The sequence below is a fragment of the Ursus maritimus genome, unplaced genomic scaffold, assembly GCF_017311325.1.
Source record: "Ursus maritimus isolate PB19 unplaced genomic scaffold, ASM1731132v1 scaffold_14, whole genome shotgun sequence".
Classification (NCBI taxonomy): domain Eukaryota; kingdom Metazoa; phylum Chordata; class Mammalia; order Carnivora; family Ursidae; genus Ursus; species Ursus maritimus.
In genome coordinates this window covers 8,693,399-8,765,487 of record NW_024423786.1, presented here as the reverse complement: position 1 = coordinate 8,765,487, position 72,089 = coordinate 8,693,399, and the positions used below count along the sequence as shown (strand labels likewise).

Below are 72,089 nucleotides of genomic sequence, written 5' to 3'. Positions count from 1 at the left end.
TGTACGGACGATGACATTGCTACATTGCTCTACTTAAAACCCTGGTGTAACCATAACCAAATTTCCATAGCTGTGTGACTTGGACAAGTTACCTAATCTCCCTGTGCATCATTTTTCCCATCTGTAAAGTAGAGGGAATAACAGTACATTTCTCAAAGGATCACTGTGAAGATTAAGAAACAATACATGTGGGGTGCCTGGGTGGCACAGCGGTTGGGCGTCTGCCTTCGGCTCAGGGCATGATCCCGGCGTTCCGGGATCGAGCCCCACATCAGGCTCTTCCACTGTGGGCCTGCTTCTTCCTCTCCCACTCCCCCTGCTTGTGTTCCCTCTCTCACTGGCTGTCTCTGTCTCTGTCAAATAAATAAAATCTTTAAAAAAAAAAAAAAAAGAAAGAAAAAGAAACAATACATGTAAGACACTTGGAGTAGTGTCTGGCATGGAAGTGCTCAGGGCACCTGGGTGGCTCAGTCGGTTAAGCGTCGGCCTTTGACTCAGGTTATTGTTCTCAGGGTCCTGGGATAGAGCGCTGTGTCGGGCTCCCTGCTCAGTGGGGAGCCTGCTTCTCCCTCTGCCTGCCCCTGCTGATGCAATCTCCCACTATCTCTCTCTCAAATAAATAAAATCTTGGGGCGCCTGGGTGGCTCAGTCGGTTAAGCATCTGCCTTCAGCTCAGGGCGTGATCCTGGAGTCCTGGGATCAAGCCCCACATCGGGCTCCTCCACTAGGAGCCTGCATCTTCCTCTCCCTCTCCCCCTGCTTGTGTTCCCTCTCTCGCTGGCTGTCTCTCTCTGTCAGATAAATAAAAATAAAATCTTTAAAAAAAAAATAAATATAAAATAAAATCTTAAAAAAAAAAAGTGCTCAATATGTGCTGTCATCATCATCATCTTGCCCTGCCTCTCTCTAGCCTACTTCCCAACTACTCCCCAGGTGCACTATGGGGGGACAGTCATACTAAAATACTTTTTTTTTCCCCCCAGCATGTCATACTTTACAACTCTTTACCTTCATACATTCCATTCCTTCTGCCTGGAATGTCCTTCACCTGCTCTGTCTGCCTGGAAAATTGCCATGTCCTTACCTGAAGCCTTCTCAGATCTCCCCAGTCAGTGTGGTCTACCCCTGAGCTCCTCAGAGCACCTACATCTAGTCCCTGTGGAGGGGCTTCCCATACTTTGCCACCTGTGCAGCCCTGTTTCCCCCGGCTAGCCTCTGAGTTCTTTAATGACAGAGCCCATACGTGAATCATGTGCCAGTAGAGCATAGCACAAAGCAAGCTCTTAATACGTGTTTCTGGAAGGGAAGGAGCCTGCTTTTAGAGCACTGGTTTTCAACAGGAGTGAAGAGCAGGAAGGGGAATAATTTTGGTCCCCAGAGGACGTTTGGAAATGCCTGGAGACATTTTTGGTTGTTGCACAACTGGGGGTCTGCTACCGGCATCTAGTGGGTAGAGACCAAAGAGATGCTGCTCAACATTGGATAATGCACAGGACACCCCCCACAACAAGGAATTAGCCAGTCCCAAAGGCCAATAGTGCTGAGACTTAGAAACTCTGTTTTAGAGGATTGTCACATACGCTCTCAAGAGAGAGCCAACTGGCTGAACGCACATATGCTCAGTAGCCCGGATGCACAGCCCCACCCTCATTTCTTCTTCTCAGTACTCCTGAAGCTGAGGGTCCTGAGAATGGTACCGAGGACAAGCAAGGGCTGAAATCTCGTCACTGTCCTTCCTTCTTAATGTGATCTTGAGCAAGACCCTTCCCTCATCAGAGTCCTAATTTCCACATCCAATGGTGCCTTCCAGCCCTGACATTCTATGATTCTGCAATTGTAGGTTGGTGCCTGCTGTTTATTTCTTGGCTAAAAGATGTCAATGCTGCACAGACTCTCTCACATGCCAAGAGAGGAAAAATCCCAGATAGGCTGGTCTGAGTCACTGAGAGCTTGTGTTACATCCTGGACCGCCTAGAACTCAAGTAAACTCACGTGCCTGAGACTCCAGCTCCCCACCTGCCCAAGTAAGAGCCTGCAGGCTTCAGAAGACACAGGATGGGGGAAGGTGGCCCTTGAAGGCCGCATGGCTAACTCAGCTCTAATCTAAAGGGGCCTCTTTGTTTGTCAGTCAAAGCATGTTGTGTCTTTGCAGGGGAGCAGGGAGACATCTGTGAAATCTGCCCCTTTGTCTCCCAGGATAAGAGTGATACGAAACCTCACCCCAGAGAAGGATGACTTCTGCACTGTGAGCATAGCTGATGTCTGGGGCTCCTCCAAGGGCTGGTTTTGGTGTTTGTAATTGACTTGAAGAGGAGGTAGATTGGTGTAGTAATGAAAACCTTCATCAGATAGGCCTGACTGTGAGTCCCAGTTCTGTCACTTTCTGCATGATCCTAGGTAAATGACTTAGTCCTGTCAAAGTCTCAACCCTGAGCTGGGAACAGGAGCATAGGGTTGTTCTGTGGATTCACTGAGATACTGAAATCATACGTTTAGCATACTGCAGAGCATAACTGCAAGTGGATGACAGGTATCATTATGAAAAGGACACTTTGGGATGACTGAATAGGTGGGGAGTATGATGAATTATATTGGTATTCTCATATAAACTCATATGCATGTAGGATGCTGGTGAATTATAATACCGAGAGCAAACATTTCCATAGCTCTTACCACATGCTTACAGGTATTCTAAGTGCTTTCCATATACTAACTCAATCCTCACAAAGACCCTGTGTGATAGGTACTCTATTAATTCCCATTTTATAGATGGGAAAAATGAGACACAGAGGTTCACCAATTACCCAAGGCACACTGCTGGTAAGAGGAGGATGAGGGTTTGGACAAAGGTGATTTGGCTCCAGGGTCCCTACCCTGAGCAGTACACACACTACCCCTGAATGACTCTAGGAAAGGATAAGAAATGGGGGAGGGGGCTCCCCCAGCCTGTCTCAAACCCCTGCCCTGCTCCTAAATACCTTCTCTACACCCAGATAGCAGAGCCTAGAAAGTGCCCTGCTCTGCAAGGAAGGGTCCAGAAGCAGCAATGGGGATGTGGGCAAGGGATGCCACATGGGAAACAAATGAAATTTGGAACCACAAGTAACTCTGAGTATGCCTCAGAGACATACTTTCGAGCTTTATTCCTCTGTCTCTCAGCTTACACATGTTCAAAATTGCTGCTAGCTCTAGAAGGCTAGGTTCCAGTGAGAAAAAGAGTAGTCAGCTGCTGGGCCTTGGTCAGTTCCTATCCCAGGGAAAGGGCGCCACCTAGTGAGCCACTCTGAGAATGTCCCAGAGCAGGAGGCCCGAATTCTGGAGACGGTACCTTGTGATTGAGCTGCCCATACTCAACTGTGTGGTCGGTCCCTGGCAAGGTGCTTCAACTTGCTGAACATCAGAATTCTGATCGGCAAAACACTATCAAGGATGGTAATATTTATAATGGCTGTCACTTTCTTCCTCGCACATTTTCTCACCACTGTACTTTGAAATAAACAGTAAATGAATGATAAATTTTAGAAGTCATATATTTGTTCTAGGCACTCAGTAAGTTGTAACATTGCCTCTATTTTTTCCTAAATTTTTTTCTTTCACTTTTTTTAATTTGGTTTTTGTTTGGGTTTGTTTTTGTTTTTTAACGTAACAACACTTAAAATAAGATCTCTCTTAACAAATGTTTAAGTGTACAATACAGTACAGTATTGTTAATATAAGCATTATGTTGTAGGCCAGACCTCTAGAACTTATCCGTCTTGTATCACTGAAACTGTATACCCATTGATTTAACTAATACCCATTGATTTAACTAATACTTTTACATTATAATAATATTATTAATATTATGCATATTAATTAAGAGTGAGTACCCACAGTATGCACGTATGCTATGGAAAAAATCTAGGAGCCATGGAAGTTTCACCCACTCTGGGAGTGGAGAAATGTCAAAAACAATTATACCCATAGTCACATGCTTCCAAGCTCTGTGTATCTGCCTTGTCATGGGACCCAGTATACTATTTACATACCCGTTTGTCCACCCCCAGTTTCCAAGTTAGTATCTGAACTCCTCAGGAATGGTGCCTGCGTCCTAATCGCCTTCATAAACCCAGCACCCAGGAGAGGGGCTGGCACATAGTGGCTCCTCCATAAATACTGGTTCAGTAAAAGCTCTACTCCTCTTCTGTGCTCAAATGCCCTCCCTCCTTCCTGTCATGAGACCTTCCTCTTCTTCCTAATAATCCAGAGATCAGGACAGTGACTCCCTAGTCCAGGAACCGGACATAATTTGACAACCCAGAGAAGTTACATACAGGTTAACTATTCCAAGTATAGTAGAATGAAATGTTGTGGGGGAAAGTAAGGGGACTAACAGTTTTCAGACACTTTATGTTGCGCATTCTATCTTTATTACCTAAATTACATAACAAGCCTGGGAGGTAGGGAGTATGTGGCAGGGCTGAGATGTGAACTGGGCCATCCGGCTCCATACTCTTGTACCCATGTTCACCATGTTCTGTTGCCCCTTGGCTCTTCCTCCAAGCTTCAGTGAGTGGCCAGTGCTATTGTCAGCGAGGGACAGAGCTCAAAGCCTGTTATTTAGTCCCCTATTAGTCCCCTCTCCACACTCGGACCTTTCTCAAATCAGAAGATTCTTCTGGAAACTCCATGTTCAGTCCCCAAGGGCCACAAAGCATCTTCCTGGGATTTGCCATTTCCTATGTGTAGCCCCTTGTGCCTGAAGAAACCCTGAAGGATGTCCAGAGTCAGGTACAGTCCCCTGGGTTAAATCAACTCAAGAAACTGACACCTGAAAGACAGCATTTTCTACCTGCTCACCTGGGGAACAAAATCAGTAAGATAACAATAACAGCAACAACAGTGCACATCTTTGAGCTCTTGCTGGGGGCTGGCCTACTGCTAAGCCCTTCTCGAACAACATCTCCTTTAATCCTGACAACCACCTTCAGTGGTATGTTTTATTTGACCTCTATTAAGGTTCTTGAGAACAAAGCTGTTGGTTTGGGCCTTCCAGGAAGCAGACGCCAAAACAGAATTAGACATGCAGGAGAATTCTTGGGAGAAACATCTGAGAAGGATAAAGGGGGAAGGAGCACAAGTATGCAGGAAAGCCTCCAACCCTGATGCAGGTCTGACACCTATGGAGAGACAGAGGGAAGGCAGGATTGACTGAGAAAAGCCCAGGCTGCAGTGCCCTAGGACCCTCACCACAGCCTCAGCAGGAACACAGTGGAGCATGGGAGGGGGACTGAAGCTCACTACCCTTTCAGGGGACTAAAGCTAAAGTTGCTCTGAGGAGGGCAATCCCATGGCTGCCACAAAAGACTCTGTGTTCCCTGATGATTCCCCAACACCTAGAAGAGTGTTTACCACACTGCACTCAAAAAAAATGTACTGAATCTGTCACCTAAATCAATCCCCTTATTATGTATAAGGAGAGTTAAGTACAGGAAAGTTGAGTGACTTGCCCAAGGTCACACAACCGGTAGGTAGCCTGGCCCAGACTTGAGCCCTGGTTTTCTCACTCCAAAGCCCACAGACTTAAGGCTGTGTTCCTCTGTGCCTTGGCCTTCCCCACCTCCTTCTTCTTTCCCCACACTGAGCACCCACATAAGGTCTGGCTGTAATATCAGGATTTGTCTTGCATTTTTTCACTCACTCACTCACTCACTCACTCACTCAGACAATCACTCATTAACTTCTCCATTCATTCAGCAGATATCCAGGTACTGGACAGGATACTTGGGTGACAGACCAATAAGGAAGGTCCCTCCCTTTGAGAAGCTCATAGCCACAGGCAGGGAGATAGTCACATAACAAAGGATTAATATGCAAAGCGACAAGTGTTACAATGGCAGTGCACTGCTCAGAATTAAGTCTCAGGGGTAAAGAGGGCTAAGAAGTGGGTCAGAAGCCCACACAGTCCCAGCTAGCTTCCATCACTCCCCACCTCACTCCCCACCACACACGTCCTCACCCCCCACAGCCAGAGCACCAAACTTCTGGAGGGAGTTTAAGCGCTGCACACACAGGCAAGCCATGGGTGGCAGGGGCTGGAAAGGCTGAGAGTATGACATCACTTTAAGTTGATAATGGTAGCCAGCCTGGTACCCATGGTTCACACAATTTAACTCAACACTGTGGAGGGAGAAGGCCATCCCAGTAAGCCATCACATGGCTATTCAGGAGATCTTTTAGTCAGCCAAATATAGGCTACATTTAAGGAAAAGACAGAGAGAGACCTTTATTTTTTTATTTTTATTTTTTAAGTAGTCTCTACACCCAATGTAGGGCTTGAACTCACAAACGCAAGACCAAGAGTTTCATGCTCTACTGACTGAACCAGCCAGGTGCCCGGGGAAAGAGGCCTTTAAAAGTTATCATACATTACCTGAAAACCATTTAGAAGCCCCTATTCGAGGTCCTAAACAAAATATTTGTCAATAATCAAAATTGCCAAGACAAAAACAAAACCCTACATAGATGGTATCTTCAACAAAGTAGAAGTATATTGCAAACAGAGAAAATAGGAAAACCTCAGGGGCTGATGTGAAGTTAGCGAATCAGAAAATTACTTAATCCTAGCTGCAAAATTGGAAACAACTTAAATATCCCTCAGTGTGGGACTGAACAAATCTGCACATCCACAAAATGGGATTTTTTAAAACTCAGGTTATAGCACGATCCCATTTATTGCATCACACACATATATTCACTGAAGGATGTCTGAAGGCTACTCACTGAATTTAAATAGTAACTACTGCCCTCTGGATGGTAGAATTTAAAAAAAAAAAAACTGTACACTCTTTTTTTCACTTATCAGTGTGTTTGGATATTTTTCAACAATATTTTCAACAAAATTTTTCAACAAACATATATAATTAATAAAACTAAGAAAAAAGTGTATAAAGTAATTTTTACTTTGAAAAGAAAATAATCAAAATAGCACCGAAATGATTCCAAAGGCTATGGATGACAAGGACATAAAAGGAAACTACAGTTCAGGGAAGACTATCTAAAAGTTTTTTTATGAATATCTAACAAAGGAAGCAATTATCACTGAGAGCCAACTATTAAATGAGACTCAATGCGTAGATTTGTGTCCCCTCTACAAGTCCTCTCTGCAGTCCTTTTAAATGACGGTAATGGCATTATCCCTAGCACATAACAGGTGCTCAGCAAATATTTGTTGTATGAATCAATGAACGATCACATTGGCAGACCACCAGTTCCTTGTAGTTTCATCTCTATTCCTTTCAAATTCAGGTGAATGGCACTGGTTCACCTGATGGATTCACTAGATCTCATTTCTTTTTATTTATAGGGTCAGTGGTAAAACTCCAAAATTCATACCTAGGTGCAGCTTAAAGGCAACAGTCTAGTCAGAGACTGAGTTTGGGGCTTGTCATGAGACTATGTTTGCAAAGTACCTTAAATACAACTGAAATGATACCAAGTGTTCACATCAAAGGAAGTGGAGGCTGATGGAAACAGTGGGGAACTATACAGTTTTCTCAAGTGACCCCTTGGCTCTACCAAAGGACAAAGCTAGTCAACTAGATCACAGGAATGTGGTCAACATTCTTGACCCGGCCTCTCTCCTCTATTCCAGTGCAACCCCACAGCCCATCAATCACATAGACCTTTGCCCCACTGTTTCACTGGAATTAGAAAAAAGGATCCCTGAACCTTCATGGGTGACCCCAGTGAATCTCGGATCCTGGTATTCATGTGGTCCCTTTCTAAATGGACTCTGGGCTTGGCCATATGGGTGCTCTGGCCAGTGGTACGTGAGCAAATGTGATAGAAGCAGAGGCTAGATGAGCAACCCCGTGGAATGCTCCCTTTTGGCTCCCAGGTGCCACATAAGAAGGTTGGGCAAGACACGTGAATAATGAGAAACCATGTCAGGAGAAAGGGCCAGCCATTCTGGTGTCCTGCCTGAGCAGCCACAAGAGGGATCTTTGATGAGACTCACGGAATAACTGCCTAGTCAAACCACAGGATCATGAGAAATCATAAAGTATTACATTAAGCCACTAAGTTCTAAAGTGGTTCCTTATGCAGCAGAAAATAACTGAAATACCTCTGATCCTCATTTCCCTGTCAACCCCATGCTGACCTCAATTGCTACTCTTCTTCGTGGTGCTCACTCCGCTCTGCCCACAACGGCTGCCTTGCTGTTCCTCCACCACACCAAGCCCCCACACCTTGGGGCCTCTGCACCTTGCTGTTCCATTCCCCTGGAATGTATTTCCCCCAGATATCTACAAGGCTTGTTCACTCATCTACCTCAGGTCTACTTAAATACCACCTTCCCATGAAGTCTTCCCTCACCAGTCCAGGAAAAATTGTCACCACTTTCCCTGTCAGGCCTTGTCCTCTTTTCCTGCTTTTTCCCCTTGGCATGTATCCACTTTGAATATAGCTCATAATTTACTTATTTTATTGCCTCTTTCCACCCATTAGAATGTAACTCCTTGCAGGCAGGGATTTCTATCTGTCTTGTTCACTGTTGTACCTCCAGTGCCTGGAACAGCACTTGGCACATAGCAGGCACTAAATAAATAGTTGCTGAACGAATGAGTAAAAATACAGGATGATAATGTGATGCTCATTATATAAAAGAGCCTAAGAAAATACCAAGGAGAGATGTCTAACCCAGTTGTGAAAGTTCAGCTGGCCACAAGAGGGTGGGGACGATGTTCAGGGCACAGACATACAGTAAAGACACATTCCCTGGAGAGAATAAAGTGTCCATGCAAAGAAGAGATGTAACACAGCATGAAGTTTCTGTCTTACTATAGTCCTTGACAATATGTGTCCAACCTGCCCCTTCTCTCCCCACAGCTGAAGGGTTGTGGTCCCCCACCTCCAACTCTAGTCCTGTTCCTAGTTCCCAGGACAGACTTGAGCTGAGATAGCAAGGACATTAGCCACTCCAGCATCCCTTCAACAGAAACCAGCACTGAGTCACCCCTCCTCCAGGCAGGGGCTGGGGAGAGGTGGGGGCCAGGCATTAGGGCCCAGTTCTGATGACCACACTCCAGACTCATTCTTGGTACCTGGAGCTGTGTCTTGGCAAATTCCCAGCATCTCTGGACTCCAGACCTGCATTGGCATGACTTTTTATCAATAGAAAATCCAATCCCAACCAGTTTAAGCAACTAAGGAGGTTTGTTGGCTTGAACAACTAAACACTCTAATGATAGGGCTGGCCTCAGGCATAGGACTCAAATGATGTCATTGGGACTGAATTTTTTTCCATTTCTTAGCTCTAACTTCGGCTGGGTTGGTTTCATTCTCCTTGGGCTCTTCAAAGGTCCCCAGCCTCTGCCACAGCTTCAGGCTTTCATCTCAGGGTATCAAACTGGCTGCTGCACCTCCAGCCTCACCTTTTCCCAGATTTAAGAATCAATGGAAGGGGACACCTGGGTGGCTCAGTCAGTTAAGCAACTGCCTTCACCTCAGGTCATGATCCCAGGGTCCTGGCATCAAGTCCTGCATCAGGCTCCTTGCTCAGTGAGGGGCCTGCTTCTCTGTCTGCCTGCTGCTCCCCCTGCTTGTGTGCGCACGCTCTCTCTCTGATACGTAAATAAATAAAATCTTCAAAAAAAAAAAAAAAAAAGAACCAATGGAAGGAGGGCAGCTGCCCCCCTCCAACCAATCCCAGAAAAGCTTCGGATGTATTTCATTAACTACCCCTGGGTCATATCCTTAAAGATCCATCCTTAAAGAAATCACTGTGGTTTTCCCTTTCCCCATGCTGGGGATGGGACGAACAATTTGATGATTTGATTGGCCAAGTGGAGATCCTGAGTTCCAGGACAGGAGCTGGGAGTGGTGCCTCATGGAGAACACATGGCTGAAAGGAGAAAACACAACTCTGGGCTGGGAAAGGAAGGAAATGACTATCAGACAGGCAGACAATCACCTCTTACTCCCAAGTTTAGCTCCAGAGCCTGGCCTCCAGTAACCCAGTCAAAGGGACAAATAATAGTCCTTGACTGAAGAATGTTTTATATCTTCTGCCACATTCTAAAATTCAAAAAAAAAAAAAATGGTGAAATTGTGTCTCGTGCAGTAAAATGAAAATAAAAGATGTTCAAATATACTTAAACCATTGAAATATATGGGGGTCTAAATGATGGTAATGATTTTTCAATATAATTTGTTTTCAGGATTTTAAAAGAAGAGAATGTAATGCTATTAACATAAGCCTTTGAAAGAGAAGAATGAGATTAGTGAAAGGAAAATAGATCGTCACCAGCTAGACCCCAACGCCTGACCTTTACTGCCCACCTGCTTGTACTCATCAACTTTATCCCACATTTTTTCCTTAAGCTTTTCTTTCCAGCTTCTCTCTTAACTCAGGCAAATGAAACCAAGCCCTCCTTCAAGTGATAGTGATAGTCCTGACAAGAACTCAACTGGCCCAAACCACCCAGACCAGTTTCAGTATAATCCCCCAACTCATGCCTGCGCAGATAGACCACCAAGTGACCTCTAGAACGACAAACAACTACCTTTACCTCATTGTAATACTAAAATCTGAGGCCAACAAGGACCACAGCCTCATTTACATAACATACAATGTCTGTATAGGCATGTTTCCTTAAGGCACATGTGCGGCCTTATGCCTACCACTACGTAGGATGACAAGGCTTCTCTATCTAAATATTCATCCTAAACTAAATAAAAGGAACCCATTCACCCTTGCCTGGGGAGTGACAGCTTTAGAAGTTATTCCCTATGATCTCCTTATTGCTGCAAATAAAGTTTACCTTGTGTGACAATTCCACCTGGTGTATCTGCAACTTACCAAGAAGCAAACTCATGTTGGTTTGGCTACAAGATGGAATGATTTAAATCATGTCTAGGTTGTGGGGGCAAGGTGGAGGGGGGAGGGCGTGGCAATAAAATAAAAAATTAAAACAAATCATGTCTATCCAAACCGCATTTCAACAGACTCCAAAGGCTGTCTGAATTCCTCTCTGGTAATGCAGTTTTGCTTTGTCAAATAGTTCATAAAAGCGGATCCCTGGCTGGAGCCAAAAACAGGTTTTTGCGGTGTTTTTTTTTTTTTTTCTTTAATGTAGATATTTGTCCCATATGATTTTTTTTTAAAGCTGGGCTTTTAAATTGAGTCAATATTTTTGTCTATCTGAAGGAATGCATGAAATATATTTGTTTAGAAATCAGCTATCCTAACAATTTCTAAAATTATTAAAGAAACATTTGATTTAATAACTGTTCTGCCCCTTAACTACTCCCTGCTAAGCATCTTAAAGTGGGAGAGGTTTTAGGAAGGTTTCCTCTTTTTTAAAAGCCTGAGAAACTGGGACTTCCCTACATTTCAAAGCACAAAGGCCTATTATTCAAGGAAAGGGGCCAGGGAGGCAGAGCAATTCAGTTTTGTAGGCCACCGTGTACTTCTTCCTTTCTCCTGCCAAATCAAGTCTCACCCCAGTCCCAAGTTGACCGCAAACGGGGCAGTCTTCTGTGAAAAAGTGAAAGCAATCGAGGAAAAAGAAAAAGCAGCCAGCCAGGAGAGCCTGGGGAGCACTCATTATATTTGAATAAAGCTGGTGAAAGGGGCCTTTGCTGGGCTGCCTGGGTGGGGCCACTCCATTCACACTCCCATTGTAAATTCCATCTGTGTGCTATCATTTCCTGACCCAGAAATGGGAAAATGTTTCTGCCATAAATTTCCCTAGGACCTTGCCTGGCCACAAAATCATTCCCTATGAAGTTCACTGGCTCCTTGGAGAGGTGGTAAAGGTTTAAGATCATGTTTGCCTATGATTCCCCTCTCCCCATCTATTAAAGGGTCTCTTTCCAATCTCCCTCTCAGGAGCTGGGTCCTCAGTGAAATGAAATAAAAGTGGGATGGTCATGAGGAAAACTCCAGGAGAAATCAGAAGCTCTTCTGTCCAGACACTTAAAATAAATATGCATATCAAAGTCCTTGTTTACTTCCAGAAAATTTTTGTATCATTATTAATTTTTATCATCAGTTCATAGAATTTACTAGTAATGTGAGACTATCAGTTTAGGAGGGTACTTGTTAAATAAACTCAATATGATTGAAAAATAGTTTTTGTAAACCTCATTTTTTCCGAATGACAATTTAGCTGGAATTAATTTTAGATTCACCATGTTTTGCCCTCGATACTTCAAAATATTATTTCTTAATGTATTTTTTATTCATTTTTAAGACTTTATTTATTTAAGAGAGAGACAGAGAGAAAGAGAGCCCAAGCAGGGGGAGCAGCAGAGGGAGAGGAAGAAGCAGGCTCTCCATGGAGCAGGAGGGCTCGATCCCAGGACCCTGGGATCATAACCTGAGCTGAAGACACTTAACTGACTGAGCCACCCAGGTGCCCCCAAAATATTATTTACTATAGTCTGCCTACTCTTTTTAATAAAAGAAGTTTTCTGTAAATCCAATTATTAATTGGATTATTAACTGGCTAGCCCAAAGCTGATGCTAGTCAAGTATCACATGGTAACTTGACTATTGGAGTACGTCTGAGAAACTGAGGGTGTAAGTAAGAAGAGAAAACAGAAAGGATGTAGAGCAGTGGTTCTTAAACTCTAGCATGTGTTAGAATCACCTAGAAGAGTTTCAGATTCAGTAGTTCTGGGGGGAGGGCCTGAGAATGTGCATTTCTCACAAAAGCCCAGTGATGCTGATGCTGCTGATCCCTGGGACCATACCCTGAGTATCTCTGTTGGAGGGAGTGGCTGTCCCAGACCTCACATATCAAGGAGGACATTACATACATTCAGAGTCTCAAAAACATCTGAATTCAGACTCTGTAAACATTCTGGTGCCCACCTACAGACAAAAGCTAAGTGCTTTCTGTGGTAGTGGTTACGGGTCTTAATCCACCATACAGACACAAATTATTTTTACAACTCAACTTCATTTTTAGACCCTATTCGACCAGAGTGACGAAATGTGACCTCAGTTCATCTGAAGCCTTCCTCTCACTTTCAGGGAATGCCTCTAGGTTCTAGGTGCTTCTGGAGGATTGTAGTGGAAGGAGGGGGCGGGGTGGGACAGAAGTGCACTCTGGTCCATGCTGTCATCTATCCATGCAGTTGTCAAGTGAAATTGCCATCACCTTGTCAGGCCTGTAGGCTTCAATCCTCAGTGACCTACACTGACATTTTCTCCACCCCCAGGCTGCATGACCCCTTTCAGTCCACCACCATTTGTGGGCCACCCTGGGCACCCAGAATCTGCCAACCATGTCCTTTCTGTTCCCCAAAGCTCTTTCTAGAAGGGAGGGCACAGGCCCCTCTCACTCTGGGTCCTGCTGCATCTGTGCTTTATTACACCCCCTCAGTCTCTCCTCATTCCTCCCACCTCCCTCCTCTGCCCAGAACAGTGGAATCCATTGCCAGTCTGAAGAAGAATCTCCCTCTCTCTTCGAACCCCTTGCTCTCACCCACTTTGACCAGTCCTGGCCTCTCAATGTTCCCCTAAGGGCTTTAGGCTTTTGAAAACCAAAGCCAGAAAGATTCCAATTTGTTTTTTCTTCTCTGACATTTCCTTTCCTGAGTTAATGAGCACACAATGGCCTCTGTGCTACGGGAGGAAAACCATATAAAGGAAAGATCCTTAGAAGGGAGAAAAAATAAATTCACTTTAAATATATACACAAACACACATACACACATTAGCATTTTAGAATTATTACCCATTATTAACTTGCAATATCTACATTCTCCTATTTAATCTTCAAGGCAATGCTGTGAAGTAGATAATATTCTTCCATTTTATGGATGAGAAAATTGGGGCTTAGAGAGATTATAAGCCTTGCCTAAAGTCACATAGGTCAGGTTTTGAACTTGGGGCTTCTGGTTCTGAATCCAAGGCTAAATATACTATACCTCAGCTTAACTTCCAAATGAAGAAAGGGAGAGAGAGAAGACTGTCATTGGAAGGCAAAGCCCAGCATACGATCAGCAGATACGTGGTTGGGAAATATTTGGCCTAAGAGATACTAGTAAACCAAAATGTAAGTGGTAACAAGGAAGAGTAAGAAAACAAACCAAGAGACAGGATGTCTGGAAAGCAAGGGGTTAACAGGTTTGTAAACAGCACAGCAGGAGACTAGGGTGTCAAGAGGTCCCAAGTCAAGGCCACAGATCTGGGAGTAACCATTTCCTAACTGTGAGAGACAGGTTAGGAGTCCAGAAAATTAAGACCCAAACCAAAGTGTTCTGTGCCCCTCAAATCCTGAGCAGACCAGGAATCAGGAATCAGGGAGTCATGGAAGTAAATCAAAGCATCAGGAGTCAAGAGCTAGACCTTCAACTATGAAAGGGTACCTCTGCCTTTAAGTTGTCCTCCTGGGAAACAAAAGAGCCTACAATTTGAGTAGGAACATGAGTGTAACAGGATGTAGCTGAGTGAAAAGCCATGACAAGAATGGGGGAGCAGAGATAAGAGAATGGGTCAAAAGGCATCTCACTGTGCACAGGGAACATCTGTTGTCTTTCTCTGGCATGCCCTCTTCTGATAACCAAGCCCAACTCATCCTTTTGAGTAACAAATTCCCCCAACATGGCTCATGTCTTCCAACTGGATAAGCCCCCAGGCATGGCAGAACAGGACCTGCCTTTTTGCAGTGCCCTATCTGAATTCTTGACCCACAGAAATTGTGAAAGATCACAAGGGATATTTACTATTTTTAAGCCACATTGTTTTGAGATTGTTTGTTACACAGCAACAGATAACTAATACAAAGTTCAAGAACAAAATAGCAAATGGTTATTAGCTCAAATGCTAACTCCAATCAACTGATAGTTGTCTGGAGAAAGGGCTGAGCAAGAAAGAGGAGGTGAAATTAAATTATTGGTGTCTGCCTTGAAGTGGGAAGTGATAGCAACTGTGTTTTTTATTTGCCAACCCTGGTTGAAGACAATTGACTACAGACACAGATAACAATGTTCAAAGAGGGAAAGGAAGAAAAAGACAGGTAGAGGGGGAAGCAGAAAAAGCACTGGACTTAAAGATACAATACAAGGATTCCAATCTTGGCTATTTACCAGCCATGGGAACTTGGGTAAATTGTTAGACTCTCTGGGCCTCAGTTTCCTCACCTGCAAAATCATGAGATTGTTGTCAGGGTTAAATTAAATGAGATTGTGATAGAAATGTCTGGCAGTAGGTCCTTAACAAATGGGAGTATAGTGAGAATCCTGGCTAAGCCTAAGCAAACTTTGGGTGTGTGGAATGGATGTGAGGTCCACTTGACTTTCAAAAACAGCAACAAGTCACAACATTCAAAGCCTTCCTAAAGCTTTTCACTGCAAAGTGCATCCTATGAAAATACTAGGTCTACAAGATGTTAATAGTATGTTCAGTGAAATACCAGTTATGTGGGATCTTAATAGGTATTACACAAATAAAAAGAGTTTGCTTACATAAATTTACCAAATGATCCAGCAATCCCATTCCTGGGTATTCACTTTAGAGAAGTGAAAATTTATGTTTACACAAAAACCTGTACATAAATGTTTACAGCAGATCTATTTAAAATCACCAAAGACTGGAAGAAACCTGAATATGTTTCAATGGTATAAATAACCTGTGGTACCTCCATACATGGAATACTACTCAGCAATAAGAAAGACCTAAACACAAACACACACACACACACACACACACACACACCCCTAATAACTGATACATGCAACAACATGGATGAGTCTCAAAGGTATTACCTGAATAAAAGAATCGATTCTCAAGGGCTACATGGTATATAATTCCATCTATATGACATTCCTATAAAAAAGAAATGGCAAAAAGAAAACTATATGGATGGAGAACACGTGAGTGGTTTCCAGGAGTTAAGAGAAGTAGGGGATGGACTATAAAGGGGTAACAGAAGGGAGTTCTGGGGTATAATAAAACTATTCTGAATGCTGAATGTTGTTGTGGTTACACAGATCCACGTACAAAATTTCATAAAAGTGTACATTTAAAAAAATGTTATTTTTACCGTATATTATTTTTCAAAATAAAATTAAAAGAAGAGTTCACGTAAATGTGGGAAATTTGAGGGTAAAGTAAAATAGGATGCTTTACAACAGGACTTCTCAGAGCCTTTAACATGCTTTAATCACATATTTAATTTAATAAGTATTAATTACTTACTTATCTAATCATAAATTAATATATCTATGGGGGCACCTGGCTGGCTCAGTCAGTGGAGTGTGCAGCTCTTGATCTTGAGGTCATGAGTTCAAGCCCCACGTTGAGCATAGAGTTTGCTTAATTAAAAAAAATTTTTTTTAAAGATGAGGGGCGCCTGGCTGGCTCAGTCAGAACATGCGACTCTTCATCTAGGGGTTGTGAGTTTGGGCCCTGTGTGGGGTGTAAAGATTACTTAAAAAGAAAAAATTTTTTAAATCTTTAAAAAAATGAGTATCTGTGGTTCTCAAAGACTAGAAGAGAAAATATATAGCATTTCCCCAATTTATTTGACCACAGAACTTTTTTTTCTCAGACCATCTCAGGAGCATGGTATTTCCCAGATTCGCTCTGGAAAATTCAGATTTAGTAATAGGTATGAGTTCTTGCCTTAATATCTGGGATCAAGGGAAAACTAAAATTGTAGGTAGTGAGTCAGGTACTACCTCACACTGAGTAACTGAAACTGCCCTATACAAATGCCAGAAGGAGGAGGTCACAAATAATAAAAAGTAATAAGTGCTTCTCTGGCCTTTAACATTTTGTATATATATCTAAAAATACACACAGGGGCACCTGGGTGGCTCAGTCAGTTAAGCGTCTGCCTTTGGCTCAGGTTTGATTGCGGGGTCCTGGGATGGAGCCCCGCGTCGGGCTCCCTGCTCAGCGGAGAGCCTGCTTCTCCCTCTGCCTTTGCCACTCCCCCTGCTTGAGCTCTCTCTCCTCTCGAATAAATAAATAAAATCCTAAAAAGAAAAATTTTAAAAATACACACAAATATTTCTCTGTGTGTATGGGTGTGTGGGGGTGTGCGTGAGTGTGTTTCTGTCTTTCCATCACACACTTATTCATATGTGCATATGCATTGAAAAAAAGTCTAGGCTTTAAATGAATTTCACCAAAAGACTGATAGTGGCTAACTCTGTGGTATAATATTGGGTAATATGAAATATTTTTTCTCTTTATGCTTTTCTGTATTTTCTGATTTTCATGCTGTGTGAATTACTTGTAAAACAAACAAACAAAAATAGCTAAGGACTTAAAATAAGAAAATTAAAAAGTAAAATTAGCTATAATTCATTTGAACACCTACCATGTGTCAGGAACTGTACAAAGCACTTTCTATATATTATCTCTCTCAGTGAATCCTCACAATTTATGTGAGAGGCACTGTTACTATTCCCATTTTAAAGATGAAGAAATGAAACTTGAAGCAATTTGCCCAACTAGAATGATGTGGATTGACTCTGGAATACAATTTTAGAAGCATACATGCAGACACCAGCTGTTTTTGTATGTACTACACTTTAGAGACAGCTGGCTCAGTTGACAACAATCTAAGTCTCAAAACCAAATACGACAATGCTTTCCAGCCCCAAATATCCTGATAATTCTCTCCTAGATAACTAGGAATGTGGTAGAGTGAAAAACTTGGCCACAGTATTTTGAGGCTTCTTCTTGGAAGAGGTAGAGTCTGTATTCCTCAAAGAGGAATGATTCCTCAAGAGCTGATCTTGAGACTTGCAAATTTGTGTCTGAATTTGTAATTCAGAATTTCTAAATTCTTGGCTGATGGAATATGGTGGAAGTGATACAGTGTAGGTTCCAGAGGTGTTCCAGCTTCCACCTTCATACTCTTGGAACCCCAAGACCACCGTGGTATGAAGCCCAAAATGAAATATCACATAGACAGGCCCAACCTCAATGCAATTGAGTCCATACCCCAGCTAATCTTAAAAATGAATGCAACCACATGAGTAAACCCAAGCAAAATGAGCAGCAGAAAAACTACCCAGCAAACCCACAAAACAGTTCAGAGTGACATATTATTGTTGGTTCAAGACACTAAGTTGTGGAGTGACTAGTTATGTAGCAATAGCTAACTGATACAACTTGAATTCCTCTCTCTCAAGTTGTTGAGGTCTCTGGGCTGGGTCAATGCTACAAAGACATACTAACACAAAGTGGTAAAAACCCTTTTAGTGAGGTTCTCCTGCACCTCTTCTCTTAATATAGAGATCATGCCCACAGTCCAGGCCCAGACAGTGACTACAGATCTCAGACTCCTTTCCATATAGACCAAAGGTTTCTTCTTCTCAAAACAGAACTAACTATGCAAGTGAACAGATACTAGTAAGAAAGTGAGGAAGATTACATAAAAAACAATATCAAGAGAGCTCCTTCTAGGTGAAAAGCCATGGAATACAACCATAGAAGCATACATGCATACATCCAGCTACTCATATGCACTCCACTTTAGGGACAGCTGGCTCAGTCGCATAGGAAAATGTATGCTGAAACCAATTAATTTTTTTTCTTTGCTTTTACAGCACATTAGGTTTTCCTTCCAAGATTTAGTGAGTCATGAAACATATTAACTGTGGCAGGCTGAGTTTCAATTAAAGACAGAAGGTAAGGGTCATTTACCTACAACTAAATGCTTCTTCGATAATAACAGATTTGTGAGCAAAAGGAACTTGCTGCAAGAATATGAAAAATTGCTACTACAGCCATCATTTTCATTCAAACACAAATGGCTCTAGACCAGAAAATCATATTAGATCAAAACATGATATGGAACCCACTGCTAACACCAAGAAATGTTCCTTGCATGTGGGTAACTCCCTGTCAAAATCAGCAACCATGATAATAGGAAAAAAGTACCCTAACTTCTTGATTATCACCACTCTTGACAGGATGACTTGGCATATTTTCATTTTACAAAATACCAGAATGTTGTTGCAGATTAATTCAACTCTTAAAATTATAGTCTACATTTTAAAAGCAAAATCACCAACAAAATAGTGCAGTGCTGTCTGGAGTTTGATGATGACAATCCTGTTCAGAAGAAAGTGCCTCACAGGGAAAAGAATACAGATGGTATCTTGTGGCTCCTTCACAGCGGGTCACTTTGCATTCCTTGCTCTCTTTTAAATGCTACTGACAGAACACCCTCTCAGTCTTTCCTTCCTCTTCGTTTCTCATATTTCTTGGCAGTCCCTTTGTTGATTTCAATCACTTGGCCCCTTCTAATTCCCCCCTTCCTTAAACCTTAGTCTTCTCTTTTCTGCCTTACCTGATACACAAAGAGTATAACTGCTCCTCACATGACAGCCCTGCATTTCTCTGGTGTTAGCACAAAGAAAGAATTCTCTCTCAGACAGGGTCTGGTTACCCTGCAATTTTCCATGTCCTTCTTTTCTCAAAGATACAAGTCAGTCTGTCTGGGGGGGGCGGGGGAGGGGGGTGTCTGTCTGTCTCTGTCTCTCTCCAGGCATTCAATCTGTGATTAAAAAAAAAAAAAAAAAAAAAAGAGTGAGACTATGTTTGGTTAATATTAAAACTGAGTGAAAAGTAGGACTTAATCATAAGCAAATTTTAAATGGCTCTTTCAAAGATTTCCTTAGAGTGGTACCAGACATAGCTTCTAACATAGAAGTAGAAATTAAATTCAAGTCAACAATTACTGAATGTCTACCACCTGTCACACCCCATACTAGGGATAGAGATCTAAGTAAGGCTTAGGTTCTGCCATCAAGGAGAAAACTTTCTTTTTTAAAGATTTTATTTTTTTATTTAGAGAGAAAGAGCGCGAGCGCACGAGCAGGGGGAGAGACAAAGGGAGGGGAAAGAGAGTATCTCAAAGAGACTCTGTGTGAGCACAGAGCCCAACACGGGGCTCAATCTCAGGACCCTGAGATCATGACCTAAGCCGAAATCAAGAGCTGAACGCTTAACTGACTGAGCTGCCCAGGCACCCCAAGAAGAAAACTTTATAAAGAAAAATTATAAAGAAAAGTAAAGAGTAACAGTCAACTGTCTGATGGAAAACAACAAATATCACCTGAGTATCACCAATTGGAAAGAAATTCTTAGTATACTGAAATTCTGTTTCTTTATTTTTAATATGAGTATAACAATATTAATAATCCTTGCTTTTGCAAAATGATTATTATAGAAGTAAAACTGGACTATGATTGAATGTATCTTTCAACTCTGCAATTAAATTTCATTTCCATTTGATCAGCATTTATTCAGTGGCTATCTTGGGCCAGGTCCTGTGAAAATAAAAAGGAAATCCATAATCCCCAAAATGAAAGCACCCAACATCTGAGGGAGTTGAGAGACACATCAAAAATATAATATAGTCTGATTATGGGCTGTAACAGAGATATAGAAAATGTACCAGATCTTAGAGGAGAGATGAAATTCTCCAGCTAGGAGTCTGATGAGTAGAGAAGGAAGGAAAAGGGCATCAAAGGATCCTACAGAAATAGAGTATATATTAACAAGCATCTCTCTTAAGATCCTTCTATGTAGTGGTCATTATATTAAACCCTCACAGACAACATTCTCAATAACTAAAGATTACCTAGAAGGTTCCCCTTCTTGAAAACATCATGCCCTGTTAACTTACAGAGTTTGGTTTTGGTGGCTGTCAGGTCTACTGGCCTAGAGAAACTAACAGCCAATTGCCCAGATAGGAAAGGGGGATAGCACTGAAATAGAAGTGCAAAGTGATGGATTCTCACCCTACTGTAACTATGTGTCTGTACGGATGTCTCTTAGCTTGCTAGTCCTGTTTCCTAATCTGCAAAATGGATTTTAATACAAGCTGACCTTTGTGAGGTTGTTGGGATAATGGATGTATAAAAGGCTTACAAGTCTGTATTAGTGCTCTGCAGGGTAAGGCCCAGGCTGGAAACTCACTTGCCTATAGGGGCCTAGAAGGTAACATAACTGAGTGAAGCAGGCCTGTGGGAATTCTGCCAATTGTTGTATCAGTTAGATATTGCTATATAACAAATCATCCTACAACTTAGTGGCTTAAACCAACAGTATATTATTTTTCACTATTTTATGGATTCGATAGGTACCTTTTCTGCTGCTGTTTTGACTGGGCTCACTCATATGGTTAATATTCCGATGCAAGGTTAGCTGGGAGCTAGGTTCATTTGGAAGAGCAAAGCAGCTACTCCCCTGTTGGTTAAAGTTGATTGTTGTCACATAGAAAATTGGGCCCCTTGCTGCCAACCTATTGTTCCTGTAAAATTGAAATATTTGTCCGTGTGTGTGTGTGTGTGTGTGGTGTGTGTATGTATAAATCCCTGATTTTTAAGTATTAACAATTTTTATTAACAGGAAACATTGTATGACCCTACAAAACATATCTATGGATTGGATTTTGAGTTTAGGCCCCCAATTGGGAAACTTCTTGTTAAGTAGTGTTTTTAGCCAGCCTTCACTTCTATGTCCAATCTATTAGGTTTTCCTCAGGCCCAAGGGGCTATATCAGGCCCACCTGTGCTCTCTTCCTTAGTCCTGGATCTCTTGGTCAATGGTTCTCAAGATGCGGTGCACAGATTAACAGGGTCAGCATCACCTGAGAATCTGTTAGAAATGCAGATTCTTGCCCCTACCAGACCTACTGATTCAGACATTCTAGGAGTGGTGGCTCCAGGTGAGTCTCATGCTTACTAGAGCAAACTAATGCTTTCCATACATACCTGAGAGGAGAAAGGGTGGGAGGGATATACAGACTGACTTTCAGAACTAGAGAAATTCTCCTCCTTGAGCACCACCAAGCAAGTCACAGGCTCCCATTTTTAATAAGATGAGATAACAACAAGCCAGACTGTGTGGCACATACCAAGACGGCCATGGGCTCAGTGCCTTCCGATCAAGACTTCACCCTGGGGCACTTGGCTGGCTCAGTTGGAAGAGCATGTGACTCTTGATCTTGGGGTTGTGAGTTTGAGCCCCATAATGGGTACAGAGATCACTTAAATATTTTTTAAAACTTGAAGAAGAAGAGGAGGAAGAGAAGAAGGAGGAAGAAGAGGAAGAGGAAGGAGAGGAAGGAGAAGGTGACTTTACACTAGTTCTCAGTCCTTCCTGTGTACTGGAGTCAGGAGAACTTTACAAAATACTGATGCCTGGGTCCCACCCCCAGAGGTTTTGATGCAAAGGTCTGAGGTGCAGCCTGGCCTTCAAGAGTCTGTTAGTGCTCTGAAGGTGGCTCCAATTTGCGATCATGGGAATTGGGCCTTGAAACCGGAGAGAAAAGAAACTGGTAACTGTAGATGTCTCTGGGGGAAAGCACTGGGGAATTAGAAGACTGGGAAAGAGTCTCACTTTTTTTTTTTTTTTTAATCTACTCATAATGGGAACTTCCTCCAGGTCTTCCTTCCTTGAATTTCTAGCAGATTAGCATTCCAGTCACTTTCCACAGAGCACAATGCTTTGCAGGACTTGTCTTTGGGAAATTTATTTTCAGAAGGGAAAGGAAAGGAAAGGAAAGGAAAGGAAAGGAAAGGAAAGGAAAGGAAAGGAAAAGGAAAGAAAAGAAAAGAGGAGAAGGAAGGAGGAGAGAGAGAAAGAGAGAGTTGAGTAGAACTAGAGAGAAGGGAAAGGAAAGGAAAGGAAAGGAAAGGAAAGGAAAGGAAAGGAAAGGAAAGGAAAGGAAAGGAAAAGGAAAGGAAAAGGAAAAGGAAAGGAAAGGAAAGGAAAGGAAAGGAAAGGAAAGGAAAGGAAAGGAAAGGAAAGGAAAGGAAAAGGAAAGGAAAGGAAAGAAAAGAAAAGAGGAGAAGGAAGGAGGAGAGAGAGAAAGAGAGAGTTGAGTAGAACTAGAACGTGAACAAATAGGAAAAAGGAGATATTTGCAAAAATATCTAAGCAAAAGAAACAGTTTGGACAAAGGTTGGAGGTGAATTCTGCAAGGGGCATGTAGAAATAATGAGAAGACCAGCTTACCTGGAGCAGAGGTATGTGCTGGGAAATGGAAAGAGATAAACAGGTATAACAGAAGTCTGATCTTAAATAGACTTGGAGAAAAAGATGGGAGTGTATTAGTCAGGGATCTCCAGAGAAACAGAACTAATAGAATGTGTAGCTATATGAAGAGATATAAGGAATTGGCTCATGTGATTTGGAAGCTGAGAATTCCCAAATCTGCAGGGTAAGTCAGAAGCTAGAGACCCAGGAGAAGAGTGCAGTTGCAGTCTGAAGGCTGGCAGGCTTCAGACCCAGAAAAAGCTAAAGTTTCAGTTTGAGTCTGAAGACAGGAAAAAGTTGATGTCCCAGTTTGAAGGCAGTCGGGTAGGAGAAATTCTCTTACTCACAGAAGGATGAGACTTTTTGTTCTATTCAGATCTTCACCTGATTGGATGATGCCCACCCACATTAAGGAGGGCAATCTGCTTTACTCAATCTATGGATTTAAGTGTTAATCACATCCAAAAACACCCTTACAGAAATATTCAGAATAATGGTTAACCAAATATCTGGGCACCCTATGAAAAGTAATAAAGGGAAACCTCACTAGACTGGGGTGGGAAGGCCAGCAGGGGGAGCTCTCACACCCTATCATTCTGTGTCAGTTGCAGACCTAACAGGAAGAGAGAGACATTGCAAGTGGACACTCCTTTACCATCCCAGCAGCAGGAAGAAAGGCTCTCCTCCTCCCCTGGCAACAGCCCAGCCAATGAAAAGCCACTATACTTCCAGTGTCCAGTTCACCCTAATGGACTCTTCGTTTATAATAGCACTCCCAACTTCCTCTGTAAAAGAGCCTTCCTCTCCTTTGTTCAGCAGACTTGCCTATGATTTTGATGTAACTTGCTTGTCCCTGATTACAATTCTTTGCTATTTATTTTTTGGTAAAATAACTGCCTGTTTGAGTTTGAAGGTTAACAATTCCATGGCCCAATCAAATTAACACGTAAAATTAACCATCACAGAGAGTATGGACTTGTATCTGTGGACCAGTGTTTCCAAAATGTGGTGCGTGTAGACCTAGACCAACGAAACACGCTACAAAAAAAGGGTCTGTGAAAACACGTCTCAGAAAACACTGCATTCTAAGGCATATTAACATATGAAAGCTATGAATCATCCTGAAGGAAAGAAATGGTTTATAACTTTGTCAACCTAGCATTTCTCTGACACTTGATCACAGAATCTGTTTTTCACTTAAAGCCTATTAATTTCCTATGGAACGAAAGCTTCACATAACAAACTTTGGGAAAAGCTAGTCCAAGCCATGAGAAGATAATATAGATTTGGAACCTGAAAAGGGACATGAAAACAGGATTTTAGTAAGATAAATTTGGCTGTAGTATGCAGTGATATAAAAGGAAAGAGAGCCTGGAGGCAGAGAAGCTACTTTAGCAAGGAAGCTACTTTAGCAATCAAAATATGAGGATAGACAGAGGCTTGCGCTTGGGTGGGAATGATGGAGGGGGAGGAGGAAGGAAATAAGACCTTTTATGGGAAAGTATCTGCATATATGAATTATAAATAGAAAAGAGTAGTAGAGAACTCCAAAGTTTGGAGTTAGGGAAGTAAAAGAATAAAGAGCCACTGATGGAAAAGTTGGAAGGAAAGACTGGTTCATGGGCACAAATGTGGTATGTTCAGGGGTTTTTTTGTTTTGTTTTGTTTTTGTATGTTCAGTTTCCCATATGTTAGGTTTTGAGTCATGGTAGACAGCAGTCTATAAGAAATATCTAGCAGTTTCTGGAATTATGAGACCTGTATGAGAGATACTAAAATTATAAATCAATTTGGAAAAAAATTATAAATCAATTTGGGAATCATCAGCACAGAGCTGGAAACTAAGCCACAAGGCTACCCTCTTACCCACTTCCCCATTTTCCTCAGCCAGGCCAATCCATTCTCTTTGAAAAGGGCTTCATTTTGAACAACAGGCTTCCTAAGCCAGTTTCAGGTCCTCCTAATATTAGCCTCACAAAGGAGCATTGAATTATATTCATTCCTGAGCACAGCTCTGGGCTCTGGAGTGGTAACTAAGCACCATCACCAGGTAGTTTAAGAAAATAAGCCCTGGAGGAAGCTCTTTAGATATGCAAGGAGGATTAGCTTTGGAATTTCATCGCATTTATGGAGCACAAGTCAACTGTGAACAGAAACATTATGCCCTTCTTGCTACATGCCAATAGTACCTTCTACTACAGAGCCTGTTATGAAATCCCCAGGCCCAAGGCACCCAGATACCAGTAGGTTTTAAACAAATTTCATAAAATAAAGACCACACTTGTAATCTTCTGGTTGCTTGTACTCACGAACATACATTGAAGCAGTGTCAACCAATTCAGGAAGTGCTTATAACATGCCTACTGTGTACCTGGCCCTGAAATGACCCATGGTCTTTTCCCTTTTCCTTCACACTGGACCTGAGTCACACCATCTCATATCTGAATTCCACCTGTAACCTCTACCAGCCATATGATTCTAAGAGAGTTACTTAAATGCATAGGGCCTTCATTTTCTCATCTACAAAACTGATATAAAAATAACTCATGTGCACATTCACTCATCCAATGAATACTTTGGAGTTCCTACCACAGTTTTGACTATACTAAGTGCTGGGACTCTCCCAGTGGTGAAAGAAACAAGTATAGGAGAGGAAAAAGTTTTTCTCACCCCTCTTAGGGTACCTGGCTGGGTCTGAAAATTAAACTGACAAAAACTTATTAACAGAGAAAAAAGTATACAAATTTATATAAGTTTTACATGACACAAGGAGCCTTCCTAAGGAAATGAAGATGCAAAAAAAAAAAAAAAAGAATTGAGTATGTTTATGCTAGGTTTGATGAAGAGCAGACAGAGGTGGAAGAATATGACAGATTAGGGAGAATGAAGGAAACTTAGCAAGGCCTGTTTGTTAGCATTCTTCTCAGCGTCCCTTTGTCTTTAATCTTTAGAGATAAGGATGCTCCTTTCCAAAAAAAAAAAAAAAGATGCTCCCTTCCTCCAGGAATAGGAAGGGCACCTCTCACACAAAGATCTTATGATTTGTTTTAGAGAAGAAGGATAGGCAGAGGTCAGAATGACCTTCCTGCTTTTTCTGTGTTCTCAAATTCCTTCAATTTAAGATATTCAATATGGGGGCACCTGAGTGGCTCAGTTGGTTAAGTGTCTGACTCTTGATCTTGGCTCAGGTCATGATCTCAGGGTCATGAGATCAAGCCCCACCTCAGGCTCCGTGCTGGGTGTGGAGCCTGCTTAAGATTCTCTCTCCCTCTCCCTCCACCCCTTCCCCCCCACCCAGGGAAAAACAAAAAAACAAAACCGGAAATTTATTTTATAAAGAAGTAAATTAAGTATTCAATATAACAGGGACACCTGGCTGGCTCAGTGAAGTGTGTGATTCTTGATATCAGGGTCTTGGGTTTGAGCCCCATGTTGGGTATAGAAATTACTAAAAAATAAATAAACCTTAAAAATAATAATAATATAAAATAAAATACTCAATATGCCAAAGTGCCATATTTGGGATGGCATGTCACAGACATGGTCCCTATAGCACTGAAGCTGAAACCTTACTTTACTGTGAGGATAATCAAATGAGATCACACGTGTAAACTACAAGATACAATGGTCCATACACAAAGGTAACTCGCTAAATGCTAGTTTCCTTCTCAGAGGTACCAGGATATGTAATCCCAAAATATATCTCTTTGGCATATGGATTATTTTGAGCTAAAGACATCTTTACTGCTTCCCTCTAAAATGCTTAAAAAATGAGAGTATAAATTTCCCCTTTTGTATAGGAAATTTACATTTAGAAAGGAAATTTCACTTGTAAAGTTATGCTGTACCAGGAAGAAAGACAACTTTTATCACCTGTGAGACTCCTATCTGCATAACAAGACATCCCATCTTTATCTTTTGTTTCCTCCTCTTGCCTTCCCATAACTTGCCTCCCCATCCAGAAATCCAAAATCCCCTTTTCCTTTGTCTAGCCTAAGATGGTATATAAGCCTCAATTACCTGGACACCTCCTTGAGTTTTAATTCTTTGTCAAACTCCCTTGTGTACCTGTATAATTAAAACTGGTTTTTTTCTTGTTAATCTGTTTATTATCAGTTTGATTCCTGAGCCAGTGACACTACGAAGGTAGAGAAAAAAGGTTTTTCCTCCCCTACCCATCCTTCGCATAGACCACAGAACACAAACTTAAGTGCCTATGGTGGCCAACATAAATGTGTGCAGCAGGGAGGACCATGGAAATCTCGACGGCTTCTGTCCCCACTAAAAGGCAGCGTACGCAGCATTAGCCAATGGATTTCAGGAAGGAATACAGATCCAACCTTCTAGATATTCCCATTTTAAGGAGTAGGAAACCTGGATGTGAAATATTCCTATTTTTAAATGTTGGCAATTAACTCCAAACCCCGGGTGAACAAAATAAAATACATCTGACCCAGGGCTGCCCATTTGTAACTTTCATTGCAGACTAACCCTGAGAAGGCAGGGCACTCAGGTGACTCCTAGTTTTAAGTACTCTCTGAGCATTGTACAGGAAGACTAAGGGACCCTCCAGTAAAATCCTTATTTCATTCCAGCTTGGTCCCCATCAATCAGCACAACTCCATTCACGCTCCAACGAAACAGGAACCTGGTGTGACAGGATCATTATCACCAGAGCAAAGGATGATCTCACCATGGGTCATCAGCTTGCATCCTATAAATGAATCTAAGGGCTCGATATGAGGAAACAATGAAAATGCACTCAACAGGGCAGTGAGGCACAAGCAGTTCAGGAACCGAATTGTGCTGATGGGACTTAAAGGACCAATCACAGATATGCCAGGAACATTCAGTCCGCACTTTCAGGTGACATTTTCCCAGTGTGATGCTGCTTTCATGCTTCCTTCATCTCTGACTCATTCTTTCTGCTTCAATCTATTTTGTTTATAGATTTAATATCTGGCACTATTCCTCTAAAGAGCTCACGATTTTCCTGTCTTCTTTCCCCCTCCTGCTTCAGAGCAGGACAGATGGAAAACCAAATAAGCAATGACAGACATAAAAAGATATGGATATTTATATTGCTTTGGTTTAGGGCCCCAAATGAAGCTGGCCCAACAGATACAAGACTGAAGCTGCCTCAGCTCTTCCAGAAGACTCTAAGCATTGTTGACTCCAACATATACCTTGCTTTAGAAAACCCAATAATTAGGAGCCCCTGGGTGGCTGAGTTAGTTGAGTGGCCAGCTCTTGGTTTCAGCTCAGGTCGTGATCTCAGGGTCCTGGGATCAAGCCCACTTCCAGTTCTGTGCTCAGCAGGGAGTCTGCTTCAGGATTCTCTCTCTCCCTCTGCCCCTCAGTACACTTGTTCTCTCTCCCTCTCTCTCAAATAAATAAATTTTAAAAAAAGAAAACCCAGTAATTATAATTTCTGTGCTAAGGACCTTCACTTCCCCCCACTTAAATGTGTTTCTTTTATTCTGCCACTTAAGGGTAACTGAGCATTCCATGAGTCAGCAATGACCCTGATAGATCTGGGTCATCTAGAAGTCCATCACATGCTCTGGGAGGACCAACATCTGATAGTTTTCTCACCTATTGGGAAGGTCTGAGGACAATGAAACTGGAAACCTGCCACATTCCTTGATGTGCGTGGGACAAAAGAGGCGTATGTAAGAGACCCTGAACACAGCCCACAATAGGTATATACTCCAACCCTGTATGATGGGAGCTCCTTAAAGGGATGGACTGTTAGAAAAGACAATAGGGGGCACCTGGGTGGCTCAGTCAGTTAAGTGTTGACTTGATTTCGATTCAGGTCGTAATGTCAGGGTTGTGAGATCAAGCCCTGAACTGGGCTCCACACTTAGTCCAGTTTGCTTGAGATTCTCTCTTTCCCTCTCCCTTTGCCCCTCCCCCCACTGATTCTCTAAATAAATAAATAATAAAATCTGAAGAAGGAGGAGGAGGAGAAAAGACAATAAGGTCACTAAGAATAAATCACCATGAATGAAGGAGTCTGGTGGGGTGAACGTCTTAGTCAGCTCAGGTTGCCATAACAAAATACCATAACTAAAATATCTTGATTATATTTTGTGGGAATGAAAATGACTCTCATGGGAATTTGGTGGTACCCTACATGTATGGCTACAAATAGCCTTTAAATCACCAACTTTCGATTGGGAACTTTTTAGCACTTATGTTACTTGACTTCTCTGGCATCTGATATTGTTGATAACTCCGTTGTTGAAATTCTCTCCTCCCCTAACTTTCTTTTCCCTCTGAACCCCTCTGGCTACTTTTGGTATGCCCTGGCCAAGGCAGGTGTAGGCGAGGAGGCAGTAAGAAGAGAGAACACACAAGGACATGCCTATGGCACAGCACAGAATTGCCTGAAGCGGGAATACCTAGACCCTTGAAGGCTGTGGGGCCCATTCCCCAGCCCACAGAGCAGGGAGTGGCAGACAGACTTGAGAGGAGATGGGCTGACCCCTGCACTTTGGTCACAACTCCACGAGAGCAGAAGAAACCCAGAGTCTCATTTCCTGTGCCTGTTGCAGTGCTAGCTTGCAGATTTGATAGTAAGCCAAAATGAACACAACCTTGAACTTGTGCAACTGGTCGTCCTTGCCTGGCTTCTGGATTAGCCTATTATGGTCTGGCCTCCTCACCACTTCTCAGTGACTTCCTCTCCATCCTGCCCTGAACTGTAAAGGTTCCACAGGGCTCCCTGTTCACCCCTTTTCTCACTGGACACTCTCCAGGCAACCTTAACAACCACCCAGTTTTAACAATCGCACATATACTGATCATCTCTAATTCTGTATCTACTGATCTACCTGAGCTTCAAACTCATGCACCACAGCTCAGCAGACATCTCACAAACCCTTCAAATTCCACATGTCCAAAATTGAATTTATTCTCTCCCTCCACAGTCCAGTCCTCCTCTTACACTCTCTTTTTTTGTCAGCTAGACCCTCATTAACTCAGCTGAACAAGCCAGGAAACTAAAACCTAGGAAACTAAATCAGAGTTGGCTCTGAGTTTCTTTAAATGCATATTTGAATATGAACAGACACTTTTCCAATGAAGACATACAAATGGCTAACAGACACATGAAAAAAATATTCAAAATCATTAGCCATCAGGGAAATTCAAATCAAAACCACATTGAGATACCACCTTACGCCAGTTAGAATGGCAAAAATTGACAAGGCAGGAAACAACAAATGTTGGAGAGGATGTGGAGAAAGGGGATCCCTCCTACATTGTTGGTGGGAATGCAAGTTGGTACAGCCACTTTGGAAAACAGTGTGGAGGTCCCTTAAAAAGTTAAAAATTGAGCTACCCTATGATCCAGCCATTGCACTACTGGGTATTTACCCCAAAGATACAGACGTAGTGAAGAGAAAGGCCATATGCCAACATGGACGGGACTGGAGGAGATAATGCTAAGCGAAATAAGTCAAGCAGAGAAAGACAATTATCATATGGTTTCACTCATTTATGGAACATAAGAAGTAGGAAGATCGGTAGGAGAAGAAAGGGAAGAAGAAAGGGGGGATAAACAGAAGGGGGAATGAACCATGAGAGACTATGGACTCTGGGAAACAAACTGAGGGCTTCAGAGGGGAGAGGGCTGGGGGAATGGAATAGGCTGGTGATGGGTATTAAGGAGGGCACGTATTGCATGGTGCACTGGGTGTTATACACAAGTAATAAATCACGGAACTTTACATCAAAAACTAGGAATGTACTGCATGGTGACTAACATAATATAATAAAAAAATATTATTAAAAAAAGAAACTACAAAAGAAAAAATAAATGCATATTTGAAGGTACTATAAGGATATGGATGAATCATGGTGACTCTTTTAAAAGATCAATTTTATTACTGACTTGAATGTATGGTATGTGTTTACAGTTCTCATAGGACTACTGAATATGTCTCCAATCAGCTTTTCCTTCTCTTTCCTTCTCTATCCCACTGCCATATCCCTGGTTCTTACTTGCATTGACTTTTATGTGAACCACTGCAGTAACCCCTCATCCAATTGTCCCCATTCATATTCTTCTAACCACTGTGGCCAAAACGATCTTTTGTGTTTCAAGTATACTTAAACCTTTTCTTCTCATTACAGAAGTAATACATGTTTATTGTAGACATTTGAGAAAAGTCTGTAATAGTACAAAAAGATCATGACTATTAATGCTATTTATATGTACTTCCAGTCCTATTCTATGAATAGACATACATCTTTAGATGAAAAGGATTATATCATACATACTTTCTATGCCCTGTATTTAAAAATTAGTGTTGTAGGGGCGCTTGGGTGGCTCAGTTGGTTAAGTGTCTGCCTTCGGCTCAGGTCATGATCTCAGGCTCCGGGGATTGAGTCCCATGTCAGGCTCCCTACTTAGCACACAGTCGGCTTCTCCTTCTCCTTCTGCCCTCCACTACCCAACCCCCACCACCATCTCATGCTCATGCACGCTCTTTCTCAAATAAATAAAACCTTAAAAAAATAAAAAGTATTATACAAATAAATAAAATAAACACTAGTGTTGTGAACAATTCCCTAACATAAGAAATATTTTAAAATATGCTATAATAATCACCTTCATACATGCATCTTTGTTCGTACTCATAATTATTTCTTTAGGAGTGGAATTGCTAGGTGAATGGGTAATGCATACTTTAAGACTTTGAACCTATTGCCAAATACTCTCTGGAAAGGTTTTATCCATTTATTATACTTCTGCCAGTAGAATGATCATTTTAATCTAGAAACTAGATTGTTACTCAAAGACTTGGAAGAATTTACAGGTTCAAGAACATACGACCAGAGAAGGCCCAGAAGTAAGGCTGTCATAGTCATTTAGGCCAGCATGTTTCCAGATATGGTTGTGGCCTCATGGAGTCTTCCTGATGAACCATGAAAAGAGATCAAAGTATGCAAGTTCTTTCTGTAACTCTTAGACTAAATGCCATGCAAAGCCAGGGACTTTCATTTTTACATATGACTAAGTACTTAATAACTTCCTTTGTTAATTATTAAGAGGGATTAAAGTTTTATATTCACCAGAAAGAAAAAAGAAAACCAACGTGCCATACTGCCAATTACTGAAAACTTTAGCTGCCACAGAGAAGTTGACAATGATATAAATTTCCTGTTGCACATGTGACAACATAGACTGCTGTAATTTCCACAGTTTCCAAGAAAGACGCTTTTTTGTTTTGGGGCATGGGGGGGACTCTGTAGTGCCTTGAGTTTCGAATACAGCACTTCTTGTATGTGTTATTTCACAACTTGAATATCATTGTCCTTCTTTTTTTGATCATTTTGTTCAGGCATAAACATTATGACACTGCTGTTCTGGGTTGCCATTTTGCTCCTCTATAATTTCTTTATCATCAAATTATTTTCCCATTACAAGTAGAATGGATGGGTTCAGTGCATTGTGGGGTCTCATGTACCAATTAAGTTAGCATGTTTGAGAGTTGATGGTCTGAATGCCTCAAAATCTCTCTACCCTGACTCTAGGTTGGTTTACTAAGTTGGTTAGCTAGTAAAGAGGCCTGGTAACTTATTGTCTATACAATAATCAAATGTTTGAAGGAAAGAAAGAAAAATAGAGTGGCTGAAGGAGGTTTGAGAGAGGGTGACAGGAGGCTCACAGACTCACCTATTCTCCTCCCAGTTCTGTTTGTAAAACACTGGTCTTATGTGACAGAAGAATATATGCAGAAACACATGTTATCTGAATATATAACAGGATTCGATTAAACATTAGCAGGGCCAAGAAGTCTGAGCTACCTACTAGCATAGTGGAAACCTAAACAAGGCTGTGTTGAGAACTGCATCAATACTGTTTTGTACTCGCCCAAGCCACCCAGCCACCGACCTGCAGATTTGTGAAACTCCTGATTTGAATCTGAAAGACCAGCAGGAAAGAGGAGAGAGAGCTTCCTATAAGACAAGACTCTCCTCGGTAACGCAGACAGCTCTATAATCGGCACTGGTTATACGTCCAGAGTTTTTTTATTTTCTCATATAGCCCTGGGAAGTCATGATTTTAAAATGCATGGGATTTACCTTGATTTACAGCTTATGAGAGAATATGGGAATCTGATTTCCGCCAGTCCAGCTTGCATTTCAATGGGGATCCCGTAATGTTACCGACCTGAGAAAGGACTGATCCACTATGTGGTAGTTCATTTCCATTCCCTTGTGGAGAAAAAGAAGAAGAAAAAATTAGCTAAATCAGTTCTATTTCATTCTTGTCACATTGCTATTGCCAAGAGTAGCACAGTTACTCACCAACACGTGCTAGGAACACCCACACCGTCAGAGATACATACAGGCATTTGTTCGGCTATTACTGAAAAATCTTGCTCTTTTCCATAATCGAGGCCCCTGGTTAAAATATTTAGTAACACCAAAATTAGGCTCACCTCAATAGCAGAATTTTATGTGCAATACAAGGTCAGCTATGAATCACAAATAATTCTATTTCACCCAAGACAAAATTCTAAAACCTTTTCTCTGCACATCCTCTGAGTGAAGGCAAAACAACATCTATGAGGGTCCCAGGCAGGCCACAAGTAAGGAGAGAAGATGCAATGACAGAAAAAGAAAGACAAGAAGAAAGGGACAACATGGAAAGAAAAAAGAGAAAGACTAAAAATAATAAAACATTTTAAAAACTGAATATGAATGATTGCATTTATAGCAATACCGAACTGTCATAGGTTATATGTATTGAGCATCATCTACTCCATGCCAGACCCTGTTTTCGGGGCTTTTACACGCATTATTTAATTCATTCAGTACACATTCATTGCATGCCTCTGTGTGCCAGGCATTGTTCTAAGTAAAGAATGTTCTGTAAAGAACAAAATGGATAAAAATTTCCCCCTTCTCAGAGCTTATATTTTGGTAGGGAAGATCTTATTTAATTGTCACAATAAGGAAAGGAGGTAGGAAAGTCATCGTAAGAAGGCAAAGGATATGTACAAACAGAAAAAGAGAGTATTTAGGGAAGGAGAGTAAAAGGAGATGAAAGTTAAAGAATCATCCTCAGGGCTTTGAGATGCTGGATTAAAAGGATAAGTCTCTGTTTGTGCCTCAAATCCTCCAACACAAAGGCTTTGGTAGGTCTCAGCATAACCAATCTAGTGAAAAGTCTGAATTGTAAATGTGTGAAGAAATATGCTTCTATATTATCTCAAATGTATACAGCAATTTGAAATGCTAACAAAGGCTCTCTGAGTGGATATCCAGCAATCTTCTGGTTTAATAAAAAGATAAGACATATTTGTAATAAGCAGTGTTCATCTGCACATATATCTCTTGTTTCTCTAAGCCTATTCCAGTGAAAGAGGAAAAAAATCAGTGACCTAAGAAAAGATGGGCCAGATATTTGGCTGAATCTCTCAGGAGCACCAATTATAATACTAACAGATACCATTTACTGAGGACTTTCTATTTGCTGCATCACAAACTATGCCAAAACTTAGTAGTTTAACAACAATTCCTTTAATTTTTAAAAAGATTTTATTTATTTATTTATTTATTTATTTGAGAGAGTGCACAAGCAGGGGGAGGGGCAGAGGGAGAGGGACAAGCAGTCTCCCTGCTGAGCAGGGAGCCCGATGAGGGGCTTGATCCCAGGATCTGAGATCATGACCTGAGCCGAAGTCAGATGCTTAACCGACTGAGCCACCCAGGCGCCCCAACAATGATTTATTTCTCATAATTCTGCAGGTTAGCAGGTCAGTTCTGATCTCACTTGGTACATTTATGTGGTCACATTCATATGGTGGGCTCAGGTGGGACACTGGCTCCCCGGTGCCTCCTTCTCTATGTGGTCCCTTACCATACAAGAGTTTAGGCTGGGCTTCCTTACCTAGTGGCACAGATGATCCAAGAGAGCAAGACAGGCCTTTTAAGACTTAGGCTTAGAACTAGCCAATAACACACCTGCCACATTCCACTGGTCAAAGCAAGTCACAAGCTCAGCCCAGATTCTAAAGGAAGGGAAACAGATTCCACTTCTTGTTGAGAAGAGTAGTAGTACTTACAATGATGAAAATTGTTGGCAATCATCTTTGTAGGCAAGCTATCTTATTCGCCACATGCCAGAAACTGTGTATTAACTCAATGAAGCTTCAGAGCAACTTATGAAATAGTCTCCTTTATGTCCCTATTTTACAAGTAAGGAAACTTAGCTCCTGAAAAGTTAAATATCCTCCTGCAAGTAGGTGACAGAACTAGGACCAGATCCAAACCACCTTTAGAGTTCTAAATCGCAACCATCCCTCAATATAACATTCAGTAGAGTTAGAGGAGTTAAATCCCTTGTTCCCTCTCCCTGAGGGAAGCAGGAATCATTGTAGTTAAGCACCCAGACTCTGGGGTCAAACTGCTTTCGTTCAAGTCTTGGTTCTAATTCTCATTAGTTCTGTGACTTCGGGCTAGTGACTTAGCCTCAAGTTCATCATCTGTAGAATAGGGCTGGTAACAATATCTACCCCCACAGGACTATTATGAAATAGTCCCTGAGTGCCCTGAGTAGTTTACTCTAAATCAGGCAGTACTGCAGTCTCAAGACCACAGTCTCCAGAGCTGTTGCTGACCAGTGATCCCAAGTCTCTGTGACTTGATCATCTTTCTCCCTGCTGGTCTTGCTTCTGACTCTGCTTTGCCTCTGGACCCATGCTGCTGCAGCAGTGACCAGTACTGAGGGGGCCTGCCCCACTGTGGTCCCTCTCTGTTCATTTGTTGCACCTCCTACTTCCTTTTGGAGCTGCCACTTCATGTTAGAGATCTGGTGGCTGTCCATGTTGACCTACGACAGTTTGCCTTTGTCAGTGCTCTGTTAATTCTTCTGATTACACAAAAGGAGGAGCCTCTCACAGCCTAATCCCCTTAATACCCTGTTTTGCCTCTGACCATTTGCAAAAGGCTCACTAACATCTTTTTCTAACAAGGGAGGAGGAAATGGAAGTTTCTCTGGTTCAGGACCTTTGCTGGGTGTTTCCTATGTTCAGTTCCTTTTCTTTTGTCTGCGCTTTGAAAGAACTGCTGTGTTTCAGAATGAGTAACCACTAGGTGGCAGCAGTATTTTGCTTCCCAGCTCATTACCATCTCTCTGCCCCCAACCCTTATAATCTCAATTACAGTCAAGACACAGTTCCTTTCAAAGTGAATTACTTGCTTTTAAATGAACTAACTTACCCATATGAAGTTCAAGGTAAACAATAAATTTCATGTACATTCTCTTGAAAATTCACTGTGATGTCACTAATTCCATCAGAGAGTTCTCACAGGAGTTATATTACTAAAGCAGTTTTACAGCCTTTGGTTTGAAAGGGCATGGGAAAAGTAAATAAACCTCAGCTTGTTTAGGCCAAAGCTGATTGTTTTCCCCTCTGGTTGTTAACACCCAACAGGCCAAAGGTCTGTTGGGTTAAGAGTTCATGGACTCCCAGGCTATCATTTTGTTAATAGGATTGCAGACACATCACTCATTTACCAGTGAGGTCCCAAAAGATGGAATTTCAGTAGTTTATTGAGTGATAAGCAGGTGTAGGGACCTCCCTTTTTTCAATTACATCCCCACAGGAATCCAACCTGCCAAATGGAATCCTCATTTAACAAACTAGATTGGGAAGTGCAAAGACAGAAGAACAGGTAGAGAAAGGCCAGGAGTGCTGACAAAACCGACATCTTACAGTATGGGGGATCAAAAGATTCTGTCTATAGTTGATAGAACAAAAAGATGTTTAACATATTACTTAAATTTACCCAGTAAATTCAACATAGGGGAACAACCTATATTAGGTTGTAATTTTACATTTATTTATTTATTTAAAGTAATCTCTACACCCAACATGGGGCTTGAACTCACAACCCCAAGATCAAGAGCTGCATGCTCTTCTGACTGAGCCAGCCAGGCACCCCATATAATTGGGTTGTAACTTTAATGTGAAGAGAAGGGAAGGGGGAAGTAGGATGGTGGGAATAATAATAGGTTAAGCCTCAAGTACCCTAACAGAGTCTGTAGATAATGACCAAAATTGAAAATGCAAGAAACAGCACTACAAGCAGGTTATTTAGCGACATGGAGGAAGTCACCATGTGAACTAAAGGAAGAAGTAGTTAATAATTCTTGCTTCTGTAAAAGAGCAAAGGAAGGGGCTGGGCTGGGGAGTGACTGTACTATTTGACTTTCTAACCGTCACTTTGTTTTAGTCTTAAGAATAAGCAAGAATATGCGGCGCCTGGTCGCTCAGTTAAGCGTCTGCCTTCGGCTCAGGTCATGATCCCACAGCCCCCCCCCCCTCCATGGAGCCCTACATCAGGCTCCCTGCTCAGCAGGGTGTCTGCTTGTCCCTCTCCCTCTGCCCCTCCCCCTGCTTGTGCTCTGTCTCTCTCTCTCAAATAAATAAATAAATCTTAAAAAAAAAAAAGAATAGGCAAGAATAGACAGCAATTAGGGTAAAATACGTATCTGGGTTCATGGGAACAGCTAACACTGAATTCCTAATTTGTGTCACTATATCTGATGGAAATTATCAAATTTAATCATTTGCCTATTTACATAGAGGTCACTTTAGTTTAATATCACACTACTGTCAGAAAAAAATTAGAAGCTTCTATTTCCACATGTTTATGTCCCTTATCCAAAACTAGCATCTTGGAGCAAGGATCCACTTTAGTCAGTATTTTTACAGCAGATACCAGGGTTTCTCTGACATAAGCCAAAATACCATTATTCTTTGCAATAAACCAGAACCAGAACTTTAAAGAGCAAATGTGTCCATTTTTACTTTTTTCATAGCATTTTAGCAGGAGTTCTTTAGCATGCATCCCCCAAACTTCCTGTTCTTTACCTTCTTTTTTTTTTTTTTTTTTTTTAAAATTTTATTTATTTATTTGACAGACATAGAGANAGACAGCCAGCGAGAGAGGGAACACAAGCAGGGGGAGTGGGAGAGGAAGAAGCAGGCTCATAGCAGAGGAGCCTGATGTGGGGCTCGATCCCATAACACTAGGATCACGCCCTGAGCCGAAGGCAGACGCTTAACCGCTGTGCCACCCAGGCGCCCCCTTTACCTTCTTTTCAAAACCACATCCAATCCATCAGCAATGACAGGTCATCCTTCAAAATACACCAGAATTGGACAATTCTCACCACACACAACCCTAAGATCCTAGTTTGAGCTGTCTGTATTTCTCATTAGGACCACTGAAATAGCCTGGTAACTGCTTCCATCCTTGCCCATTCAGCAGCCAGAGTGACCCTTTTTGAATGTGTGATAATTTGTAAAATACTGGCCTATATGATGCACCCACCCCATCTAATCCTCTCTCTTCCCCTCATTCACTCCTCCCCAGCCACACTGGCCTCCTGGATCTTCCTAGACCCTTTGCATATTCCTGCTTTCTGCCTGGAATGCTCTTCTCACAGATACCCAAATGTCTTGCTCTCTCATTTCCCTCAGGCTCTGCTTTGTCACCTTATCAAAGAGGCCTTTCCTAACCAACTGATATAAAATAAGCATTCTCCTCCTTCTCTCCAGCACTCTCCATTCCCCCAGCTTTCTTAGTTTTTCTCCATTATACTTATCATCTCAGGAATGTTACATGTTCCCTGTACTGTCTCTATTTTCCATTAGAAGTAAGCTCTAGAATAATTTTTCACTGCTGTAACCCTAGTGCCTACAAGAATGCCTGACACATAATAGATGCTCAGTAAATTCCATCACTTTAATGACACCTACCAAGATACTGCAGGCAGATAATGTCTTAGATCAATGTTCTCCCAAGTGTGAGATCTGTTTATGAGAAATGATTTTATTTTATTTTTAAGACCTATTTATTTATTTTTTAGAGGGATAGAGAGAGCAGGGGGAGGAGCAGAGGGAGGAGAGGGAGAGAGAGAATCCCAAACAGACTCCCCACTGAGTGAGAAGCCCACCACCAGGCTTGATCTCAAGACTCTGTGATCATGACCTGAGCTGAAATCAAGAGTCGGACGCTTATCCAACTGAGCCACCCCGTGCCCCAGAAATGATTTTAGATAGTACAAAGGTATGCATTAAATAACACTGAATCAGGTAGAGAGAATCTTTTCGATGTTTTAATCCCTCTCATTAGGTCAAGAAAGCCTCATATAGTGCTAGTTTGTCTCTAATACTTGATAATTTATACTTTTAAAGAATAGAGAATGGGCCTTACATTTAAAGCCTATTAAGAGCCTTTTGTAGGGAACAGTATCTGGCCAGGGTTTTAATAACCTTGTTTTGTTTTCATTGTATTAATCTTAGGGGCATTGTCTACTTCAACTATGAGACTGGTAACATGTTAATCTCATTTAAATCTTGCAACAACTCTGTAAGTATAGTTTTGCATTAGAGGAAACTACAGATGAGTTTCCCATGAGACCAAAGTTTCCTTTGAGATAAAATTCACATAAAATTCACCATTTTAAAACTGTACAATTCAGTTTCTTAGTATATTCACAATGTTGTACAACCATCATTACTATATAATTCCAGAACATTCTCATTTCCCCCCCTAAAAAAACCCATACCCTTTGGCTATCACCCCCAATGTCCTCACTCTTTCTAGCCCTAAACAAACACTAATCTTTCTGTCTCTTTATATTTGCTTATGCTGAAATTTCAGACTAAGGGAATCAAAATATGGTCTTTCGGCACTGGTTTTTTCACACTTAGCATAATGTTTTCAACGTTTATCATTTCGTAGCATGAATCAGGACAGTACTTCATTCCCTTTTATGACTGAATAATATTCCACTGTATGGATACATAAATCATATTTTTTATCTGTTCATCAGCTGATGAATATTTGAGTTGTTTCCACTTTGGGGCCATTACAAATAATGCTTTAGGCACATCATGTCCAAGTTTTCTTGTTTTAACATTTGTTTTTCAGTTCTCTTGGATATATACCTAGGAGTAGAATTGCTGGGTCACGTGGTAATTCTGTTTAACTTTTTGAGGAAAGGCAAAACTGTTTTCCAAAGTGGCTGTATCATTTTGCATTCCCACCAGCAACCTATAAGTGTTCCATTGCTCTATATACTTAGTGGAACTTATAACTCTCCATTTAAAAAAAAAATTTAGCCACCAAAATAAGTATTACATTTTTTTTTAAAGATTTTATTTATTTATTTCAGAGAGAGCAAAACAGAGCACAAGAGAGAGGGAGGAGCAGGTTCCCCACTGAGCAGGGAGCCCACCGTGGGACTCCATCCCAGGACACCGGGATCATGACCCAAGCCTAAGGCAGACGCTTAACCGACTGCGCCACCCAGATGTGCCTCATTTTGGTTTTAATTTGTATTTCCCTAATGATGTTGAGCATCTTTTCATGTGACTATTGACCATAAGTGTATCTTATTTGGAGAAATAGTCAAGCTAGAGCCCATTTTAAAATTGGGTTATTTTGTTGTTGAGGTGCACAAGTTTCTTTTCTAAAATAAGTTGAAAGCATTTTTAGGGACACCTGGGTGGCACAGTCCTTAAGCAGCACTCTTGATTTAGGCTCAGGTCACCATCTCACGGTGTGAGATCCAGCTCCTCCACAGGCTCCAGGCAGAGGGTGGAATCTGCTTCAGATTCTCTCCTCCTCTCAGTCTGCCCCTCCCCCCACTCTGTCTCTAATAAATAAATATTTAAATATATATATTTAAAGAAAAATATTGAGTAATCAAGAGTGCAACTGGACAAAAGTAGTGAAGGAAATATGTAACTCAGGGACTAGTTTCAAAAACACTGGGTCAGACGTGATGAGGAAGCATTCTGGAGTCACACTATTCGGATTCAAAACACAGTTCTGCTTTTAAAATGCTGAGCCTGAAATTCTGGGCAAGGTACATATGTAACCTCTTTGAGACTCACTTTTTCCGACTCTAAAACTGGGATAGTCCGTGCCACTTCAAAGAGCTGTTGGAAAAAATGAAATGACGCGTGTGAAGCGCTTACTCAGTGCTTGGTACGGCTAAACACGCTATAAAGGTTAGTTACTATGATGACAGGCCACGAGATCCCGGACTCTCTGGATTCAGCTTGTCGAGGACGCTCGCCTCAACTGCAACAGCCGACTGCCCCACATGCGGCGCCACCGCGCACAGTCCTTCATGCGCATGTTCCTCTCTCCACGACCTTTCGCTGCCGCCCTTCCCCTTCTCTGAGCCTCTGGGACCGCGCAGCCTGACTTCCGTTTCCGGGGGAGTCGAGGCGGCTTCCGGCGGCGTGATCTGAGCGCGCTGGTCTGGCGGGGTCCCGGAGCGAGAACGGTCTGCGGTGGCTGCCGGTAACTGGGCGGCGGGTGGGAGTGGCCGGGTGTGGCGCCGCTGACCCTCGGGAGGGAGGGGCGACCTTTGTCTTGTCACCCGGGCCAACGCCGAACTGGACTTCAGCCCGATCCTGTGGCGGAGCTTTTTGTGTTGTTGCTTCTAGGCCTTCACCCGCACCCCGGGATTCCTGTCACTGGGGCCCTGCGGGTGTGAGTCGGGAGACGTGGGTTTCATCCCAGCCTGCGCCACTGATCGGCTCTCTCTGACCCTGGGCAGGATATGTCCTTTCGTGGGCTTCAGCTGCTTTATTTAGAAGATGAAAGTCGTATTCACAGGGATTATGAGCTCCTTTGGGGCTGGAACTGACTTTTATCAGTGTTATACACTGTCGCCTGCCCGGTCACAGAGCAAGAACAGTGTAGGTACTCTGTGCCTACTTGTGTTGTTTTGGGTCACAAAACCTTTTAAATCTAGTGATGCTATTGATCCTCGCTACCCACCTCTCTAAATTCCGCCCCGCCCCCCACCCCCCTTGCCTATAAGCAGGAAATTTGGTTTACTGTTTCAGATAATTCGCAGATATCCGCAGATACCGTTGCCAGTCCATGCATCCCAGAGCCTGGCCTGTAGTAGACGTTCAGACATTTGCAGTTCACATCGTAGCTGTTAAGTTAATGTTTTTTAAACGCGTGACTCAGTATCCACTTCACAGGAAGAAGATAGATATCCTCTTAGAAAGTTTTAATCATGGGCCTGGCAGTATGCTCTTCTCACTTAAGTCTCCCAGCAACTCTAGAAGAAAGGTATTAATTAATTCCCGTTTTTACACATGAGGAAATTGAGGCATAGGAGAATAAACTTGTTTTAGGCTATTCACCCTGTGAATGGTGAGGGCAAGAATTCAGACCCATGGCTGCAATTCCAAAGCCCCATGTTCTTAACTACTAGCTGAAAAAGGACTAGGTGTAGAAATGTATTTGAATGTGTTCTAGCAGCCTCTATTGGGGAACTGTTAACTCTATGAGGTGGCTATTATCAACACAGATGGTCCCAAACCAAACATTGCATGCTGTGGAAATACTATTTCTCTGTCTCCTTTTCTTCCTTAGCATCTATAATGCTTTTTAAATAATACCGCAGTTTACATCCAGTCCTCTGTGCCCATTTTCTTCAATCCTTTTATCTTTGGTGAATATTGATTCAGGTGTGTTGACTGCATATGGCGGTGTCAGTTGTGTTCCTTTATTCTTCTAGCTCTCCAGATCAGGTGTTTTTAATTGTAGTTGAAATATGAAGTGATAATGTTTAGGCATTATCTCTTTTTCTTTTCTGTACTGCTTTTAAAGGGACTGTATTAGGAATCTTGGAAGCACTGCCAACATGTCTGACATTCAAGAAGCCACTAACCAACTCTTGGATGTGAACCTTCATGAGAACTGGAGTTCTATACAAGTGACAGAAAGTGGTCCCAGAAGTGAGTCTGAGCACCTCCAAGTCACTATTGGAGCCACTGTACCTACTGGTTTTGAGCAAACAGCTGCAGATGAAGTGAGAGAGAAATTGGGGTCATCATGCAAAATCAGCAAAGACCGGGGCAAGATATATTTTGACATTTCAGTGGAAAGTCTGGCTCAGGTTTGAATGAAGCAATATTTAAAATAGTTTTCTAAAAAGGTCATTTTACGATTATTTTCTGGCTTACAGACCCCTCTTGAATCCTTTTTGCTTTTCTTTGCTCTTCCCTACGTCTAGTGATTTTAAAGTATTGCTGCATTTTCCATTTGGTACTGATTTGTAAGTTTGACTAGTAGGTTTGCTATGTTTTTAGAAGTGATCCTAATATTTTCTGAGGATGAATTTCACCAGAAAGAATCCTGTGACTTTTGAAGAAATTCTAAGTATCTGCCAAACATCTTTGAATTTATTACTTCAACATCTAGCTGAAGTTTAGACTTTGGTGGTAAAGCATATAGGAGAGATTTTTCTTTTAATCTATGTCAAATTCTTGCTCGAAAGTAATTAGGAATCACTGAATGGGAGAAGTGGTCAGCAGACTGCCATCCCAATTGAATAAAAGCTAACCAATATCTCATTACCATATAAGCATTGTGAGAGTAGGAATTGTCTGGGGTTTTTTGGGCTGATATCTCCCAGTTTCTTAGTGTTTGGCATATAGTAGACACCCAATAAATATTTGGGGGATGAATTGGCAAGCAAATATTTTCCACCTAGTGTCTTAGTTAATAACCTGAAGCTTTGTGAAGATAGGTGCTTTTATTATCCTCATCAATCATTAGGCTTAGGAATATGTAATTTCTACAGGGTTGCTCAGTAGTAATCACAACTGGACCTCAAACCCTGTGTTTTTTGTGGTTTTTTGTTTGTTTGTTTGTTTGTTTTTTTAAAGATTTTATTTATTTATTCGACAGAGAGACAGCTAGCGAGAGAGGGAACACAAGCAGGGGAAGTGGGAGAGGAAGAAGCAGGCTCATAGCGGAGGAGCCTGATGTGGGGCTCGATCCCATAACGCCGGGATCACGCCCTGAGCCGAAGGCTGACGCTTAACCGCTGTGCCACCCAGGCGCCCCAAACCCTGTGCTTTTAACTACTGCACTCTACAGTGTACCCTAGGGAGCCATGAGGAAATATGATAAAGCCCCACTTGACTTTCTGTATCTTCCTTTCTCCCCTAAACCTGTGCTTCCCTGGTAGCACTTTAAGCTATCCTTCCATCTTCCTTCTTACATTTCTGTNNNNTAGGGAAATAGAAGCTAAGGCGTAACTAAAAACATGGTAGACTGGGGAGATGGGAAAAATTTAAAGTACAAATTATTGGTATTAGCTTCTTTAAAATGTTTTTACCTAATTTTGTATTTAAATGTTGATAGTCCATGTGATTCAAGAGCTTTCTTAGAACTTTGTTTCTAACATTTTTTCCCTTCTCCAGGTTCATTGTCTGAGATCAGTTGATAACTTATTTGTGGTTGTTAAGGAGTTTAAAGATTACCAGTTCAAAGAAACAAAGGTGAGTTTTCCCAAACATGGTAGCTGACTTTCAGCCATCTTCCCCAAAGAAATTATTCTCACATTTTGCATTCTATTGTTTAGCATTACTACTGCTTTTATAATGTAGAATACTGGGAGGCTTTTACAATAAAAATCAGAAATTTGTTGACAGCTCATTCCAAAATTTGTTTTTATTTGTTTATTTTAAGATTTATGTATTTGAGAGGAGAGAGAGAGACTGGGGGAGGAGGAGGAGAAGGAGAGAGGGAATCTCAAGCCACCTCCCCACTGAGCATGGAGTCCAGTATGGGGCCTTATCCCACAACCCTGAGATCATGACCGCAGCTGAAATCAAGAGTTGGACACTTAACTAACTGAGCCACCCAGGCGCCCCAGCCTAGAGTTGTTTTTTAAAAAAATCAATATTGTGGGTAGTGGGCAAAACAGGTGGGAGAGGGTCAAAAGGGACAAACTTAAAATTATAAATAAGTTCTGGGGATGTAATGTATAGCATGATGACTATAACTAATGATACTGTACTACATATTTGCAGGTTGCTAATAGAGTAGATCTTAAAAGTTCTCATCACACAAAAAATTTTTAGAACTGTGTAGGGTGGCAGATGTTAACTAGACTTTGTGGTGATCATTTCACAATATATACAAATATTGAATCATTACGTTGTGCACCCAAAACTAAAATAATGTATGTTAGTTACATCTTTTTTGTAAGAGATGAAAGAATAACAAAAAATAAGTTAACAAAAGTCAATATAGAAAAATATTGAAGTGTGTAACAAACAAAATAAATTGTTTGACTTTCTTACAAAAAGGTACATACTTTAGATTAGCTTTGCTTATATATGTGGTTTCTTTTTTTTTTTTTAAGTTTTTTTTTTTTTTTTTTAAGATTTTATTTATTTATTTGACGGAGAGAGAGACAGCCAGCGAGAGAGGGAACACAAGCAGGGGGAGTGGGAGAGGAAGAAGCAGGCTCCCAGTGGAGGAGCCTGACATGGGGCTCAATCCCAGAACGCCGGGATCACGCCCTGAGCCAAAGGTAGACGCTTAACAACTGCACCACCCAGGCGCCCCTATATATACCGTTTCAAAACAATTGCTTCCAGACTGAATCAAAGATTAAGTGACTGAATTATCTACAAATAACGCTTTCTCTCACAGTTCTGCTTTTGCCCTGCTTTCTTCTCTAACTTCATTTTTTTAAATAAAGCCAAAATAATATCTAAATACTCCTTTACTTGTTAAGACAACAGCTTTGTTTCCAGTTTGTATTTAGCATCTGATTCCTAAATACTGATATGCTGCCTAAGTTGAAGTTTGAAAAATAGATTGCAGTAAGGCTTTCGTATTTCTCCATATTGTTTTTTGGAGTCAGATGCTTGAAAACTTTTTTCTGTCAGTGCTATTGCCTATATTAGAAACAATGCCTTTTTAAAAACTATGATATAATGCCTACTTCTCTAGTTTTTATTTATTGGCAACAGGTTGATTTCGAAAGTATTATTTAATAAACAATCAAAGTGATATGAACCCATAGGCTAGAAAAAACAAAACCAGACCTAAAAGAATTCAGGCTGAAAATAGATTAAAATTTTATTAACTAAAAATGTAACTTTCAACACTAGTATTATAACCTGTCAGACTTCTGATAATCATTGTCAACTGAATCATATCAATAAAACTAGAACATACCAGGCAGGCTACTGAAAATTATTGCTGCTTAGTATTTGGAAATTTTAACAGCCAATTCTATACATGAGTAAATACTAACAGGCGTTTTTAGAAACTATAAAAAAATAAATTTAAAAAACCCTGTAAAGTTCCATCTTAAATTCTGGCCTTTATTAATATTTTCTTAAATTCCTATGTTTTTGGAATCTTAAGAGTTTGAATTCTTTTGCATGGTTTTGAGCTCTGCTTGGAGGTGAATTTGATACTATGTAATGGTTCTACATGAGCCAGCTTTTCAGAATTGCTTTGTAAGTAACTACAAAAGAGTTTACTGGTGGAAGTCCCAAAAGAAGAGCAATAAGGATTAAGGTAGATTTTCAGATCTGTGCAAGGGCGTGTAGATGACCATGAAAAATTTTTAAGCCTTTCCCTTTATGGACCATCAGTTTCATTGTTTGTGGCATTATACTTTCCCATATCTTATAAAAAACATGTTACTTAGTATTCTGATAGGTCCTTTTCTTTTTAAGTATTCAGATGATATCATGAATTGATTAACCTGTTAAAAAAAAAAAGGGTAAAATCTGTGCTTTATATGGGTTTTTTTTTAAGCTAGGTAATACATGTACTTAGGGCAAAATTGTAAAGACCCAAAGGATATGCAGTGAAAAGTGTTTTTTCCTCTATCTCCAGACCATGCAGTTCTCTCCCTGGAGGCAACAATTTCTACCAATTTCTTGGATATCCCTCTAGAAAATATCTAGAGATATTTTATAAATACGTGCATTTTATATACTTACACAAATGAAAGCATGGCATACATACTGTTTTGTGCTGTGCCTTTTCTCCTCTGTCTTGAAGATCATGCCAGTATCATGTTGGATTTCACTACGTCATAATTTAATCATTCCCATTTAGGACATTAGGGTTTTTAATATTCTTGCTACTACAGTGGTTCAGCGAATATCCTGTATATATCCATGTAAATATTCAATCTGAGGGTCATTTTTCTGTTTAATAAGATAATTTCTCTTACCAGTACTTATTGATAGGTCAGAAATGTTTGGTCTTGGTTCTGTCACATTTATGTTAACACACATTCTGCTTTTTCTTATTAAAAGTTTCTTTATGTGTTTTCTTTGCGTTTTTACACGTTGTTTTACACTAGTTTGGAAGGTTTTGTTCTTGTTTTTGTTTTTGTTTTGTTTGGTGCTGAAACCCTGGCTGTAAGATTTGTAGCTGTTACCATAACTACAACTTAAACTTTTTTATGTAGTATTTTTTGAATCCCTACTAAGAGCAGTGATGAAGTTGGCATATTTTCCACATCTCCCCTCCTTCGTTTTCGCCCTCCAGTTTTATTATTTTCTTAGTGTTGACCCCAGTGCTTTTTTATTTATTATTATTTTTTTAAAGTAGGCTTCATGTAAGTAGGCTCCATACCCAGCATAGAGCCCAGTATGGGGCTTGGACTCATGACCCTGAGAACAAGACCTGAGCTGAGATCAAGAGTGGGAAGCTTAACCGAATGAGCCACTGGGGTACCCCAACCCCAGTGCTTTTAAGTGTATTTACTTATCAGCTTTAACTTGTATCCTTTAATCTCTTCACAGAGGAAGATGTCAGCATCTCCTCTTTCCTTCCTCCTCTAACTACATTCCAATTTGTGATATTTACAAATGACAGATTCTGTCTGTAGTTATAATCCCTGTTTTCTTTTTATCTCTTGAATGGCATGAGTTCAGAAATGATTGTTTTTCTCCTTTATGTTTGATGAATAGTTTAAGTATAAAATTTGGAGTCATGCTTTTCTTCCTGAAAAATATTGTAGGCAGTATTCTTTTTCTTCTGGCATCAGATGTTGCCATGGAAAATTCCGAAGCCATCTTGGTTTTTTTTCCCCCTTATTTGTTGCTGTCTTGATATTTTTGCTTCATGTCCAGGTTTTATTTTTAATCTCTGAAGTCTTACAAGTTCACCAGGATGTGTCTCATTGTCAGTAATTCCTTGTCAGGACATGTCAGTCTGTAGAGAAGTTAACATCCACATACATTACTTGAAATTTTTCTTGAATTATTATTTTTTTAATTAAGTAAGCTTTACACCCAGTGTGGGGCTCAAACTCACAACCTTGAGATCAAGAGTCACATGCTCTACCAACTAAGCCAGCCAGGCGCCCCTAAATTGTTTTCTTTCATTATCTCCAGTCCTTTCTTACAGATAAACCGGTTACACATATATAGGATCTCTTGACTTCCTTTCATGTTTTAAGATTTTCTTTAATCTTTTTTTTACTTTTTACCCACTTCCATTGTATTCGCTTTACCTTTCTCCACATCCCTTACTGTGTTTTCAGCAGTGTCTTTTGTGTGTGGTGCTTTCAATATGGTCTTCATTTTGCAATGGTTTTTATTCCACTTGATTCTTTGAACTGTACAAGCTTCTGTTTCATCTTTTCATGGTGTCACACCTCATCTTCTTTCTGCTTTTATATCCCTACTTGGAACTCTTATTTTACCAAGGTATTTCCTCATTCCATTTTTTTTCTATCATGTCAGTATGTTTGATCACAGTTTTCAGCTGCTCTGTGGCTTTGTCTTTCTGGTCAGCGTTTTTTGTCTGCCCTTTGTTTTTCTGTTCCTTTCCTTTTTTGTCCTTTCTTATGTTCACATAAATCTCATGCTGATAACTTTTGATGATTGCTCATCTGTGAATGAGGAAGTTCCTCCTGGACCTGCTATTGATAGGAGGCTCCTGTGGGAGAAACCAGGAACTGTTCCAGGCCAGCAAGAAATTCCCCTGCTTCACTGTTAAGTCCCTTCTGACAAAGGGTTGTAGGTGATTGAGGTCTCTCTCTCTTCCTTCTTTTTTTTAATAGCTTTATTGAGGTATAATTTCCATACTATTGCATAAGTTCTTTTAACCAGTACTTCTCTCTCTAACCTGAAGAGATCAGCAGCTCCAGGGTTATTTACAATGTAAAACATCTCTCCCCAGCTCCACCTTATCAACACAGCAAATAGAGCATGTCCGTAAGATTCCTTGTTTAGCCTCCATTTCTCTCCTTTGCTTGTTCTTGGTACAGATGAGTCCAGGGAAGCTCCTTCTGTCAGTATACATACTTCTCTGCTTATTCCAAAGAACAGTTTATTTGCTATAACTTTGCAGACTGCTCTAACCTTTTTTTTTTTTTTTTTTTTTTTTAAGATTTAATTTATTTGTTGGTGAGAGAGAGCATGAGCAGGGGGAGGGGTAAGGGGAGAGGGAGAAGCAGACACTCTGCTAAGCAGGGAGCCCGACATGGGGCTCGAGGACCCTGAGATCATGACCTGAGCCAAAGGCAGATGATTAACTGGCTGAGCCACCAGGCCCCCCAGATTGCTCTAACCTTTGTCTGAAATCTATAGGCATTCTCCCTCTGGTGTCTTCCTCCACCTCTCTTTGATCTTCACTACACTTGGGAATTCTTATGTTAGAATTGTTATGGTTCAAGGTTACAGGTCTCATGTAGATTCTATTAAGATAAAGTCGATATTTCTGTTGGTGGTGGTGTTTAGATTGGTGTCTGGAGAAAAAAGGGCTGTGCCAGTGTTCTCCATCACATTAAGCCTCCAATTCCTGTAGATACCCTTTATAAACAAAACCTTCACTCCTCTCTATTTCAAGTCTCAGTTCCATCAGTGAACACTGATCTCTTTCTAATTTGATTGTCAGTAGCATATACTTTCTATATCAGCACTCTGCAGTAGAACTTTCTTACTGGAATGTTTTGGGTCTGCCCTATCTAACACAGTAACCACTAGCCATTAGTATGTGAAATATGGTTCATGTGATTGAGAAACTGAGGTTTTTTGGGGTTTTTTTTGTTTTTGTTTTAAATAAGCGCTATGCTCAGTGTGCAGCTTGAACGTAATGACCCTGAGATCAAGAGTCACATGTCCTACCAACTGACCAGCCAGGTGCCCCTGAGCATTTCATTTTAAATTATTTTGCTTTCTTGTTTTTAATTATTATTTTTTATTCTTTTATTTTTAAAAATTTTTATTTATTTAATTGAGAGAGAGAGCGTGCACAAACAGGGGAGGGACAGAGGGAGAGGGAGAAGCAGGCTTCCCTGGGCTCTCAGACCCAGGCCCCTGGGATCATGACCTGAGCTGAAGGTGGACACTTGACTGACTGAGCCACCCAGGTGCCCCTCATTTTACTTTCCATAGTTACATGTGGCTAATGGCTGCTGAATTGGACAGCACGGCTCTGCACCACCCATTTCAACATTTAATGACACTATCCAGTAGCCGTTTATTGAGCGCTGTTTGTATGCCATGCACTGTTCTACACATGTGGCTAATAGCTGTGGTCAAGACAGGTAAGGTCCTTTCCACCCTACTTCTAGGAGAAGCCTTGATGGTGAACAAAACATAAACCTAATAACTTCAGCTAATGCTAAGCTCTGTAAAATACAATGGGAAGAGAATGACTTGAGAGGACTGCTTTATGAAAAGCAGGTCTTTCAGAGGATATGCCTTTTAAATTACTATTAATAATGAGAAGGGAGCCAGCAGTGCAGAGACCACATGAAGCAAGTATCTTCAAAGTAGAGGTGAAGAGGGAGGGAGGAAGAGAACAGTCCTGAAGTGATGTAAGAGAGATAGGCAGAGGTCAGATTATGATGGGCTCTTTAAGGAATTTAGATTTTTTATTTGCAGTGGGAAGCTGTTGAGGGGCTTTAAGCATGATCAGATTTACTTTTTAAAAAGATGATTCTGGGGCGCCTGGGTGGTGCAGTCGTTAAGTGTCTGCCTTTGGCTCAGGGCGTGATCCCGGCATTCTGGGATCGAGCCCTACATCAGGCTCCTCTGCTAGGAGCCTGCTTCTTCCTCTCCCACTCCCCCTGCTTGTGTTCCCTCTCTCGCTGGCTGTCTCTGTCAAATAAATAAATAAAATCTTAATAAAAAATAAAATAAAAAGATGATTCTGGGTGCTATTTAAAAATTGGGTAGGTAATTTTTCACTGCTTCTGGTTTCTTTTTCCTTTTAAAAAATACTTCTTAGGGGCACCTGGCTGGTTCAGTCGGTGGAGTGTGCAACTCTTCATCTCGGGGTCGTGAGTTTGAGCCCAATGTTGGGTGTAGAAATTACTTAAAAAATAAGTAAATAAATAATACTACTTTTTTTAAAAATTACTTTTAAAAGTAGTATATAATAATAGCACAAAATTCAGAAGAAAATTAGTCAGTGAGAGGTAAATTGCCCTCCCTACCCTGTTTTTCATCCACCCACTTCCCCTCTCTAGAGGTAACCATTTTTAATAGTTTCTGATTGCTTATATTTTAATCTTACAGCCCAACTTCTGATTTGCTGGTCTGGTATTCTTCAGTTGCTTAATTTGTATATATCTTAATTTTCAGTGAAATTTTAATTTCCTTAATCGTAGACATTATCTTATTTCTTCTTTTGTTCTGCACTCCTGCCACCCCCAATGTAATGATTAATGTATAGGCAAAGGGTAGGGATTTGTTCAGAAAGTGGTCAGAGATGCATGGATTTCACTCTCTGTCCTTTATAGGAAGAAGTTCTAAAGGATTTCGAAGAACTGGCTGGGAAGCTTCCATGGTCAGACCCTTTAAAAGTATGGAAAATTAACACAAATTTCAAGAAAAAAAAAACAAAGCGCAAAAAGATAAATCAGAATACAGGTAAAGAGAAGATTAATAATGGACAAGGAGACAAAATAGATGAGACAGATGGTAAAAAAGGATTCACTAACAATACCTTAGATTCCCATATCTTAGACTATTATGAAAATCCAGCCATCAAAGAAGAGATATCAACATTAGTAGGTGATGATTTGGCATCTTACAAAGACGAGAAGGATGAAAGTTCAAAAGAAGAAACTCATCCTAAAATGCTGAAGTTTAGAGTCACATGCAACCGGGCAGGAGAGAAACATTGCTTTTCCTCAAATGAGGCCGCAAGAGATTTTGGGGGTGCTGTTCAAGATTACTTTAAGTGGAAGGCTGACATGACCAACTTTGATGTGGAGGTATGTACGGGCTCCAATTATGATGATTCAGGAAGGCCACTCACAGGTAGCATTTTTAGTTATGGGCAGCTAAATTGCGGCCACAGTGCTAATAGGGTGTGTTTAACAAGAGCATAGGCTATGAGACAAATCTAGATTCAGATTTTGACTCTACAACTGCATAACTTTGGACAAGATACTGTCTCTGAGCCTCTGTTTCAAATGGAGCCAGCAGTAGCATATACTTTCTAAGTGTGTCCTGAAAATTAAGTGAGGTAATACATTTTGGGTATTTGGTGTGTTACCTGCTATATACTAAGTGCTCAGTAGATGGGAGCTATTAAGACTTGAGTTTTTTAATCTAGTACTTTTTGTATTATGTGGACTTTCAGATTATAAAATCCAACCAGAATTAAAGCAGTTATTTTGTTTTTTTGTGTCTTGGTTGTAGAGTTTTACTACTGAAAAAAAGGTGGAGTACATTTTTAAAATAAACCCCAACCTCCTAATATCAGGACATCATTGCTAATACTTATCCTATAGGCAGCTCTTCCCTTTCTTAAATTCTGCTAGATCTGCAAGCCCAGATGCCTCTTTTTGCACGCTTACTCTCGGTCTCAGTCTTCTACTAAACAGGTGATTCACATGTGGGCCATGCTAAGTAGTCTTTAAATCTCTGACAGCTTAAGCCCCTAGCAGCTGACATTTTTACCAAGAAGTCATTTTTTGTTGCTTTTGGGACTCCTGAATCTGGGGCAAGTCACTTATTCTCTCTGTACACTTTCCTTGCATATCAAATCAGAAGAACAATCTCCATTTCTTTTTTTGATGTAATAGCTGTATGAGAATGCCTAGGCTAACTAGAACAGTAATGTCCAAAAGTTAGCAGGAGGGCTCAGAGCAGATTCTGAAGTCACACTGCCTGGATTCAAATCCCAGCTTCAATGCTGTATGGCTTTGGGCAAGTAAGGGGATCTCTTTGTGCCTCAGTTTCCTTATCTTTAGAAGGAAGATAGTAATACCTAGATCACCTGAAACTAGTGTAACATTGTGTGTCAACTATACTTTAAAAAAAAGATATCTAGCTTGGAGGATGTGAATGTGAAATGAGGTAATGAATGTGAAGTGTGTAGAAGAGTGGCTTGCATATAGGAAGTGCTAGATAAGTGTCAGCTGCTGCTGTTAATATCACGTTACGTGAAAGACTGGAGAATGTTTGTTACTTGAATAGTTTATATTTCACCGTGTGTTAGAAAAACAATAGGATAAAGTGTAGGCATTCTTAAGTGAGACAAATTTAAAAACACACAAAGTAAGAAAATAATGGGTGATAAAGCAAATGTCAGCAGTTGGTTAATCTAAATGCAGGGTATATTTAGGAGTTCATTGTGCAAGTGTTCTAGTAGCATTTCTGTATGTTTGGAACCTTTTCCAAAAAAGTTAAAATTTCAAAAAACCCATAAACCTACGAAATATGTTGGTATTGTAAAAATTCAGGGGATATCGACTTATAGTAACTTACAGTGAATGAAAAGAATAAAACAGGTTTTAAAACTTAAGAGTACATACTAGATGATTTAATTTATATGAAGTTCAAAAAAAGAAAATTAATTTGTAGTGGTGGTAGTCAGATTAATGATTACTTTGCGTGGATACCGACTGTCAGAGGACAAGGGGAGCCTTATGGCATGTGCTAGAAATACTGTATATCTTTATCTCAGTGGCAGTTAAACAGTGTATATAGGTAAAAATTCCCTGCACTGTATACTTGAGATTTGTCCACTTTATGCAAAGTATGGCTCAATAATAAAGTAAAAAAAATTTAATTAATTTTAGTAAAAGTGCAGGGTGAACAGTCCTAAAACTTTTATTCTTTTTTCTTTTTAAGATTTTATTTTTAAGCATTCTCTATGCTCTAAGCTCGAACTCACAACCCCGAGATTGAGAGTCGCATGCTCTGCTTACTGTGCCGGCCAGGTGCCCCTATTTTATTCTCTGTTGTTTTTCTTTTGTAGGTTCTTTTGAACATCCATGATAGTGAAATTGTTGTGGGCATTGCATTGACAGAAGAGAGTCTCCACCGAAGAAATATCACACATTTTGGACCTACAACTCTTAGATCTACTCTTGCCTATGGGATGCTTAGGTAAGAGAATGGGTTTGCCATCTAGATTAAAGTGACACCTTGCGGGGGAGCACCTGGGTGGCTCAGTTGGTTCAGTGTCTGACTCTTGATTGATCTCAGGCATGATCTCAGGGTCCTGGGATAGAGCCCTATGTTGGGCTCTGTGCTCAGCGGAAAATCTGCTTGAGGATTCCCTCCCCCGACCCCCTCCCACTCTCTTTGTCTCTCTGCCCCTCCTGCTCCTGTGAGCACGCGCGCGCGCTCTCTCTCTCTCTCTCTTTCTCTCTAAAATAAATAAATAAATCATGGGGTGCCTAGGTGGCTCAGTCTGTTAAGTGTCTGACTTCAGCTCAGGTCATGATTTCAGGTCAGGTGATCAAGCCCCTCATCAGGCTTCCCACTCAGTAGGGAGTCTGCTTCTCCCTCTCCCCTTCCCCCTGCTGTTCTCTCTCTCTCTCTCTCAAATAAATAAATATTTTAAAAAATCAATCTTTTTTTAAAAAATGACACCTTGATTTGAATTTTCCCTTTAAAACACTTGAATTTTTTGTTAAATACTGTGTTGGAATTTAGTGAATAAACAGGATAAAAAGCTAAAGATCTATTTCTTTCTCTTGTATCCATTGCTGATTCCTTGTAATCCTGAAAACATCACTTAACTACCATCTCCATTTTCTTGATTTTAAAATGAGAATAGTAGTTTTCATCTGCCCCTGAACATTTCTGTTTATAAAGGATATACTGTGTGTTGGAAAATACAGCAGATTTTGCTGTGTTTCATTTCTGTGCCATGAAGCAGATGAAAGCAGAGATTTTTATATTTTTAATTTTATTTATTTATTTTAAGTAATCTCTAAGCCCGTTATGGGGCTCAGACTCACAACCCGGAAATCAAGAGTCACATGCTCTACCAGCTGAGCCAGCTAGGTGCCCTGAAAGTAGAGATATTTTAAATGTGTATTATATAGGGTGGAGGTGGGGGGCAAAAAATGTATATAATGTGTAAATGAACACAGGGAGCTTTTACTAATATTTTAAAAATTTATACTCACAGTATCTCAGGAACCATCCAGGATTTTCCAGTTTTTCAAGTGCAAGACCTCGCTTTCTTTCTCGTTTGTCCTTTGCCCTTTTATTGGGTGCTTCTTTCCACCTCTAGGACAAGTTGTCTTCTCTAGGTTTTTGTTCTCCAGACTGCCAAATGGGTTTGGTGTGAGACTTAAAGGATTGTTAGTGAGGAGTAGATGTAGAAATATATGCTTAATACCTGTCAGATAGTGTCTGGTATATCCTAGTATAAATTGTTTTTTGATTATTAATTTTATTTCCTTTTCTTACAGTCTTTGCTTCCTCTTTCACTCATCCATGGAGTCACAGTTCAGCACAGTTGGAACCTATCAATACAATGACAGTAATAGAATACTGGGACCATTTGTTGTGGTTTTGTTTTGTTTTAAAGATTTTATTTATTTATTTGACAGAGAGACAGCCAGCAAGAGAGGGAACACAAGCAGGGGGAGTGGGAGAGGAAGAAGCAGGCTCCAAGTGAAGGAGCCTGATGCGGGGCTCGATCCCAGAACGCTGGGATCACGCCCTGCGCTGAAGGCGGATGCTTAACGACTGAGCCACCCAGGTGCCCCTACTGGGCCCATTTGATAAAGGAACAGCTCCCAGTCTTCCTTCATTCATTTACCAAACACTATGTATTGCCAGGCATTATGGTAGGAACCAGGAACATGGAGAGTTCTTTTGGGTGCAACTATTAGAAACCTAAGTAAGCTAGTTCAAGATAAAAAACAAAGTAAAACAAAAAAAACCTGATAATCGCATAGGAGGGGGTATTTATGGGAAAGATACTAAGAAATCTTGGGGAATCCACAGAAAAACTGAAGGGTTGTTAAAAAGATTAAATGAGATAATGCATGCAAAGAGCTTAAATCCATGGCCTGGCAAATACTGAGTGTTCAAAGTAAAGCAGTTATTTTTGGCAAGGTTCTTACCTTTAAAGTTAAATTCATAAGGAAAGCAATACTAAATGTCTAATTGCCAGTAAACTTATTATCGATACTTATCAGTACATGTTTACTTGAAACACAGTTGAGACTTTTTTTTCTTAGGGAACAATACAGGTTTATATACAAAATAACACTGTTTCCTAAGACATGAATGGATAGATAGATATACAGGTATATATTAAAAGATCTGGAAGTAAATTCCATCTGTCAGTGAAATGTGATTTTGGATGAGTCAGAGGGTACTTTTAGCTATATGTAATTTTTTTTTAGCTCTAGGATATAGATTCAATCTCTAATTACAAATTGATTTTTAAAATGAATATTGATTGGTATTCCTTTATGCTAGCATAATAGGTCCTCGATCTTATAGCTTCAGGAATAGTGTGAAAGCCCCAGCTATTGATTGAAGTCTTTTCATATAGGTTGTTTTCTCTTCTGTAGGCTCTGTGCTCCTCAACCTACCGATATAATAGTTGATCCGATGTGTGGAACAGGAGCAATACCAATAGAGGTAAAAACGTTTCTTTACCTTTTAGATAAGCAAGTGATACATCTAGAATATTCTAGAACTAATGGGCAAATTACACATAATGAAGTCATCAGGGTTGGGTCAGTGGACCCAAGAGTTTTAAAAGAATTGCACTAGTTAAAAAAAAAATTAAAAAAGAAATTGCACTAGTAAAGCTGGGATTTTGTGTGAAGGATATAACCACTTATTACAATTAGCTAAGGACTGGTAGATTGTAAGTGATGGTTACTCAGTGGATTACAGAGGAGCTGAGAGTTGCAAACTGGTGAGTCCCTTTTTTATAAAAGAAAAGCTGGTAGACTCGAAGGCACAAGCATAAACTGGAGGAAGGTGTTCCATCTCTATAAAGTGAGATTATGCTTCTTAATCTACATAGGCTGTTGGAGTAAATATAATTGTAAAATGGAGAAACCTATGAATGTTAGATTTTTCAGGAAGTCTAACATGGTTACACACAAATGCTCTTAAATAGTTTTCAAAATTATTGTGATACTAAGAGGACTCAAGAACTGCTTAAAGCAAAGCAGGAAATGGAAAGGCATTTTCTAAGTGGAGAACATTTAACAGGAGAGTCTCACTGAATCAGTATTATCAAAACTTTAAAAATAATTTGGAAGAGGGTGCTCCTCTTTAAAATTAAATTTATTTTAAAAAATTGCTTAAATTTATGAGACATAGTAATTTCCTACATAGAGTATATCTAAAGCCAGTGGGAATAAACTGCAAGGAGATACATAGATTCTGTGAGTGGGCAGAAACTGGACAGATGAACAAGTCCAAAGCAACCCACAAAGGGAAAAATAATCCAAACTGCAATCAGAAAATGACATGTGTCATCTGGGAGTTAAAATCCCAGAAGAAAATCTTGGTAGTCTAGATGACTACTATTTTCTGATAGTGTGAGTTAGAAATTTACTCTGACTAAAGAGCTGCCCATAGAGAAAACTCAGTTGTTGTCAAGAATTCCAGGAAAAGCAAAGTGTCCTCTCTAGCATTAAACCATGATGTACCTATGTCTGAAATAGAAGGGAAAGTCACCACATGTCAAGAAATATACAACAGAGCTAGAGAGGGTCCAGAAGAGCCCCCCCCTTCCTGCAAAGATACAGAAAATGGGTGAGGTCTTTCCATGTAAGAATAGACCTGCGGATGTTAATATAGAAAAATCTAAACTGATATATGATCAGAATGAACAAAGTTATGAAAGGAATTGACAGGGTACGTATACAGAATTGTTCACCCAAGTATAAAATAGTGATCTAGAGTTCTCCTTTTAAAATTTGGAAGTACTGCAAAATCCATCTCTTTCAGAGGCTGAAAGTCTAAACAGATTTAGACGAAAAAATGAGTGTTGAGGAATCAGAATTACCTGAGAGGCTTTCATCAAATTCTGTAGATCTTTTCTACATCCCCTCTATGTCACCCTCAAGTGTGTGGGCAAAAGAAAAGACAATGAAGCCTTGTGTTCATGGATATGGGTGTATTACTATTTACAAAGGAAGGGGTATTTGTTCCTCATCCCTGAACAGAGGGCAGAACTTCCTCTGTTTTCGTGTCAGAAACCTTCTGTGAATCTACATAGAACCTTGTTCAGCCTTGGGTAGGGTGTTACCATCATTCCACAAATGATATGTAACATTGGTATTTATGTTCTGTTGACATGTTTTTGACTAACATTACAGAATCTTTTTAGAGATGTAGTGGTTGTCATTCAAAGGCGTGTGCAGTGGGTATTACATTTTATTTTGAAATTTTCAAATACCCCAATATATCAGATTATATAAAATCCTGTAATCACAAAAGGGTATAGGCTGGTCACTTTAATTTGGTTAAGTTTTTCAAACCATGTTTGTATTTCAGGTCTGTAATGCTTATTACTATGTGCCAGACACTGCTGCCTGAGGGATTTAATAAAATATCAGACTTGTTCTTAGGGAGATTCCTTGAAAGGCAGACAGGTATAGAAATAATTAAAAACAAATGGAATGACAGAGTATGTACAAAGTGCTTTGGGTTAGGGAGGCAAGTGAGAGACAGCTTGGAGAGTTGGGGTTGATGTGAGAAAGCATGACATTTGAGCTAGGTCTTGAAAGATGCATAAAAATTCAAGTGAGAAAGAACAGGAAGGCTTTTCAAGCAAGGGGAATAGGAAAGTTGACAACATGCAGTGTTCTACCACTTTAGAAAAGCACTGGATTATTGGATTGGATTGTCTAGTTTATTGACAGTCAATTGAAATGGTTTTCCCGTTAATCATTTATAGGTGGTTTTTTGTTTTTTTGTTTTTTACAGTTTGCTACTTCGGTTTTAATATATACTATTGTCTTTTAGGGGGCTACTGAATGGTCCAACTGTTATCATATTGCTGGTGATAATAATCCGTTGGCTGTGGATAGAGCAGCAAATAACATCTCATCCTTATTGACCAAGAGCCAAATTAAAGAAGGGTAAAAATTTAAAAGATTTTGTAGCATTTCTTAAGACTTAGATAATCACATTTCATGTTGACTTTATGAATTCAATACCTCCAGTGCATGGTGACATTATTATAACTAAAATGAACATACTGTGAGACTCCATTAAATTTTAAAACCCATTTATTGAAAATAACTTATAAAAATATTTATTTATAATTTCCCCACCCAGTGCAACTGTGTTCATTTCTCTCTTCCTTTCTCTTATTTGTATATCTTTTTTCCTACATAGTGGAAAAATACTGTGTTGATTCATTTTAATTTTACAAATTTTCAGATACTTTGAGTATTTTTATATAGTCTTTTAAAAATGACTGCATATTTGCGTAGAAATTCTAGTTTATTTAGCCTTTCCTCTATTTGGCACTTTAAAGCAGTCTCAGAGTTGGAAGAAACCTGAAAGCCATTTCCACATTACCTAAATGTCCTATAGGAGATCCTGATCAATGGCCTTCAAGGCTGTGTCACCATCTATGATGACTCTGTCTCTGAAGGCTGTCAGTTCTGTCTTTGCACAGCTTGCAGTGCTAGTCATGCCTTTAGGGAACTGAATTCCTCTCTGTACCTTCTATAGATTTGTTTTAGACCCACTTGGATCCATAAAGAAAAATCTAGCTCTGTGTCACACGATGCTTGGCATCAGACATTTGAAGGGCTACCAAAACTCCCCCTCCTCCTCTCCCACTCCTCCAAAATCCTTTCTCCTGCAAGCAAAATATTCTAAGCTGTATATTCCTTCAGCTGTATCTTATCTGTGCCCTGGAAGTCCATTGGTGTCTGGGAAATTTTGTTTTTTTATCTGTCTGTTGTTACAGTATCTTAAGCCCTGGCCCACTACTCCAGGTTACATTCAGTGATGCCACCTGTGCCAGCCTTTCACTGTTCTTTCAGTTTCATCGGTCTTTGGAAGAATTGGTTGAAATGTCAGTTGGTCTTCAATTTCTCACCAGAGGCCTCATAAATTGTTTCTGTGTTCTCCTCTGCTGGTGCCCTTTATCTTCTTAGGAAGTGGCCGGAGTAGGTAGTGGTCAGCATATTTGTTGAATTGTACAGATGTTGCATATCCTGAATACATAGCCCAGGGAAGTATATCCTATAATTGGCCTTACCAAACCTAGAAACAGCTGCCTCTGTAACCCTTAACATGAGGTTTATATCTGTAAATAGAAATCAGTGGTTTAAAAAAAAAAAATATATATATATATATATATCCATTTGATGCAGATATTCCTATTTATTAATTATACATGGTATGCCTCATACTATTTTATGTCTGTATGTTGATAATTCTCTTTTATTTTTTTTCCGTTTTGATTAGAATCAGCAGTGCTTTGTTCTTTCATATGCTGTTCTGTGTTTTTATGCTTACTGCTTGTTTCTTTATTCCTATTTCCTATTGAGGTTTTTTAAAATTCGTTATTTAAAATTTTAAGTTATATGCTCTTTTCAATGGTAAAATTTTCTCTATTTTTGTTGGTTGTGTACTTGTCTCCCTGATCTAGTTGTTTAGGGCAGTGCTTTTCAAAATTTAATGTGCATATGAGTCACCTGGGGATCCTGTTAACTAGATTCAGATTTAGTAGGTTTCAGGTGGGACCTGGGAGTTTGCATTTCCTAGCAAGTTTATCAGTGATATTGATGCTGCTGGGCCATGACCCAACTTTGAAAAGCAAGGGTTTAGATCATTTTCTGTACATAAGTAGTCGAAAGGTTTTAATTTGTTTTACTGACGAATTTTTATGGTACATTTTGTTGCCTATTTACTCAAATTTTCTTGGGGCTTAGTACATCACCAGTTTTTTTGAAACCTGATAAAACATTTTTAAACAAATTATTCCTATTTTCTGTATATTTTATCTTATTTTTCAGACACTCTGTACCTTTTTTGTCTATTCTACCTATACTATTTCTGTCAATCTATTTTGATTTTTAATATTTTTTGTTCACTTTTGTTGCAGTTATTGGTGCCTGTGATTGTGATTAATATGCCTTTTCAACAATCTGTGCTTTTCCTCCATGAGTGACTGCCTTTATTGCGCATTTTCTCTTAAATTCTTAACTTTCAACAGGATAATCATTCATTTCTGCTCACAATCTTTGTCTTTAATTCTTAGCCTGTGTATTATTGCCTGTTCTGTTTCTTATACCAGCAGCTTTGCCTTAATGAGGATTTAGATCATTTATATCCTTTGTCTTTTGTCATGTTTTTTCAAGCTTTTTGTCTTTTTTTCATTGTGTGATACATATTTAATTTTAAAACAAATATCTCTATTTTACTAGTTTTACGTAATCTATTTCTTTAGGTCTCCTGTTATTGAGAGATTACCAAGCTTTAGATGTGTCACCTCATAATCTTTTTTCCTGTGTTCATTGATGTTTTACATTCTCAGTTATATAATTTACTGCTTCATTACTGTTGGCAGTCACTTTTACAGTTGTCTTGCAGTTTTGTTTACCCTTAATTGGTTTTCTTAAATTGTAGATGAAACCAGACATCTTTTGAAACCAGTCTTAACCATTTTTTAAATTGTCATTACAGATTTTGTCATTAGAGAAGTTTTATCATATGAGCTTATGCTTTCTTCCTACATTTTGGTTTAAAAATTTTGCTTATTGTTAATGTTGTCACTGATAGTATCATTTGAGTAGCATTTTGTATTTTATAGCAGTCTCTTCAGAAATGTTTTCAGATTTCATACTTCAAAATAAGCACATTTCCTTTGTCCCCATAGCGAAGTGTCCTGGGGCTTGCCCATAGATGCTGTTCAGTGGGATATCTGCAATCTGCCATTGAGAACTGGCACTGTGGACATTATTGTAACAGACATGCCATTTGGAAAAAGGTGGGATTTTGAGTTTTACCTTCACCTGTTAAACTAGTACCCATCTTAGCTTCTAAGAGCTTATTCAATCAGAAATCTTCAATTCCTTTTAGTAGACTTAGAGCATTTTCACTTATTATAACATGATAGGGGCACCTGGGTGGCTCAGTTAGGTGTCTGCCTTTGGTTTGGGTCATGATATCAGGGTCCTGGAATCAAGCCGAGTCGGGCTCCTTGCTCAGCAGGGAGCCTGCTGCTCCCCCTGCTTGTGTTCTATCTCACATGCTATCTCTCTAAGATTTTTATTTATCTAAGATAAATAAATCTTTAAAAAAATTGTAATATGATGGATAAACCCATTTTGTTTCTTATGAGAACCCATGAATTAACTACATTCTGATCCTGACCATCACAGGTTAATCCACTTCCTGGCCCATTGCTGAATTACAGGATACTTCACAAAGGTTGAGGAAAACTTGGTTCTAATTCTCAGGATAAATGTTTTCTCATCATTGGTTTGGTTTATGTAATCTGTTTATTACAGTCATTAAGAGGACAACTTATATAACTATTATAGTTGTCAAAAAAAATTGTTCTGTAGCCAGTTCATCTGTTTCATATTTCTAAGCCATTTACTAATAAGTCAGATTACTCATTTTATTGGCATATAATGGCAAAGCCCTGGCTTCTAAAGGGCAACTATTTTTTAGGCTTCAGCATTTTCTTATTGTAATGAGTTTTTAATTTCTCATTTCATATAGTTCTAGATGTTTATCTACCAAGTGTTTGATTCACTGGACCTTCTTTTATAGGATGGGCTCCAAGAAGAGAAACTGGAACCTTTATCCAGCTTGCCTACGGGAGATGAGCCGTGTCTGTAGACCAGGGACAGGCCGAGCTGCACTGCTTACTCAGGACAAGAAGTGCTTTACCAAGGTACTGTAAATTAGCCTCAAAATTCACCCTGTGGCAACTTTAGGATCTTTTAAACTTAGGGACATTAGTTTGAGTAGGATTTTTTTTCCTCTTCCCCCATGGTTTCTTCCTACCAACTAGACTGTTGTTGGTCTACAGATTTTCTGCTAATTACTTGTCCTTTTTGTGTATACACAGGCATTATCTGGAATGGGACATGTTTGGCGGAAGGTACATACTGTCTGGGTGAACATAGGGGGTCTTCATGCAGCAGTTTATCTTCTGAAACGTACACCTCAGGCTTTTGTTCATCCTTCGGAACAAGATGGGGAAAGGACTCCTTGGTGATGCAAAGAATGAAGATGGTTGTTTGTGCCTCCCAACACTAGGAATGTTAATGTTAATAAAATTGCAGTTTGCAGTTTAAACTGGTCTAAAGCTCTTCACCTTTGTTAGCAAAAGGTGTGAATGGAATTGAAGTTCTTAAGCAAAGTTCTGGAGCTCTTTCTGAAGGACTGGCTGGGCAATTACTACTTAAAATGCTTTTAAGATCCTAAGCCTACTAAAATGCTATGGAATTTGGGTTTTGAGTATGTTTTCAGGCTTCATAGCAGTTCCTATTTTCCACTGTAGCAGGTAGAAAGTTACCATGGCCTAACGGAAAGGAAGAGAACATAATCAAAACATCTTGGGCCATATTGCATTGCCTATGCAGCTTTGCTCTGTATAGTTTCTCAAGTTAGCTTTACCTCACCCTTAGTAAAATGAAGTATTACATTTTGGGAATAGTGTTTGCCCCATGACAAGGTGAAATCTCACCAGACCGATTAGAAAGTTTACCATATGCCTTAAAAATTAAAATATGTGTTATTAAAATTAATAAACTAAAAGAGGAGTAGGATTGATCAAAGGAAAAAAAAAACTTCATGAGAATTCTTCTATTTTCTTTTGGATCTGTATTTGTATTTAGCTGTTTTTCCAGTTGCATAAAGTCCTTTCTGTGACTGTGGAAAATGAAATGAGCGTTAAGTCCTTGTAAAAAATGGTGCTTCCCTGGGACAAGTAGCAGTTGAGGTACATGTGGAATTCTTTACAGTATTCAGAGTTTATTTGGGAGTTTTTGGCTCTATTCAGCTTAGATTTTCAGTGTCATGTTAGTAATACAGTACTACTCAATACCTTTTTTAGATATCTTCCATTTAGAACAAAAGGACAGTCCTTTCCTTTGAAAGAAGAGTTCACATTAGCAGCAGAGCCAACAGCCCTGGTCTGGTTTCTCTCTGATACTACCCCACACTTCAGCATGAATTAGAAGATACTTATAAGGGTTTTATATCCTAGACTGGAGTTTTTACTATCAGCACAGTTGCACTATTTTGGGTTCACCATAAAACAATCTTTCACCTTTTTTTTTTTTTTTAATTAAGATTTTTATTTGAGAGAGCATGGCAGAAGAAGAGGCAAAGTAGGGAGCCCGACATGGGGCTCAATCCCTAGACCTTTAAGGACTGAGCCACCCAGGCGCCCCTATCTTTCATCTCTTAATAAACCATTTAAACCTTTAACTATTGGGTCAGTAATCGGCAGACGTGGAAAGTAAAAGGACCATGTCTGTTTTCACCACTGTTTACCAAGTGCCTAGCAGAGTACTTGCCAAAGTGGGCATTTAATATTTGCTGAACAAATAGTACTTTCGCATGTTGGCTTAGTTTTTAGGTATACCAAATTTGTGCTTGACCCATCATAAGGGTCAATATATGTTCATGTTTGAGGTGAGACATACAAGGGTAACTATTGGGCAACTGGAAATTAAATGTTTAACATTAGTGAGCTAGCCACAGAAAAAGTAAGACATCCTTATTCTCTGCCTAGCCTTTCCCAAGAAGTTTAGGTGAGATGTTACGTGGGAATCTCAGGGAGATACGGTGAAGGTTTGAAAATTCTATGAGAAAAATCAAATTATTGTACCTTGGTACTTAATCAGTTTATAAGAGGCCTACTACTCTGTCACCCTTATACTTTTGTCTCAAGGCTACTAAGTTTGCTAATCAGTTGTGAAGTTCGTAGTTATTCAGTGCTACTTTCTTTGATAAAAGCATTTTCACTAGAATGGAGAATGGTATTTTAGTTTTTCTCAAGCCCAAATTCCTAATTTCCACATTAGAAATTAAAACTGAGAAAAAATTAAAATAGTAATAAATGCATTATGTTAACATTTTCATGGAAGTAACTTTATTTTCAAGAATATTGGGTTTTTTTGCAATTCATTTTTCTTAAATGTCTGCTTTAATAGAAGGCAGCTGGATTTTTGTTTATTTTTTATTTGCAATTTTTGTCATTTCACGTATTGGTCATTTGGAAAATACTGGTTCACCAAGTTATATAAATCTCCCAAATGCTGGCCCAGTTCATTATATATGTGCAAATTAGATTAATATCACCACCTAGCTCATTAAAAAAAGGGGGGGAAGCACTGGGGTGGCTCAGTTAAGTGTCTGCCTTCAGCTCAGGTCATGACCCCAGGGTCCTAGGATTGAGTCCCACATTGAGCTCCCTGCTTCTCCCACTGCCCCTTCCCACCACCCCTGCTGTGTGCACATGTGTACATGCATGCAAAAATAAATAAAATCTGGGGCGCCTGGGTGGCACAGCGGTTAAGCATCTGCCTTCGGCTCAGGGCGTGATCCCGGCATTATGGGATCGAGCCCCATATCAGGCTCTTCCACTATGAGCCTGCTTCTTCCTCTCCCACTCCCCCTGCTTGTGTTCCCTCTCTCGCTGGCTGTCTCTATCTCTGTTGAATAAATAAATAAAATCTTTTAAAATAAATAAATAAAATCTTTAAAAAAAAAAAAGTCCTTTTAAGTATTAGGAAGATGTGAAGCTTCTGATAGTGGATATAAGTTTTCCCAAAATTCTTTCACATCAGAGTTTGAGTTTTGTCATTAACAGCTGTCTTCCTTGAAAGGTACACTTTCTTTACATTTGGAAAAATGTCTGCCAGATAGCCAACTTTGACAGTCATTTAGGTAAAAATGCTGTGAAAAGAAAATAGCTAATTCAGCTTGCAACTCAACTGCCTGAGTGTTTTTTCTTGAAACAACCACCATAAACATGTAGCTGAAGTACTATATGCAAACTTTCTATTTCATCACTCATACTAAACTTACATACCGAAGGTCCAGGTTTCATAAAATTGTTTTACTGTTTTCACAAAGGAGAGAACCTCCAGCAGTCTTAGTGCTGAGTATAGAGCCAACACAGGGCTCCAACCTACAACCCTGAGCCGAAATCAAGAGTTGGATGCTTAACCGACTGAGCAACCCAAATGCCCCTCACAAGGACATTCTTAAGTGGAACTGCCACCACCTCTCCCCTTACCCTACAAATGCATGGCAGTAAAGAATGACGACTACACTTGGGTGCCACTGCCTTGAGTAATGCCAAGATGCCAGCAGTTTTACCAACTTTTGCTTTTTCACCATCGGTGAAAACATTGGTATAAACCAGGGGATTTTAAAAAGTTACTCAAAGGGTACCTGGCTGGCTCAGTAGAGCATGTGACTCTTAATCGCAGGTTTCTAAGTCAGAGCCCCAGAGTGGGTGCAGAGATTACTCTTAAAAACTAAAAAGAAATAATAAAAAGCTACCTCAACACTTTAACTGTTTCAGGGCCTGTGTTTGCCAAGCTTTTGACGGAAGTCTCTTCAACTAGCTGATGCAGGACAAATACAAGGAAAATAAACCCAGCCATTTTTGTAGATTCACCCATTTGTAAGGTTTAAATATACTTATGCAGAGTTCATGTCTGTACCCAAATGTTTAATATGACAATGTATTGTTAAAAAAATGACACTGCCACGATTTTTACTTTTCATCCAACAATCAACAATGTCGACTATGTATACGGCTTTTTGTAAAATTTCTCAGTTATTGTGTAATTCTTTAAAAGACATTATTTATTTGAGGGGCGCCTGGGTGGCACAGCGGTTAAGCATCTGCCTTCGGCTCAGGGCGTGATCCTGGCGTTATGGGATCGAGCCCCACATCAGGCTCTTCCGCTATGAGCCTGCTTCTTCCTCTCCCACTCCCCCTGCTTGTGTTCCCTCTCTCGCTGGCTGTCTCTATCTCTGTTGAATAAATAAATAAAATCTTTAAAAAATTAAAAAATTAAAAAATAAAAAATAAAAGACATTATTTATTTGAGAGGAAGTGCGAGCATGAGTGAGGAGGGGCAGAGGTAGAGGGACAAGGAGAGAGAATCTCAAGCTGACTCCCCACCAAGCAGGGAGCCTGACGCAGGGCTTGATCTCAGGACCCTAAGAACATGACAGGAGCCAAAATCAAGAGTCAGATGCTCAACCGACTGAGCCGCCCAGGTGCCCCAACTGTGTATTATTTCTCCAGAATGTCATAAAATAACTTACCTTTTAAGATACTACAGTAGCTTTTTCTTAGAGTTTCTTTGGAGTGGATTCTTCCTCTGAGAAGTCTGCTGTATATTGGTTTAATCTTTTTAGCATTTTTAGACATAGATGGTGGCTGTAGGTTGAACAAATAGTCGTATTTTTTTTAAAGCCAATGATCCAGTCTTTTTTTTTTTTTAATCTCTTTTATTTTTAAGTAATCTCTATACCTACATGGGGCTCAAACTTACAACCCTAACATCAAGAGTGGCATGTTCTACTGACTAAGCCAGCCAGGTGCCCCACCAATGATCTTTAGGAAAATATAAATTTGTTTATTTTAGAATAGTTATTAAATTCTAAAAAAAAAAATTGTACTTATATTTAAGAATTTCTTTTTTAATATTTTAAGGAAATATTTAAAACACTGCAATAAGACAACAGAATATACTTATGTTTATGCTTAGGCACAAAGAGAACTACAGGATTTCAAAAAAATAATTGCACAATATTGGGGGTTGCTAGGATTATAGAAGGTATAACCTAAAAACTAAGTTAATTCCTAAAAACATAAATATTTACACCCTAAATATACCGCTTAAGGAAATTCTAGATAATTCAAGATTATACAGCACCATTTGATTAATATCAGTCATGTCATCATATATCATGTAGCCCCTGCACACTTATGAGAATGAGATGAAAAGGTAAATAACATCATCCTAGTATTAATAAGTTTTATCCCTGAAGACCTCCTTATGCTTAGGCAACAGAGACACAGCCATAAATAAGCACTGTCCTGCCCTCAAGAAGCAACCTGAAAAAGTAAGGAAAATCTCCAATTACACAATTACTAATTTAATTATGACTGTCAGAAGTGCTATGACAACATTCAAGCGAGGGATCCAATGTAGTGGAGCTGAGGGCATCAACAAAGGTTTCCTTTAGAAGTTTGTGCTGAGATAGTTCTTCTCAGTGACTGACATTCAGTCAGGTAGAGTCCTTAACTTCCTTTCCATTGTGATTACCATCACTCTATACCAAACCACATTACCTCATGTCTGGACTGTTGTAAAAGAACCTTCAAATTTCTCCATCCCTGGAACCCAACCGATAGCCTGCAGTCAGATTAATTTCCTGAAAGACCGTTTCCATTAAAAAAGTTTCCACTAGAGAAAGGCAGTACCATATGCTGGTAAGGAATACTGACTAAGCAAGTCTGACCAGAGTTTAAATCCCTGGTCCTTAATTTGCTGGTTGTGTCTACAGAAAAGTTGTTCGACTTTTTTAGTTTCCTACTCTGAAAGATATGTTTTATGTATGAGGACCACACTAAATAGACTGGAAATGAGTTTGGCACACTATGGGATACACAATTGTCACTCAGTGATTATTAGTTCATTTCTTCTAACCCAACTGTTCCCATTAGCCTTTGCCTATAGTATGCAATAGATTTATGTTGTCATTATTTATTATAAAAAGGGTATGGCAAGAGATTTTTAACGAAAGATCAGTAAAAAGAGGAAAGGTTGTGAAGAGTTTTGCCTGAGTTGACCAGAATCCATACACTAGAGGTGGGGCTGGTTAGCTGGTAAAATAGCCAGCTGTATAACGTGATCTGAAAATGTTTTACTGCTATCANNGATCCCATCTTAAACATGCTAAAAAACAAAACTCAAAACTAAAAAACAGGGTGACTAAGTACCAAGACAAACTGGTAAAAGTCAGTGAGGACTACGAACTCTGAGCATAAAGCTGGAAAACAGGATTATTAAATGTGACCATGACTCTGAGATATAATTAGAGACAGAAATAGTCTCTCTAATCACCAGGAAGGTATATACCATGATACCAGGAATAATCCATCAGGTTCGACCCTGACTTGGATAAAATACACTTAAATGTTTAATTCCATGCTACTAACAGTTCTCTAATAACCCAGTTTCTTACCCACCCCATCAAGAATGGGGAGTCATGGATAAGAAAAAGTAAGTTTCTGGAGAAGTTCTCCATTATAAAGTAGTATGCTACTAGATAAACTAACAAAATCAAGAATTCTCAATCTTCTAAGTTACTAGATTCCTAGACATATGACCTAACAAAGTGCTCTAGAATTAAGACTGGCCTAAAACATTCAAAGTAGTTTTACCGTTGTGATGCTGATTCCTATCATACTCTGGACTAACAGCTGCAAAGCATACTATACCAAACCTCCTCTTTGCATAAAAAATAAATGGCAGAGGGATGCCTGGGTGGCTCAGCCTGCTAAACACCCAACTTTTGGTTTCAGCTCAGGTCATGATCTCAGGGTCCTGAGATCAAGCCCTATGTCAAGCTCTGCGCTCAGCGGGGAGTCTACTCAAGATTCTCTCCCCCCGCCCTTCGGCCACCACTCCTCCAGTGCACGCTCTCTCTAAAAATAAATAAAGAAATTTTAAAAATATATATATATGGCAGAATCATTATGTGGTCCAAATTTTGCAAATCTAAAAAAATTAAAAGACTTTACAATACCTCCAACTTTCTCGTGTAAGTAGAAGTGTTCGATATACTTTTATCCTAGAAGTATAAAAAACAATATGGCTCTACTTCAAAAAGAGATAGGTAGCTGGTTTATTAAATAAATAAATAAATAAAAATAAAGCCCAAGGAAGTGAAGCACAGGAAGAAGAATGGTTCATACAGGAAGCCCAAGGAAGAGGTCAACAGTGAACAGATGCATTTAGAGACCACGATACATCAGTCTCCTTTATAAATAGAATGAGGAGACTTGGGTTAAGTATGACCCTAAAATTTCTCCATAAAAGGAGCCTGTGTCTGTGTTTTGTGGACTTAGCTATTATCTGAAAGCCAATTTCATGTATAAATTAATAAAACCAACATTTATTGAGTGCTCAGCTCTGTGTACAGGCACTGGGGAATCAAAAATAAGTCCAATGCATGCATTTAGTGGGAAAACAGACAAAAAAGGCAATGCTCTTGTTCAAAAAATGTATTTGAAGAATTTTAACATCCCTTTTACAAGAAAAACAATCTGACCTGCAAGTTTCCAAAACTATTAAATATTACTACTCTTCACCTCTCAACTTTTCCATTCATTCCGTTTTCCGAAAGGAAAAAAAATTACAAAGTAGAAAGCACAGAGAGTATTAGAGAGTTTCTCTGAAGTTTTAATCATTTTTGTCAGATAAATAGGTGTACTATAGCCTGCAGTGTGGTTCCTGGCCCCAACATCGTAAGCAAATAACGAACATGATACAGAATTCCAGTGCCTCCCACCCGTCTTAAGTGGATTCAGAATCTCTTGCTCTGGGACTGGAAATCTGCTTAAATAGCAAGCCAATTATCTGTGTGCACTGACAGTTTTAAGGTTGCTATCCTAAGATTTCTCAGACTCTTAAGTAAAACAAACAAAAAAACTTGTCTTTTAAAAATTTAACTGAAATTCACAACACGCTATATTAGCAGATAAAATATTTTGGTGTTAGGATATATCTATTAATTTATACTTTATCAGGATACAACTTACTTTGTGATGGTTTCTTAGCAAGATATGATACTTAAGGCCTGGCCTCCTCTGATCAAGTTTCTCCAAAAATGAAAACTTGTAGGACTGAAATTTAGGGCTGGTTTAATTAATATCAGATATAGTCCTATTCCTAACTAAACTTCTGTCACCCTTATGGTTTAATGAAATCCCACTTTCCTAAAATTCACTATGTATTCTTTTTTGAAACCCAAACTAGTCAACACTTGCTTTTTAAACAGACTATTCTCCAAGGCACGTTTAGCTTTAGTAATGGCTCCAATTTAGCTTTCAGCTAGGTACAGATGTAGTATAGATAATAGGTTAAAGAAACAGGGGAAAAAACTAAACGGGCCAATTTTTTTTTCTTACTGCTCACTATGAAGAGAAAATTATTAATGCATACTAAGTATTCAGCAACCCAAACACAAGTTTGTGGCTACAGCTACAATGTACACAGTGGCAATTTAAATTACATCAAGTTGAAAATTCAGTTTAGTCACAGGAGCCACATTTCCAGTGCTCAATAGTAATATATGGTCAGTGGCAACCATACTGGTTTGCAAAAGTGAAGAACATTTCTATCACTGCAGAACATTCTATTGGACAGTGCTAAACTAAAGCACTAGGAAGCATACATACAAAACTATCTGACAGACCAATAACCTAACAAACTTTATAAAGACATCCACATGTCACTCATTCCACTTTACTTAGGATTGGCTAGCTATCAGGGAATACACTAGCTTAGCGGTACAAGACGTAACAACAACCTGTCACCTCAAGAAGCTCAGAACAGTTAAGAGAATTTAAAAAGGAATGACAGCAACCTGAGAAATGCTGATTCAACCTGCTATCAGATCAGGAGAAAGCACTGGTAACCTTTGTTTAGGGGTGTCTGGCTTAGAAGAAGATAGATCATAAAAGGCAAGATCATAGGGGAGATGGTATTTGAGTCTTAACAGTCTTCTTGAAGAGTAAGGAGCACCAAGGGTACCACTCCAGAAGGAACCAGCCTACAAAGATAGGGCAATGACACTATGATTTGGGTAACAATCCAGTATGACTGGAAAGGTAATGTTTGAAGTATATGTAAAAAATTGTAGCAAATGAAAAAGCTGTTAAGAAAAGATGAGGTTGGCCCATTCAGGGGCCTTGTGTATCACCTTCACGTTGATGGAATTCATCCCATAAGAAGTAAAGGAGTTGCATCAGTCAT

General features: G+C 40.0%; 1 protein-coding gene and 1 long non-coding RNA gene across 6 annotated transcripts; one reads left to right on the top strand and one right to left on the bottom strand.

Moving 5' to 3' along the window:
• Positions 1-18,952: 18,952 nt before the first annotated feature.
• On the bottom strand, positions 18,953-38,543 carry LOC103669582. The gene is made up of 4 exons (XR_570339.2): positions 38,129-38,543; positions 33,329-33,424; positions 33,104-33,235; positions 18,953-19,514 (listed from the first exon to the last, which is right to left on the bottom strand). It is a non-coding gene; the product is annotated as an uncharacterized LOC103669582 (long non-coding RNA).
• Positions 38,544-41,242: 2,699 nt separating this feature from the next.
• On the top strand, positions 41,243-63,370 carry THUMPD3 (THUMP domain containing 3). Of its 5 annotated transcripts, XM_008697930.2 has the most exons (11): positions 41,243-41,356; positions 42,686-42,974; positions 44,287-44,364; positions 51,603-51,732; positions 51,814-52,079; positions 54,074-54,204; positions 56,640-56,709; positions 59,059-59,174; positions 61,934-62,044; positions 62,836-62,959; positions 63,137-63,370. In XM_008697930.2, the coding sequence occupies exons 2-11, from the start codon at positions 42,720-42,722 to the stop codon at positions 63,284-63,286; spliced, it is 1,431 nt and encodes a 476-aa protein (XP_008696152.1). In that variant the 5' UTR covers positions 41,243-41,356; positions 42,686-42,719; the 3' UTR covers positions 63,287-63,370. The 5 variants fall into 5 exon arrangements, with proteins under 5 accessions (XP_008696152.1, XP_008696150.1, XP_008696151.1 ...); XM_008697928.2 differs by having other exon boundaries at positions 51,603-52,079; XM_008697929.2 differs by having other exon boundaries at positions 41,279-41,339; positions 51,603-52,079.
• The last annotated feature ends 8,719 nt before the right edge of the window (positions 63,371-72,089 follow it).

What these genes read in the sequence shown, in the direction of transcription:
- THUMPD3 (XM_008697928.2), top strand. Translation starts at nt 42,720, where the DNA reads ATGTCTGACATTCAAGAAGCCACTAACCAACTCTTGGATGTGAACCTT. An exon ending in CAGTGGAAAGTCTGGCTCAG is followed by an intron (nt 42,975 to 44,286) that starts GTTTGAATGAAG and finishes TCCCTTCTCCAG; the next exon opens with GTTCATTGTCTGAGATCAGT. An exon ending in ACAAGAAGTGCTTTACCAAG is followed by an intron (nt 62,960 to 63,136) that starts GTACTGTAAATT and finishes GTGTATACACAG; the next exon opens with GCATTATCTGGAATGGGACA.